Source organism: Henckelia pumila, chromosome 2 (assembly GCF_033568475.1).
Source record: "Henckelia pumila isolate YLH828 chromosome 2, ASM3356847v2, whole genome shotgun sequence".
In the NCBI taxonomy this organism is placed as follows: Eukaryota; Viridiplantae; Streptophyta; class Magnoliopsida; order Lamiales; family Gesneriaceae; genus Henckelia; species Henckelia pumila.
In genome coordinates, this window is record NC_133121.1 from 62,302,596 (window position 1) to 62,374,684 (window position 72,089).

Consider the following 72,089-nt stretch of genomic DNA (forward strand, 5'->3'; position numbering starts at 1 on the left):
TCACAAGAAGGACAAAAGATTATGTCATCCATATAAACTTGGCAAATAAGAATATTACCTTGAGAATTTTGCACAAACAATGTCTTATCAATCTCACCTCTTTTGAATCCAAGATTGAGCAAGTATTTGGTTAATCTTCCATACCATGCACGTGGTGCTTGCTGCAATTCATACAGTGCCAACCTTTTTGGGTTCACTGTTTGACACAAAGCACGAACATCTTAACTGTGAAAACTGTTGGAGAACGCGGCGATCAGATCAATCAGAATTGATACCCGGTGCAGCGGAAGTTTAAAAATTTTATATGGAACGATTCCATAATGGGTATCAAAACTTTACGATTAAATTGTGTGTGTAAAAATTAAATAACAATTATAAATTTTTACCTCCAATCTCGAGTTGAGATTATGGACACCAACAGATTGCTCTGCTCTTGTTGTATATCCCTGGAACTGATGGACGAACTGTTCTTCAATCAGGTCCACGAACGGATATTTAATCCCTCTGATAGATTGCACTAGAAAATCTATCAGAAGTTTCTACGAAGAGATTAACGAATTTGATCCGTTAAACCAGACTGTAATTCAAAATTCACAGACTGGATTTTACCGAGCAGAGGGGAAGGGGGGTCGGCCACTATCAGAGAAAATACTTAGGGTTTTTCGAAAATTTGTGACCTGTTGTGTATAATTTCTGTACTGCAATAACTTATTTATAATGTAGGCCGCTAACAGCTTAGGGCCCATTAGTCATAAGTTCAAGCCCAACAAGCAAAGCCCGCATGTTCAGAAATTAATATAAATTCATCATGACTCCGATTGATAAACCGATTTCACCAATGTGCACAGAAACCATTTCTGCACCTTTTAAAGTCAAGATAAATTTTTCTGAATCTGAATTCAGTGATTTCCAAAAATTCCCATCCCTATGTCATTTTAGGAAATCTTACTCCTCTACTCTTAATTAAGAAGTCCAACTTCTTTGTTCATTAAATTTAACTCTTTAAATTTAACTATCTCAACGGGAATTAAAAACCCATTACTCTGTATGACCCTCAATGGTTCAGGGATACAGCTAGCCGTGGGCTCACAACTCCTTGTGACTCGGAACAACAATTTCCGACTTGCCCATCGAATCATGATAAGAGCGTCTAGCAACATCGCCCCATGATTCCCTAGGTATCACTGATAGTGCCTGCAAGAACCAATAGATTTTGGTTAGCGTACAGTACGGTCCCTTCATCCATATATCCCGATTGAATCAACAACCATTGGTATATCGAGAGTCGTTCGAGATTCGATAACTATGCAATACATCTTGAAGATCAAATAGTGACATCGCATGTGCTACTAAGAAACCATTTCTTAAATCACATCATGTACTCTGGCCAGAGATTCGTCACACTAATATCTCCTCAGATCGCATAGGATATCCACACTCGCAAGTATGTGGTGAATCCTTGACAACAAAGCATCGACTCCTATATGTGTTGTAACTGTACCCAATCCCGACACCTGATGACCCCAATAGAGTCGGTAAACGAGTCAAAGCACAGTACTAGCATATAGAGTCTCAATGATGTTTCAAGTAGTAAGGACTAATGGTGTACAACCAAAACCGCGGACTTTATCCACTCGATAAGTGATAACCACTTGGAAAGTCCGGATAGGGTAGTTCGATCATTCATCATATGAATATCCATTTGCATGCTTCGAACATCTCTATGTTCCTTACCAATGAAACGTGGTACTCTGCATCGCAAATGCTAGTCTCAAACTCGAGCGATCCTTATCCTTATTATCGGACGACTCAATCGACTAGGAACAGTTTAGAATATACAGTGACTATAAGATGTGTTTCATGATAGACATCTCCATGTTCTACCACATCTTACATACACTATAGTATATTCAAGGTCTTTATCAAAACAACAATAGTATATCACAATATAACAATATGAAGAAAGATAAAGTCATTGCCATTAATAAAAGTGTAAATTATATTAAACAAAAGATTGTTTATACAAAGAGTCATCAAAGCCCTTAGCCACAAGTTGGCTCACCGGGCACCCACTCTTTCAATCTCCCACTTGCCCTATAGCCAACTAGTCATACTACGTAGACCCATTGCTTCGCGATGTTTGTCAAATAATGGTCCTGGCAAGGGCTTAGTAAGTGGATCAGCGATATTGTCTGCAGAGGCCACTCTTTCGACAGTGATGTCTCCTCTTTCCACAATCTCCCGGATGATGTGGTATTTCCTCAGTACATGTTTGGATCTTTGATGAGACCTTGGTTCCTTTGCCTGAGCAACGGCACCCGTGTTGTCACAGTACACCGGGACTGGACCAACAACTTCAGGAATGACGCCCAACTCTTGGACGAAATTCCTCATCCAAACGGCCTCTTTAGCAGCAGCTGATGCTGCAATGTATTCTGCCTCAGTGGTGGAATCCGCTGTGGTGTCCTGCTTGGAACTCTTCCAAGAGACAGCACCGCCATTGAGCATGAACACAAATCCAGAGGTTGACTTCGAGTCATCGACGTCACTTTGGAAGCTAGAGTCGGTATAGCCTTCCAATTTTAGTTCTCTTCCTCCATATACCATGAACATATTCTTAGTCCTTCGTAAGTACTTAAGAATGTCCTTCACGACTTTCCAATGCATTTGACTGGGATTAGCTTGATATCTGCTCGTGACACTCAGAGCAAATGCTACATCCGGTCTGGTAGATATCATCCCATACATGATACTACCTATGGCTGACGCATATGGTACATGTGTCATTTTCTCTATCTCTTCATCCGTCTTGGGACACATAGACTTGGATAGAGAAACTCCATGACACATGGGTAGATGTCCTCTCTTGGACCCATCTATTGAAAACCGTTTCAATATGGTGTCGATGTAGGTTGCTTGAGTGAGTCCTATCATTCTCTTAGATCTATCTCTATAGATCTGTATCCCTAGAATATAGGATGCCTCACCCAAATCCTTCATCGAGAATCTACCTGATAACCATATCTTTGTTGACTGCAACATCCCTACGTCATTCCCAATGAGTAGGATGTCATCAACATAAAGTACTAAGAATGTCACAGCATCCTTAACTACTTTCTTGTACACGCATGGTTCCTCCGGGTTCTTGATGAAACCAAAATCCTTTATTGTTTCATCAAATTTCTGGTTCCAACTTCTTGATGCTTGTTTTAGACCATAAATTGATCTCTGAAGCTTGCATACCTTATGCTCGCTTCCCATGGATGTGTACCCCTCAGGCTGCTTCATATAGATTTCTTCCTTAATGTCTCCATTAAGAAAAGCAGTCTTCACATCCATTTGCCATATCTCATAGTCATACCAAGCAGCTATGGCAATAAGGATTCTTATGGACTTGAACATTGCAACTGGTGAAAAGGTTTCATCATAGTCAACTCCTTGTCTTTGAGTATAACCTTTCGCCACCAATCGCGCCTTGTAGGTCAATACCTTACCATCAGGCCCAAGCTTTCTCTTGTAGATCCATTTACATCCTATTGGAACAATTCCATCGGGAGGATCTATTAAAGACCAAACTTGGTTTGTATGCATCGAATCTATTTCCGACTGCATAGCTTCAAGCCATAAATTTGAATCCGCATCAGAAATTGCTTCTTTGAAGTTTCTTGGATCATATCCAACATCGGGTTCATCTTGATCCCCTTCAAGAAGAAGACCATATCGAATAGGAGGTCTAGAAGTCCTCTAGGATCTTCTAGGTATAGGCGTGTCTATCAATGGTTCCTGAGGTGTAGGATCGTTATTTTGTATTTCGGGTTCTTCTCGAATTTCTTCGAGTTCCATCATCTCGCCTTTCTTATCCAATAAGAACTCCTTCTCCAAGAAGGTGGCATTCCTTGAAACAAACACCTTTGTTTCAGCAGGATGATAGAAATAATATCCGATTGAATTCTTCGGATACCCTACAAAATAACATAAGGTGGATCGACTATCCAACTTATCTCCCACTGTCTGCTTCACGTAAGCAAGACATCCCCAAATCCTCAAGTACGAATACTTAGGAGCTTTGCCATTCCATAACTCGTATGGTGTTTTGTCCACTGCTTTAGTGTGGATGTTGTTCAACAACAATACCGCTGTTTCAAGCGCATAGCCCCAAAACGAAGGTGGAAGCTCAGTGAAGCTCATCATGGATCGAACCATGTCCAAAAAAGTTCTATTACGACGCTCCGATACACCATTCAGCTGTGGTGTCATAGGAGGAGTCCACTGAGAGAGAATCCCATTCTCTTTTAGATAGTCCAAAAACTCGGTACTCAAATATTCTCCACCTCGATCCGATCGAAGTGCTTTAATACTTTTACCTAGCTTGTTTTCTACTTCAGCCTTGAATTCTTTGAACTTTTCAAATGCTTCAGACTTATATTTCATTAAATATAAATACCCATACCTAGAATAATCATCAGTAAAGGTAATGAAGTAGGTGTGGCCATATTGAGTACCAATTCTAAATGGACCACAAACATCTGTATGGATCAAATCCAACAAATTTTGACTACGCTCAGGTTTCCCCTTAAAAGGAGATTTAGTCATTTTTCCTTTCAGGCAGGACTCACAAGTAGGTAGAGAGTTAATATCAAACATATCAAACATGCCCTCTCCCACTAGCTTGTTCATCCTCCTTGAGGAAATATGACTTAGCCTAGCATGCCATAGGTTTGTCGGGTTTTGACTATCAATTTTCCTTTTGTTTGTTGTTGCCGGTTTATCAACATAATTTATTGGAACGTCTTTTAGTTTTAAGTTATATAGATCGTTTTCAAGTTGTACATTTTCAATCAAACATTCATTCTTGTAAATATTGCAAATCCCATTCACAAAATTGCAAGAATAACCATCTCTATCAAGCATAGAAACAGAAATAATGTTTTTAATCAAATCCGGAACAAATAAAACATCTCTCAAAAGTAACTTAAAACCGTTCTACAAAATTAAATAAATATCTCCCACAGCTTTAGCTTCAACTCTGAAACCATTTCCGAGCCTCAGCTGGGTCTCACCCATTCTAAGCCTACGACTTCTTGTCATCACCTGCAAATCATTGCAAATGTGAGATCCACATCCGATATCCAATACCCAAGAAGTAGTATTAAGTGAAAAATTTATTTCAATATAGAACATACCCTTCGCAGTTCGCAACTGCTCTAGATATTCCTTGCAGTTACGCTTCCAATGACCGGGCTTCTTGCAGTAATGGCAAACATCCTTGGATTTTTCCATGTTTGAAGCCTTTGTCTTGTACTTCTTCTCGGGTTCGATTTTCTTGGGTGGGGCAGAACGTTTCTTACCCTTTGTACTTGGCCCCTTCTTAGCAGAAGAAGAGGAGCCCACCAAGAAAGCCGGTTTATCCTTCTTTAATGTGGATTCATATGTCACAAGCATATTGACCATCTCTTCAAGGGAGGCCTCTATCTTGTTCATATTGAAATTCACCACAAATCCGTCAAACAAAGAAGGAAGAGATAGAAGTAGTAAGTCCACGTTGAGTTCATGCTCCAACACCAAATCTAGGGTTACCAACTTCTGTATGAACCAAATCACTCGTACCCCATGATCACGGACCGAAGTCCCTTCACGCATGCGACACGTCATTAGCTCCTTTACAGTAGCGAACCTTTCAACCCTCGATTGAGCCCCAAAAAGTTTCTTGAGTTGTACGTGAATGTCAGCAGCATTCACGGTGTCCTCAAATCGCCTCTGGAGTTCATCAGACATCGAGGCTTGCATATAGCATTTGGCCTTGATATCATGGTCCCACCATATATCAAGTTTGGCTAACTCTTCCGGACTTATGTCAGCTGGTGCTTCCTTCGGAGGAGATTTTTCTAACACGTAGAGCATCTTCTCCGAAGTCAAGACAATCTTCAACTTACGGAACCATTCCGTATAGTTTGCGCCAGTCAATTTATTTTGTTCGAGGATCGAGAAAAGTGGATTACGCGAATTCATCTTTATGAAATACTGAAAAGAAACAGACAAATATCAGTGATTGTTTAAGTAATTTACTAAGACATAAAATAGGCAAAATTTATTTTATCAATCTCACTCCCACTATTTTAACGATTTCACTACCCTCTAGTGAAAACGGGAAACTGTTTTCCTTAGTGAGAACATGGAGTCCAATTGACAAACTATGGTCCCGAATAATATCAGCCAACCATAATTTTCAAAAGGTAGAGCCCAATTGCTTCCAAAGCAACCTCCACGTTTTTACCTCATGTCCAATAAGAGCCCAATAATATGACGCCGTTTATTGTGACATGTCAAGATGACCCATCAATATTAAGTTGTGATGGACGGTCGCCATGTGGATCCCCCAATAATATGAGCCGATCCCATGGGAGTTCCACCCAACTTACAACATGTGTCGATCCAATGTACAGCTTTCCGACGAACGGGCCCCCCCAATAATATGAGCCGGACCGTATCCATGGGTAGCATCTCATACATTGATCGTTGATGGAAGGTAGGAACATTTAAACAAATTTAAATTTCCTTTATTTATCTTGATATCAATTTTAAATCATATTTAAAATGAGGGATTTTAATTTTGAAAATTTGTCTCATCATTTTTAAAGTTTTGTATGCTTGCCGGATTCACACAATTTTGTCTAAAACATGCATACAACAATAATATCACATATTATATAGGATGATCGATTCCATTTCTAATCGACCCGTGGTTGCCAATCACGAGTCTTAGTCCAATCCTAGGTAATATGCAGTATGCAATGCAATCCTATTACATTGAGCTTCCATTTTACATTTCTTCTGTCTTTATTGTCTGCTGGGCCCACCTCCATCTTCAAATCTTCATCTCCCACTAAATCTAATGTATTTACAATAAATAACAATGACAAGTAGGGGATACATTTTTAAGGGGTGGGAACGGGCCATAAACCATGCCCACTTTTATTACATATGACAATTCATATTGGGCCATAAACCAGGACCATTAATAAATCCAACAACAATAAAAACAAATGTAAATTCCTAACATACACCTACAAAATTGGTCATGGCAATCGATCATCCTTATCCAATAACATTTAATTCAAAATTAATTTATTGGATAACATGCAATGGCAATTTAAATTTAAAAGGATAAAATCATATTTCATATATAAAATCCTATTTTACATACAAAATCATATTTTATCTTTTTATCAAATAAAATCATATTTTATCTATAAAATCCAATTTTATACATAAAATCATATTTTATTCAATATATCCATAAGATCATATCTTATCATTAATTGTACCAAAAATAATTAATTTCAAAATTCAATTTAACGGATAAAATATTAAAAAATTAATTTTTCCGCGGGCCGCCCGGGACATTCCCGGGTTGCCCGCGCCCCATAGGGCTCAGGCCGGGCAGCGCCGTGCGCTGCCCGGGGCAGCGACCATCGCTGCCCGGGTTTTGCCCGAAAAAAAAAAATTTATTTTTAAAATATTTATTTTGTTTCAAAAACCGAGGCTTAAAAATTTTTTGTACAATCGATTAATTTAATCGCTTGATCTGAGCAACCTGGCTCTGATACCACTGTTGGAGAACGCGACGATCAGATCAATCAGAATTGATACCCGATGCAGCGGAAGTTTAAAAATTTTATATGGAACGATTCCATAATGGGTATCAAAACTTTACGATTAAATTGTGTGTGTAAAAATTAAATAACAATTATAAATTTTTACCTCCAATCTCGAGTTGAGATTATGGACACCAACAGATTGCTCTGCTCTTGTTGTATATCCCTGAAACTGATGGACGAACTGTTCTTCAATCAGGTCCACGAACGGATATTTAATCCCTCTGATAGATTGCACTAGAAAATCTATCAGAAGTTTCTATGAAGAGATTAACGAATGTGATCCGTTAAACCAGACTGTAATTCAAAATTCACAGACTGGATTTTACCGAGCAGAGGGGAAGGGGGGTCGGCCACTATCAGAGAAAATACTTAGGGTTTTTCGAAAATTTGTGACCTGTTGTGTATAATTTCTGTACTGCAATAACTTATTTATAATGTAGGCCGCTAACAGCTTAGGGCCCATTAGTCATAAGTTCAAGCTCGACAAGCAAATCCCGCATGTTCAGAAATTAATATAAAATTCATCATGACTCCGATTGATAAACCGATTTCACCAATGTGCACAGAAACCATTTCTGCACCTTTTAAAGTCAAGATAAATTTTTCTGAATCCGAATTCAGTGATTTCCAAAAATGCCCATCCCTATGTCATTTTAGGAAATCTTACTCCTCTACTCTTAATTAAGAAGTCCAACTTCTTTGTTCATTAAATTTAACTCTTTAAATTTAACTATCTCAACGGGGATTAAAAATCCATTACTCTGTGTGACCCTCAATGGTTCAGGGATACAGCTAGCCATGGGCTCACAACTCCTTGTGACTCGGAACAACAATTTTCGACTTGCCCATCGAATCATGGTAAGAGCGTCTAGCAACATCGCCCCATGATTCCCTAGGTATCACTGATAGTGCCTGCAAGAACCAATAGATTTTGGTTAGCGTACAGTACGGTCCCTTCATCCATATATCCCGATCGAATCAACAACCATTGGTATATCGAGAGTCGTTCGAGATTCGATAACTATGCAATACATCTTGAAGATCAAATAGTGACATCGCATGTGCTACTAAGAAACCATTTCTTAAATCACATCATGTACTCTGGCCAGAGATTCATCACACTAATATCTCCTCAGATCGCATAGGATATCCACACTCGCAAGTATGTGGTGAATCCTTAACAACAAAGCATCGACTCCTATATGTGTTGTAACTGTACCCAATCCCGACACCTGATGACCCCAATAGAGTTGGTAAACGAGTCAAAGCACAATACTAGCATATAGAGTCTCAATGATGTTTCAAGTAGTAAGGACTAATGGTGTACAACCAAAACCGCGGACTTTATCCACTCGATAAGTGATAACCACTTGGAAAGTTCGGATAGGGTAGTTCGATCATTCATCATATGAATATCCATTTGCATGCTTCGAACATCTCTATGTTCCTTACCAATGAAGCGTGGTACTCTGCATCGCAAATGCTAGTCTCAAACTCGAGCGATCCTTATCCTTATTATCGGACGGCTCAATCGACTAGGAACAGTTTAGAATATACAGTGACTATAAGATGTGTTTCATGATAGACATCTCCATGTTCTACCACATCTTACATACACTATAGTATATTCAAGGTCTTTATCAAAACAACAATAGTATATCACAATATAACAATATGAAGAAAGATAAAGTCATTGCCATTAATAAAAGTGTAAATTATATTAAACAAAAGATTGTTTATACAAAGAGTCATCAAAGCCCTTAGCCACAAGTTGGCTCACCGGGCACCCACTCTTTCAAAAACGTAGAGCTCATGCAAATTAGTCCAGCCATTTTTCGATAATCCAAATTTTATTTCATTCGGGTTTGCATATCTCCATGAACATCTCCAATGACTTCACTGTCTTCATCCTCATTTTCAGCCGTGGATTGGTCAAATTTTTGTTTCTGGAGATTTTGTAGGAGGTGTTGTCGGAGGTGTTGTAAGACCTGGGACAACATCATATTTTCCAGAATTTTCAAGCAAGTCATCAACTTCGTCCTTAGCAGTCTTCTTCTTCAAATCTGCAAAATCATCAAACACAATGTTAATAGACTCAAAAATTGTTCAAGTTCTTATGTTAAACATCATGTAAGCTTGAATATCCGAAGAATAACCTAAAAACAAATACTTGTCACTTTTAGCATCAAACATTGCAAAATGATCAATATCATTCAAAACGTAACATGCACAGCCAAAAACATAAAAGTATTTAAGGTTCGGCCTCTTTCCCATGAGAGTTTCGTAAGAAGTCATGGTAGAATCATTCCTCAAATATATTCTATTTGAAATGTGACGTGCCGTGATTAAAGCTTCTGCCCAAAAATTTTTTGAGATATTTTCAGAACTAAACATCACTCTAGCAATCTCTTGCAAAGTTATATTCTTATTTTCAAAAAATTCATTCTGTTGTTGGGTTTTGGGAGAAGAAAATTCAGGATAAATACCTTTCTTACCACATAAATTCTCAAAAGATGAGTTTTCGAACTCCTTACCATAATCAGTGAGAATTGTGGCCACCTTCAAGTTGTGAAGATTCACAATCCTTGTGAGCAAATTCTTAAAAACATCAAATATATCTAATTTTCTCTCACAAATCTTACCCAAGTATATAGTAAAAAATCATCTACACAAACAACAGAATAATTCTTACCTCCGAAGCTTTTCACATCCATTGAACCCATCGAGTCCATATGTACAAGCTGAAGACAGAGTGTTGTCTTAGATGTTGGAAACATCTGGTGCGACACCCTGATCTACTTCTTTTTGACATGCCTCACAAAAAAATGGAATTTCATATTTTAAATTAGGCATACCTCTAACAGCATCAAACTTAATTAGGTTCTTCAAAGTCTTGAAGTTTTCATGTCCCAACTTCCGATGCCAAAGGTTAAATTCATCCATATTTGTATGCGTACAAGCCGTCTCTTCTCCAAGTTGATAGCGATTATCATATGACCTCGTACCTGTCATAACACATGTTAGAACTATCAAAAACTTTGCATAGTTTCTTATCAAACTGCACATGCAAGTTATCATCACAAAGTTTGCTAATGCTTATTAAATTTGCAGTTAGTCCTTCAACATATAGCACATTGCGAAGTTTAGGCAAACCAACAACATCCAATGTGCCTTTTCCTGCAATATTTTCCTTTGAACCTCCTTTATAAGTCACTTTCCCAGTCTTTTGTTCAACATAATTTGTGAGAAACTTCCTATAACCTGTCATATGGTGTGAGCTACCACTATCAAAGTACCAAGAACCTGAAACATTAGTTCTTAAAGCTGTATAAATCATGTAACAATGAATATCAGCTTTTGGTACCTAAGCCTTTCTTACAGTAGATCTATTTCTAGAGATGTTGTGGGAAGGTGTTGGCAACACCTTAGGTACAGATCTTTGTCTGTAGTCTTCCTGCATCTTAAAACAGTATGGTTTGATATGGCAAGGTTTATGACACTAGTGACACACAAACTTCCTTTTCATTCCAGACTTTGAAGGAGCAGCACGCTTTGGCTTTGATTTTGGAGGATCGGTTGTTGTGACCTTCTCTTTTAAGCTTCCTAGACAGCTAATTTCTTTGACAAACACAGAAACTTTTGAGCATTCACCAAACTCAAATTTCCTGTTCTCAAAACCTATTCCAGTCTTCCCATCTCTTCCCATCATGAGCAAAGAATCAAGCTTGGTTGTGCTTGAATTAAACTTGGCCAATGTAGCCTTGGATTTCTCGAGTTCTTCCTTTACCTGACACAATTTCAGGTCCTTTTTACTCAGCACAACTTCAAGTCTTGACACAGCAGCCTTCAAGTCAGTATTTTCCTTTGAAAGAATAGCATTCGTTTTATTCCTTTCAATTCAGTCAGCATGTAGCTCTTCAAACATCATCCGAGCTTCTTCTATAGAAATTTTCTCATCACCTGCATCAGTATTACACACATTATCAGTAGTAAAAGAATTTAAACATACTGACCTTTGGGAGATGTTGCGGCCAGGTGTGGCAACACCTAAGGGATTGACTTGAAATTTTTTCTTTCTTTCTATCAACGCTGTTAGGGCTGTGTGACTTTCTTCTCCTGTTTGTTCTTCATCTTTTTCAGATTCTTCATCACACAAAGATGTTGGAAAACTGGCGTTCAGATCAATCACGATTGATACCCGGTGCAGCGGAAGTTTAAAATTTTATTATGGAACAATTCCATAGTGTGGGTATCAACCGTTCAACGATTAAATTATAAGTGTGTGTAAAATTAAATAACAATTATTAAATTTTACCTTCAATCTCGAAGCGAGATTATTGGACACCACACAGATTTCTCTGCGCTTCTTGTATCTCCCAGGAACTGATGAACTCCTTCTATCAGGTCCACGAATAGAGGTTTAATCCCTCTGATAGATTGCACTAGAAAATCTATCAGAAGTTTTCTGCGAAGAGAATAAACGAATTTGATTCGCTATTCCTGACTGCAATTCAAAATTACAGACCGGAAAATTCTCTGACAGAGAGGGAGGGGTCGGCCGAATAGTTATGAGAGAGAGCTAGGGTTTTTTTCGATTTCTGTCTCTCAAATTAATGACCAGTTGTGTGTAATTTCTGTACTGCAATAACTTATTTATAATGCAGGCCACTAACAGCTTAGGGCCCATTAGTCATAAGTTGAGGCCCGACAAGCAAAGCCCACACGTTCAGAAATTAATATAAAATTCATCGTGACTCCGATTGATAAACCGATTTTACCAATGTGCACAGAAACCATTTCTGCACATTTTATAGTCAAGATAAATTTTCCTGAATCCGAATTCAGTGGTTTCCAAAAATGTCCATCCCTATGTCATTTTAGGAAATCCTACTCCCTTACTCTTATTTAAGAAGTCCAACTTCTTTATTCATTAAATTTAACTCTTTAAATTTAACTATCTCAACGGGGATTAAAACTCCATTACACTGTGTGACCCTCAATGGTTCAGGGATACAGCTAGCCGTGGGCTCACAACTCCTTGTGACTCGGAACAACACTTTCCGACTTGCCCAACGAATCATGGTAAAGCGCCTAGCAACATCGCCCCATGATTCCCTAGGTATCACTGATAGTGCCTACAAGAACCAGTAGATTTTGGTTAGCGTACAGTACGGTCCCTTCATCCATATATCCCGATCGAATCAACAACCATTGGTATATCGAGAGTCGCTCAAGATTCGATAACTATGCAATACATCTTGAAGATCAAATTAGTGACATCGCATGTGCTACTAAGAAACCATTTCTTAAATCACATCAATTACTCTGGCCAGAGATTTATCACACTAATATCTCCTCAGATCGCATAGGATATCCACACTCGCAAGTATGTGGTGAATCCTTGACAACAATGCATTGACTCCTATATGTGTCGTAACTGTACCCAATCTCGACACCTGATGACCCCCATAGAGTCGGTAAACGAGTCAAAGCACAGCACTAGCATATAGAGTCTCCATGATGTTTCAAGTTGTAAGGACTAATGGTGTACAACCAAAACCGCGGACTTAATCCACTCGATAAGTGATAACCACTTGGAAAGTCCGGATAGGGTAGTTCGATTATTCATCCTATGAATATCCATTTGCATGCTTCGAACATCTCCATGTTCCCTACCAATGAAACGTGGTACTCCGCATCGCAAATGCTAGTCTCAAACTCGAGCGATCCTTATCCTTATTATCGGACGGCTCAATCGACTAGGAACGGTTTTAGAACATACAGTGACTATAAGATGTATTTCATGATAGACATCTCCATGTTCTACCACATCTTACATACACTATAGTATATTCAAGGTCTTTATCAAAACAACAATATATCACAATATAACAATATGAAGTAATATAAAGTCATTGCCATAAAAGTGTAAATAATATTAAACAAAAGATTGTTTATACAAAGAGTCATCAAAGCCCATAGCCACACAGTTGGCTCACTGGGCACCCACTCTTACAATCTCCCACTTGCCCTATAGCCAACTAGTCATACTACGTAGACCCATTGCTTCGCGATGTTTGTCAAACAATGGTCCTGGCAAGGGCTTAGTAAGCGGATCAGCGATATTGTCTGCAGAGGCCACTCGTTCGACAATGATGTCTCCTCTTTCCACAATCTCCCGGATTATGTGGTATTTCCTCAGTACGTGTTTGGATCTTTGATGAGACCTTGGTTCCTTTGCTTGAGCAACGGCACCCGTGTTGTCACAGTACACCGGGACTGGACCAACAAATTCAGGAATGACGCCCAACTCTTGGACGAACTTCCTCATCCAAACGGCCTCTTTAGCAGCAGCTGATGCTGCAATGTATTCAGCCTCAGTGGTGGAATCCGCTGTGGTGTCCTGCTTGGAACTCTTCCAAGAGACAGCACCGCCATTGAGCATGAACACAAATCCAGAGGTTGACTTCGAGTCATCCACATCACTTTGGAAGCTAGAGTCGGTATAGCCTTCCAATTTGAGTTCTCGTCCTCCATAAACCATGAACATATTCTTAGTCCTTCGCAAGTACTTAAGAATGTCCTTCACGGCTTTCCAATGCATTTGACCAGGATTAGACTGATATCTGCTCGTGACACTCAGAGCAAATGCTACATCCGGTCTGGTAGATATCATCCCATACATGATACTACCTATAGCTGACGCATATGGTACATGTGTCATATTCTCTATCTCTTCATCAGTCTTGGGACACATAGACTTGGATAGAGAAACTCCATGACACATGGGTAGATGTCCTCTTTTGGACCCATCCATTGAAAACCGTTTCAATATGGTATCGATGTAGGTTGATTGAGTGAGTCCTATCATTCTCTTAGACCTATCTCTATAGATCTGTATCCCAAGAATGTAGGATGCCTCTCCCAAATCCTTCATCGAAAATCTACCTGATAACCATATCTTTGTTGACTGCAACATCCCTACATCATTCCCAATGAGTAGGATGTCATCAACATAAAGTACTAAGAATGTCACAGCATCCTTAACTACTTTCTTGTACACGCACGGTTCCTCCGGGTTCTTGATGAAACCAAAATCTTTTATTGTTTCATCAAATTTCTGGTTCCAACTTCTTGATGCTTGTTTTAGACCATAAATTGATCTCTGAAGCTTGCATACCTTATGCTCGCTTCCCATGGATGTGAACCCCTCAGGCTGCTTCATATAGATTTCCTCCTTAATGTCTCCATTAAGAAAAGCAGTCTTCACATCCATTTGCCATATCTCATAGTCATACCATGCAGCTATGGCAATTAGGATTCTTATGGACTTGAACATTGCAACTGGTGAAAAGGTTTCGTCATAGTCAACTCCTTGCCTTTGAGTATAACCTTTAGCCACCAATCGCGCCTTGTAGGTCAATACCTTACCATCAGGCCCAAGCTTTCTTTTGTAGATCCATTTACACCCTATCGGAACAATTCCATCGGGAGGATCTACTAAAGACCAAACTTGGTTTGTATGCATCGAATCCAATTCTGACTGCATAGCTTCAAGCCATAAATTCGAATCCGCATCAGAAATTGCTTCCTTGAAGTTTCTTGGATCACATCCAATGTCGGGTTCATCTTGATCCCCTTCAAGAAGAAGACCATATCGAACTGGAGGTCTAGAAGTCCTTTCGGATCTTCTAGGTGCAGGCGTGTCCAGCAATGGTTCCTGAGGTGTAGGATCGTTATTTTGTATTTTGGGTTCTTCTCGAACTTCTTCGAGTTCCATCATCTCGCCTTTCTTATCCAATAAGAACTCCTTCTCCAAGAAGGTGGCATTCCTAGAAACAAACACCTTTGTTTCAGCAGGATAATAGAAATAATATCCGATTGAATTCTTCGGATACCCTACAAAATAACATAAGCTGGATCGACTATCCAACTTATCTCCCACTGTCCGCTTCACGTAAGCAGGACATCCCCAAATCCTCAAGTACGAATACTTAGGAGCTTTGCCATTCCATAACTCGTATGGTGTTTTGTCCACTGCTTTAGTGTGGACGTTGTTCAACAACAATACCGCCGTTTCAAGCGCATAGCCCCAAAACGAAGGTGGAAGCTCAGTGAAGCTCATCATAGATCGAACCATGTCCAACAAAGTTCGATTACGACGCTCCGATACACCATTAAGCTGTGGTGTCATAGGAGGAATCCACTGAGAGAGAATCCCATTCTCTTTTAGATAGTCCAAAAACTCGGTACTCAAGTATTCTCCACCTCGATCCGATCGAAGTGCTTTAATACTTTTACCTAGCTTGTTTTCTACTTCAGCCTTGAATTCTTTGAACTTTTCAAATGCTTCAGACTTATATTTCATTAAATATAAATACCCATACCTTGAATAATCATCAGTAAAGGTAATGAAGTAGGTGTGGCCATGTTGAGTCCCTACTCTAAATGGACCACAAACATCTGTATGGATCAAATCCAACAGATTCTGACTACGCTCAGGTTTCCCCTTAAAGGAGATTTAGTCATTTTTCCTTTTAGGCAGGATTCACAAGTAGGTAGAGAATTAATATCAGACATATCAAACATGCCCTCTCCCACTAGCTTGTTCATCCTCCTTGAGGAAATATGACCTAGCCTAGCATGCCAAAGGTTTGCCGGGTTTTGACTATCGATTTTCCTTTTGTTTGTTGTCGCCGGTTTATCAACATAATTCACTGGAAAGTCTTTTAGTTTTAAGTTGTATAGATCGTTTTCAAGTTGTCCATTTCCAATTAAACATTCATTCTTGTAAATATTGCAAATCCCATTCACAAAATTGCAAGAATAACCATCTCTATCAAGCATAGAAATAGAAATAATGTTTTTAATTAAATTTGGCACAAATAAAACATCTCTTAACAATAATTTAAAACCGTTCTGCAAAGTCAAACAAACATCTCCAATGGCCGTAGCTTCAACTCTGGAACCATTCCCGAGCCTCAGCTGGGTCTCACCCATTCTAAGCCTGCGACTTCTTGTCATCACCTGCAAATCATTGCAAATGTGAGATCCACATCCGGTATCCAATACCCAAGAAGTTGTATTAAGTGACATGTTTATTTCAATATAGAACATACCCTTTGCAGTTCCCAACTGCTCAAGATATTCCTTGCAGTTGCGCTTCCAATGACCCGGCTTCTTGCAGTAATGGCAAACATCCTTGGATTTTCCATTGTTTGAAGCCTTTGTCTTTTGCTTCTTCTCGGGCTCAGCTTTCTTGGGTGGGGTAGAACGTTTCTTGCCCTTCATACTTGGCCCCTTCTTCGCAGAAGATGAGGAGCCCACCAAGAAAGCTGGCTTATCCTTCTTAAGTGTGGATTCATATGTAACGAGCATATTGACCATCTCTTCAAGGGTGGCCTCTATCTTGTTCATATTAAAATTTATTACAAATCCATCAAATGAAGAAGGAAGAGACAGAAGCAATAAATCCACATTGAGTTCATGCTCCAACACCAAATCTAGGGTCGCCAACTTCTGTATGAGCCAAATCACTCGTACCCCATGATCACGGACCGAAGTCCCTTCACGCATGCGGCACGTCATCAACTCCTTAACAGTAGCGAACCTTTCAGCCCTCGACTGAGCCCCAAAAAGTTCCTTGAGTTGCGTGTGAATGTCAGCAGCATTCACCGTGTCCTCAAATCGCCTCTGGAGTTCATCAGACATCGAGGCTTGCATATAGCATTTGGTCTTGATGTCATGGTCACACCATGCATCAAGTTTGGCCAATTCCTCCGGACTTATGTCAGCTGGTGCTTCCTTCGGAGGTGCTTTCTCTAACACGTAGAGCATTTTCTCCGAAGTTAAGACAATCTTCAACTTCCGGAACCATTCCGTATAGTTGGCGCCAGTCAACTTGTTTTGTTCGAGGATCGAGAATAATGGATTTCGCGAATTCATTGTATGAAATACTGAAAAGAAAAAACAGACATATATCAATGATTGTTTAACAATTTACTAAGACATAAAATAGGCGAATTTAATTTTATGAATCTCACTCCCACTATTTTAACGATTTCACCACCCTCTAGTGAAAACGGGAAACTTTTTCTTTAGTGAGAACATGGAGTCCAATTGACAAACTTATGGTCCCGAATAATATCAGCCAACCATAATTCTCAAAAGGTAGAGCCCAATTGCTTCCAAAGCAACCCCCATGTGTTTACCTCATGTCCAATAAGGGCCCAATAATATGACGCCGTTTAAAGTGACATGTCAAGATGACCCATCAATATTAAGTTGTGATGGACGGTCGCCATGTGGATCCCCCAATAATATGAGCCGATCCCATGGGAGTTCCACCCAACTTACAACATTTGTCGATCCAATGTACAGCTTTCCGACGGACGGGCCCCCCCAATAATATGAGCCGGACCGTATCCGCGGGTAGCATCACATACATTGACCGTTGATGGAAGGTAGGAACATTTAAACAATATTTAAATTTCCTTTATTTATCTTGATATAAATTTTAAATCATATTTAAAATGAGGGATTTTATTTATAAAAATATTTGTCTCATCATATTTAATTTATTGCATGCATTGCCGGATTCACGCAATTTATGTCTAAACATGCATACAATCATAATATCACATATTATATAGGATGATCGATTCCATTTCTAATTGACCCGTGGTTGCCAATCACGGGTCTTAGTCCAATCCTAGGTAATATGCAGTATGCAAATGCAATCCTATTACATATGCTTCCAATTTACATTTCTTCAGTCTTCATTGTCTGCTGGGCCCACCATCTTCAAATCTTGATCTCCCACTAAATCTAATGTATTTACAATAAATAACAATGACAAGTAGGGGATACATTTTTAGGGGGTGGGAACGGGCTATAAACCAAGCCCACTTTTATTACATATGACATTCATATCGGGCCATAAACCAGGCCCATTAATAAAACCAACAATAATAAAGACAAAATGTAAATTCCTAACATACACCTACAAAATTGGTCATGGCAATCGATCATCCTTATCCAATAACATTTAATTCAAAATTAATTTATTGGATAACATGCTGTGGCAATTCAAATTTAAACAAGATAAAATCATATTTTATATATAAAATCTTATTTCACATATAAAATCATATTTTATCTCTATATCAAATAAAATCATATTTTATCTATAAAATCCAATTTTACAAATAAAATCATATTTTACTTAATATATCATAAGATCAAATCTTATCATCAATTGTACCAAAAATAATTGATTTCAAAATTCAATTTAAGGATAAAATATTAAAATTTTCCAAAAATTCAAATTTATCCAAAAATCAATTTTAAAGTTTACGGACTCGAACAATTCGATCCGAAATCTCGTGAACCAATCAAAAACAATTTTTGACCGGACCAAAAATAAAATTTTAACACATTAAAATTAATTTTAAATAAAAAATTTAATTTTTCCCGCGGGCCGCCCGGGACACTCCCGGGCCGGCCCGCACCCGTGGGCGCGGGCTGGGGCAGCCCGGCTGCCCCTTTAGGGCAGCAACAGTTGCTGCCCTGGCGGCGCCTGGTGCCGCCCCTGGGCGGCGCCGTGCGCCGCCCTGGGCAGCGCCCAGCGCTGCCCTGCGCAGCGCCGAGCGCTGCCCTGGCGGCGCTGAGCGCCGCCCCTGGGCGGCGCCGCCTGGGGCAGCAACAATTGCTGCCCCACCGGGCAGCGATCCAATCGCTGCCCGGGTTTTGCCCCCGGAAAAAAAAATTTTATTTAAAAATATTTATTTTGTTTCAAAAACCGAGACTTAAAAATTTTTTGTACAATCGATTAATTTAATCGTTTGATCTGAGCAACCTGGCTCTGATACCACTGTTGGAAAACTGGCGTTCAGATCAATCACGATTGATACCCGGTGCAGCGGAAGTTTAAAATTTTATTATGGAACAATTCCATAGTGTGGGTATCAACCGTTCAACGATTAAATTATAAGTGTGTGTAAAATTAAATAACAATTATTAAATTTTACCTTCAATCTCGAAGCGAGATTATTGGACACCACACAGATTTCTCTGCGCTTCTTGTATCTCCCGGGAACTGATGAAGTCCTTCTATCAGGTCCACGAATAGAGGTTTAATCCCTCTGATAGATTGCACTAGAAAATCTATCAGAAGTTTTCTGCGAAGAGAATAAACGAATTTGATTCGCTATTCCTGACTGCAATTCAAAATTACAGACCGGAAAATTCTCTGACAGAGAGGGAGGGGTCGGCCGAATAGTTATGAGAGAGAGCTAGGGTTTTTTTCGATTTCTGTCTCTCAAATTAATGACCAGTTGTGTGTAATTTCTGTACTGCAATAACTTATTTATAATGCAGGCCACTAACAGCTTAGGGCCCATTAGTCATAAGTTGAGGCCCGACAAGCAAAGCCCACACGTTCAGAAATTAATATAAAATTCATCGTGACTCCGATTGATAAACCGATTTTACCAATGTGCACAGAAACCATTTCTGCACATTTTATAGTCAAGATAAATTTTCCTGAATCCGAATTCAGTGGTTTCCAAAAATGTCCATCCCTATGTCATTTTAGGAAATCCTACTCCCTTACTCTTATTTAAGAAGTCCAACTTCTTTATTCATTAAATTTAACTCTTTAAATTTAACTATCTCAACGGGGATTAAAACTCCATTACACTGTGTGACCCTCAATGGTTCAGGGATACAGCTAGCCGTGGGCTCACAACTCCTTGTGACTCGGAACAACACTTTCCGACTTGCCCAACGAATCATGGTAAAGCGCCTAGCAACATCGCCCCATGATTCCCTAGGTATCACTGATAGTGCCTACAAGAACCAGTAGATTTTGGTTAGCGTACAGTACGGTCCCTTCATCCATATATCCCGATCGAATCAACAACCATTGGTATATCGAGAGTCGCTCAAGATTCGATAACTATGCAATACATCTTGAAGATCAAATTAGTGACATCGCATGTGCTACTAAGAAACCATTTCTTAAATCACATCAATTACTCTGGCCAGAGATTTATCACACTAATATCTCCTCAGATCGCATAGGATATCCACACTCGCAAGTATGTGGTGAATCCTTGACAACAATGCATTGACTCCTATATGTGTCGTAACTGTACCCAATCTCGACACCTGATGACCCCCATAGAGTCGGTAAACGAGTCAAAGCACAGCACTAGCATATAGAGTCTCCATGATGTTTCAAGTCGTAAGGACTAATGGTGTACAACCAAAACCGCGGACTTAATCCACTCGATAAGTGATAACCACTTGGAAAGTCCGGATAGGGTAGTTCGATTATTCATCCTATGAATATCCATTTGCATGCTTCGAACATCTCCATATTCCCTACCAATGAAACGTGGTACTCCGCATCGCAAATGCTAGTCTCAAACTCGAGCGATCCTTATCCTTATTATCGGACGGCTCAATCGACTAGGAACGGTTTTAGAACATACAGTGACTATAAGATGTATTTCATGATAGACATCTCCATGTTCTACCACATCTTACATACACTATAGTATATTCAAGGTCTTTATCAAAACAACAATAGTATATCACAATATAACAATATGAAGTAATATAAAGTCATTGCCATAAAAGTGTAAATAATATTAAACAAAAGATTGTTTATACAAAGAGTCATCAAAGCCCATAGCCACACAGTTGGCTCACTGGGCACCCACTCTTACAAAAGATGCTTTCTTCCCTTTTCGAACCGTATTTGCACATTCATTGGCATAATGACCATAATCTTGACATTCATGACATTGCACCATGTCAATCTTCTTTGCAGTAGGCTTTTGAGGATCAGGAAATTTCCTTGATGATTGATCAGGCCTTCCTATTTTTCAAAGTTTTGTTAGCAGCCGGAAAAAGTGGAGCTTTGAGTTTCAGATCGGTCTTGTTTGTCTCCCTCATCTTCTTCAGATAAACACCAAACTTCTTAGTGATGAGTGACAACGAGTTATCTCCCAAATCCGATTCAAAGATTTCTTGAGGTTTGAAGAATGAGTTTGCTGTTGTTGAATCCATAATATTCCTGAAAAAATAATCCAGAATCAGCTCTAGTGTATCATGAGTAGGCTCTGATACCACTTGTAAGGGATATCATGGTTCATAAAAATTATCAGAATCAGATGTTGTCACTAGGTGTTGACAACATCCAACACAACATGCAGCGAAAATATTAAAACGTGAATAATAACAACAAACCAACAGTAAAACAACTCAAGAGTAAATATGCACAAGTACTAAAGTAATAAAAGTTTGCGCATACAAATAGATTCAGATGTTGTCACTAGGTGTTGACAACATCTTCAATAACACCTTGATTAACATGCATTAAAATTTTTGAAAACATGAATAAAATAGATAAAAAACCAAACAAATCAGACTCAAATATTTAAGCAAGAGTATAAAATACTCTTGCAGCGCCTCAGGGCAAAACTTTCACTAGAAAATAAATCAAAGAGTTTTACAAAACCCTCAAACTAGTGAAAATGTTAAAAATAAATTTTCTCAAAATATGTGAAAAAATAATAAAACAAATAAACCAACTCTTAAAAATCTACTGAAGGTAGACAAGAAAATCAAAAGAATAGAGTTGGCCATAGATGCCAAAAAAAGAGAGCAAAAAAACTTTCAATCTTTGATCTTCAATCCTCAATCAATATGCTCTCAAACCTTCAAGGCATGTATGGAAAACAACGACCAGAGCTACTACGAGTCCTTCAGATTTTCTACAATTCTCCAGATCTTCTATGCGTATGCTGAAGTCTCTCACAATGTACGCTCAAAGCTCTTTTGGTCATCTCACTCTCTATTTTATTTTGTACGCTTAAATCCTCATCTACGGCTTGAGATCTCTCTTCTTTGCGCTCTCTCGTTTTTCTCCAAGCCATAGATCTCTACGTTCTTTCTTCTATTTAAGCGTGTCAACTTATCTCCAAAAAGAGGCTTGATCTTGTTTCCTTAATTCAAACTTGAATCTACATTGATAAGGAAACAAAGATAAGTTAAGAGATAGAGATATATTATTATAAGTGCATAATATCTCCTACAAAATAATCAAGTAAATATAGAAATATTTAAGCTTTTTAAAATATAGGAATATATCATTCTATAATCCAATATAAAACAATTCCTATTTTAAATATCTCAACAAATAAGATATTTAAAAAGATCTAAACTTCAAGTCCAAGAAACCATATTTTAAATCTAGGAATATTATATTATCCCAATTCAAATCAAAACAATTCCTAGTTTAAAATATATAAAACATATAGATAGGAAACACAATTTTAACTATTAATCCTAGAAAGGCAAAACACATTAATACAATCTTTCAAAACATGGAAAGATATCAAGGAATAATTAATTCCTTTCATAAACTATACTTATTTTGTTGTATATTAATTTACTTTTGTTTTGATTTATTTTTAAATTCCAATGCAATGCAAATATATTAACTCTAATATGAAAAATAAATATTTTTATCAAATTACAAAACACCAATATATATATATCACGATTGCTCATGACAATTATAATTATACAAATGACCACCAGTTACACAAGAGGGTGCTCTACTTCTTCGTTGTCCTCTACGTAATACAGGAACATCGACAATTTATTCACTACTATCGTTTTTCTCATCTAAATAACCTGGAAAAATTACAGGTGAAACCACGATTCTCTCGGGCGCAAGTGTAATACGTTGACCAGGTTGCTGCAAGTAACATTAAGAAGATCAGTAAAACTTTGGATATTTTCCCAAAATGGAGTGTGATAACCATCGTCAACATATGGACCACATGTCCACGTATTACCAAATCCACAGAAGTATACAACCTACCGGATGGCCCCCCATTTTCAAATCCACCGGAAGGCTCCGTATTGTACAACCCACCAGATGGCCCCGCATTTTCAAATCCACTGGAGGGCCCCGTATTGTACAACCCACCGGATGGCCTCGCATTTTTAAATCCACCAGATGGCCCCGTAGTGTCATAACAACCAGATGACCGACGAGGAACAAACCCCAATGATGACCGATGCGAATCAGGATATGTTTACTAAAATTTTGTGGAATATTATTTTGTCCGCGAACATTTAAATTTTATATATATGGCCGGAAACCAAGCCCAGTAAATGTAGGCGATATAATGCGTACAATAATGCGCTCATACCATGGAAAATTATCATCATCAGTCTGCCTAGATCTGCCATGTCGTTCACCTCAGGCAACAAAATTCAATTTTCTATTCCAAACAATTATGGAATTTTAATGATATCTCCACAATATGTGTTGCGATGACCGATTCTACAGATGTTGTGAAAGTTATCGTTGTCAACTGAAGGCCTTGGAATAGATTGACGCATTTTGAATTGCCTCAGCACCTGGTTTTGACGATGAATCTCCACAATTTCAAAGCAAATCAGAACACAAACACATCGTCAGATTCCATTATCGTATGAATCAATGATTACTTTAACATCTGGATCGTTTTGTTGTAAACTATCTAGTTAAAGTTCAAAATAAAAATAAAAATCAATGTTAATAAATAAATATAAATTAATTTCATTATTGTAGAGTTTTAGAATCCAATAACACACATCTTCATTAATCATACCATCAAAACAATCTCTTATAATTCTAACAGTCGGTGAATGAGTGTAACTAAACACATTTATCCACCAGCAATAAAAAATATTATTAAAAATAAGAGAAAATGTAGTTGTAATTTATATTATGATAATAATTTTTAAATATTATTGTGCACTATAAGGATCAAATGGAATATTTTCATCGGCTGAATTTTGAGGCACGATAAGAGATAAGTCATTCAGGCTAGGCTTAACAAATCTAATACTGCTTCATGCCCATATTTGTCATCAATAATAAATAAAATTAGAAATATGTAAATTTATATTAGATAATCAAAATATTTTATACATGTAGGATATATAGAGGCCCAGTTATTATAGATTTTCCTATGCGTGTGGCATTGCATAACTCACGATATAAGAACGCCAAAACTGCACCTCCCCATCTGTAAGATTTGTTGCGATCAATATCCTGGAGTAGTTGCAAAAAAATAAATATAACAGATCCTCCTTGATAATCTGGAAGCATGATTCCTCCAATAATCATTATTGCTACACATCGGGTATATTTTACGACATCAATATCTGGACTATTATCATCAATAGATGCAGTCGTGCAATGTTTGTATAAAGCGGTCATCGACAAGTGACCGCCTTTAAAATGCGATGCCAGTGGCTTAAATCCCAACAAATTGAAACATATATGTTTCCACTCTTCAACTTTGTGTGAAACATCTATACCGCCAAGTTACTGGCTCACCATCAATAGGCAGACCCCAAATAATTGAAATATCTAGTAAAGTGATAGTTTCTTCACCACATCTAAAATGGAACATGTGTGTTTCAAGTCGCCATCATTCAACCAAAGCAGTAATCAAATGATTATCATAAATTTGAGACTCACACTACAAAACTCCATAAAACCCCAAATAATTTAAATATGCTATCACACGAATGTGCAAACTATTCTAAGGATATAATTTCCAATTGAGATTATCTGATCGTTTGGCTCGAACTATCTCATCAACATTTTCTGTAGAAACTGTTGACGAAATATATGTTTCTTGCAAATAAAGAACCTTGAGATTTTATAGCCCTCGATTTGTTTCCATCTTGACAAAATTAGTGACAATAGTTGATCAAAGCATATACTAATAATATGAAATCACGTAGTCTAATAAAATAAAATTTCTACAAAAAGACTATCTAGTTTACATATATACTAGAACTGCGAATGCCCTACCAACTAAGCTAGATCCCTAATTGTTAAGCTTCTTAACTAGTTTATTAACTAATATATATTATTGATTTCATCAGAAAATCCAAGGATCCTCTTTGTCACTTATTTAATTTGCAGCAAAGGTATTTGTATTACCAGTAAGTCATCCAAATAAACAAAAAAAAAGTCCATCAACTTCATCAAATTACTTAGTCTCATTCCAAAAAATGGTGTCAGAATATGGTGCAAATAATTCATAAATCAAATTTAGTTTTTTTTCCTTAAAAAATCGTTCACATTATGCTACCAAAGGAAATATCGTAAAACATTTAATAATAATAAATAGCTTACCTAGATACTTTATTTTTCAAATATTATAATTTCGAAACACACTTTGTTAAATTTTTGTTTCATTTGCAGCAAATATTTTCCAACACGACTCCATAATTGGAAGACCTTTTTTTGCATTTTATTCATTCAAACACATCCATATCGTATGGTCGATCCCTGATGAGATATTACCTAATGCTTCAATGAATGCTTATTATCTCTGAGAGCGGAAACTTAATTTTTAAATGTAAAGGTATTTGAAATGAACAAAACAACGTCTTTCACAAAAATGAACAAAAATACGCACTTACTTCTGAACTGAATTTGCAGACCACGCACACTCGAGAAAAAAAACGAGCCTTTGAAATATTCCTAATGAAATAACCCACTGCTTCGATGAATGCTTGAGGAATGAAAGCTTCGAAAATAAAATATGTGAAGAAATCTTGTATTAGAAAGGTTGTGAGGAATGAAAGCTTAGTATGCTTCTGGCATTTAACATTATTGTTTCAGGACATGTTCATCAGAATCACGGGACATGCTAAACTTGGCCCCTAGACTTTTCCATCATAGCCACGAAACATGCAAAAATTAGTCTACACTCCATCACTCCATCAAATTCATTAACCACATCCATCACTCCATCAAATTCGCGTACCATGTGCCATTGCCGGTACTTGGCAGATGGGGCCGGTTTGTACACTGCCAAGGGTCTGTTGTCACAGACAGCAGACCATCTAATATTTTAATTAGAGGTTTCGCTATCTCTGACAGCAGTTTATGGTAGTTTTGCATCACACCGCATCCCACCTTATTTTTGAAATTTAATTTTTTTAAAATTAAAAATAAAAAACCCTCGATATTACAAATATCTAAAGCTGTCGTATGACTTGACCAGTTCAATATAGCTTCCATATTACTCGGGTCCACTGAAACACCATCCCGAGAAACTACATGACCAAGGAACACTACCCGATCAATCCAGAATTCGCTCTTACTGAACTTGGCATACAACTGCTTCTAACGGAGAATCTTCCGTACAATCCTCAAGTATTTTGCATTGTCATTAACAATACGCAAATTGATCAAAATTTCATTGATAAAACCCACGGAGAACTTTTCCAAATACCTATGGAAGACCTTGTTCATCATATCCATGAACACTGCAGGTGCGTTTGTCAACCTGAAAGGCATCACTAAAAACTCTTATTGACCATAACTCGTACGAAATACAGTTTTCAAAAGCTCAATCTCGAACTAAGTGACGTTCCTTGCAAAAGCTCAATCCCTAACTAAACCTCCCGTATTGGAGGAAACCTTGGAATCTCATCAGAAAAAATATCTGGGTACTCTCAAACAACTGAAAACTCCACAATAGCCCTACTTCATGTTGATGTGTCAATCTCATAAAAAAGGTAGCCTTCCCCGCCCGCCTCCAAAGCTTGACAAGCTCTTGGAGCTGAAACCAAAGGCATAGGAGGTCGCGCTACCTTACCATAAAAGAAACCAACTATCATCCTCAATCGGACGGAACTGAAAAATCTTCTTTTAATACTCCACAATATATCAATAAGAATTCAAAATGTCGATAACCAAGATACAATCGAAGTCCTCCATTGCTATGTTCATATGGTTTGCCGGTAACTCAAAGATCTAATACTCTAAAGAGAAACCCAAGACTACATGCTTGGCCAAAGGTGAAAGACCGGCCGGGGTAGATACAGAAAACACTAAATCTAATGATACATAGAGCAATATATAAAGATTAACAAAATGTGCGTAAATGAAATAATGCGATGAACCAGTATGAATGAGAATGATTGCAGGAATACCATATAAAAGAAATGTACCTGCGATGATATCCTCGTTCTCCCTCAAAACATGATCTTGTCTCAGTGCAAGAACTTGTCCTAGAATACACAACCTCTGATTGGTGCTCCAAATGTCTATCCTGATGGCCTCTACAGAACTGATAATAACTAAAATTATGGTCATTTTATTTCTATATTTTCATATATAACCGATGAATGGAAAAGATACTTCTAGTGTCTTGGGTCCTAAAAGTGAATGATAAATACCTCCAAAGCCCAATAGTATAGAGGAAATTAAATGAAGTACTCTAGATACAAAGTATGGAAATGTATCTATCACTTCCCCCCTAGACCTAACCCCCAACCTAGAGTAGCTAGATGGGGAAGTAAAATTATTCCTGGTTCAAACATAGGCTTCTCTGGTACGAAATGAGCCACTTCAAATAGGTTCATTTCCTCAGACCAGAAGACGATTAATCCGGCATGGGCTACATGAGCTCATAGTAGGTTATCGAGCTTCTCGGTCTGTAATTATACCTCGAGAAGTAGAAATAATTACATTCCCCATCCCACCTAAAATTCTATGAATTCATTGAGAGTTAGAATATATTCGTAAACCGGGTCGGCTGATCCGTTACCTGAGAACCAGAACCAGAACCAGATTCTGATCCCCCAACTGTTTGCAGACAATCTCTCTTCATGTGGCCCATCTTTCCACAATGGAAACAAGTCCCTGCCGCCCCACGACACTTTTCGGGCGGATTTCATCCTTCACAATGCTCACACTGTCCTTTTTTTATTCCCAAAATGGAAATCACGAGCACCATAACCCAAAGAAAAATAAGGTGTACCAGATTCTTGAAAGACTGGGGTTTAGGCCCCAAAGAACTACCTGGTCAGAAGGAAGAGAAAAAACTTATGCTTGAGACTATTTTCTGCCTATCGACATTGATTAACCAATCCCTGGTACGACGTCGGATCATCCTATACAGCCACTCGGTCATGGATCTCTGGATTGAGCCCCTGAAGAAAGTGGTTGTACTTGGCCTATGTGCTGGTAGCAATATATGGGAAAAATGGCAATAACTCAGAGAACTTTTACTGATACTCGTTTACCGTCATGTTTCCCTGATTCAGATTCAGGAGCTTGTTGGTTTTAGCCTAGCAAAGTGAAAGAGTGGGTGCCCGGTGAGCCAACTTGTGGCTAAGGGCTTTGACGACTCTTTGTATAAAAAATCTTTTGTTTAATATAATTTACACTTTTATAAAGGCGTTTACTTTATCTTTTATCATATTATTATGTTGTGATATACTATAAGATGTTTAGATGAAGACCTTGAATATACTATAGTGTATGTAGGATGTGGTGGCACATGGGGATGGCTATCATGAAACACATCTTATAGTCACTATATATTCTAAACAGTTCCTAGTCGATTGAGCCGTCCGTTAATAAGGATAAGGATCGCTCGAGATTGAGACTAGCATTTGCGATGCCGAGTACCACATTTCATTGGTATGGAACATAGAGATGTTCAAAGCATGCAAATGGATATTCATACGATGAATGATCGAACTACCCTATCCGGAATTTCCAAGTGGTTATCACTTATCGAGTGGATAAAGTCCGCGGTTTTGGTTGTACACCATTAGTCCTTACTACTTGAAACATCATTGAGACTCTATATGCTAGTACTGTACTTTGACTCGTTTACCGACTCTATTGGGGTCATCAGGTGTCGGGATTGGGTACAGTTACGACACATATAGGAGTCGATGCTTTGTTGTCAAGGATTCACCACATACTTGCGAGTGTGGATATCCTATGCAATCTGAGGAGATATTAGTGTGACGAATCTCTGGCCAGAGTACATGATGTGTTTTAAGAAATGGTTTCTTAGTAGCACATGCGATGTCACTATTTGATCTTCAAGATGTATTGCATAGTTATCGAATCTCGAACGACTCTCGATTTACCAATGGTTGTTGATTCGATCGGGATATATGGATGAAGGGACCGTACTGTACGCTAACCAAAATCTATTGGTTCTTGCAGGCACTATCAGTGATACCTAGGAAATCATGGGGCGATGTTTCTAGGCACTCTTACCATGATTCGATGGGCAAGTCGGAAATTGTTGTTCCGAGTCACAAGGAGTTGTGAGCCCACGGCTAGCTGTATCCCTGAACCATTGAGGGTCACACAGAGTAATGGATTTTTAATCCCCGTTGAGATAGTTAAATTTAAAGAGTTAAATTTAATGAACAAAGAAGTAGGACTTCTTATATCAGAGTAGAAGAGTAAGATTTCCTAAAATGACATAGGGATGGACATTTTTGGAAATCACTGAATTCGGATTCAGAAAATTTATCTTGACTCTAAAAGATGCAGAAATGGTTTCTGTGAACATTGGTGAAATTGGTTTATCAATCTGAGTCACGATGAATTTTATATTAATTTCTGAACATTCGGGCTTTGCTTGTCAGGCTTGAACTTATGACTAATGGTCCCTAAGCTGTTAGCAGCCCACATTATAAATAAGTTATTGCAGTACAGAAATTACACAACAGAGGTCACAAAATATTTTCGAAAACCCTAGCTGTGTTTTCTAAAGTGGCCGCCCCCCTCCCTCTCTGCTCGGGAAAATCCAGCCTGTGAATTTTGAATTTGCAGTCTGGTTTAACGGATCAAATTCGTTAATTCTCTTCGTAGAAACTTCTGATAGATTTTCTAGTGCAATCTATCAGAGGGATTAAATTTCTGTTCGTGGACCTGATTGAAGAATTGTTCGTCCATCAGTTCCTGGGATATACAACAAGAGCAGAGTAATCTATTGGTGTCCATAATCTCGATTCAAGATTGGAGGTAAAACTTTAATTGTTATTTAATTTTTACACGCACAATTTAATCGTAAAGTTTTGATACCTATTATGGAATCGTTTCATATAAAATTTTTAAACTTCCGCTGCACCGGGTATCAATCCTGATTGATCTGAACACCGTTCTCCAACACAAAGTGCTGGAGGAAAATAAAATTTCCGCAACGTTGTATGGAACTCAACCCAAGTACTGTGCCTCACACAAATATCATGGGGGCAAAAGTGAACTTCCACCGCTTGCGAGCACCCCTTCCAGTAGGAAGTTAACTGCCTCCATCTATTGCTCTTCGGTGTAGTGGAAAACCTGGAAGCAACTTTCCATGTGCTTAAGCCATTTCTCTACATCCTCCGGAGATTAGCCTCCCAAGAGCGGTTTCGGTCCCATCTGAATGAATTTATGCATATCAAAACGATTTCGCCCATCCTGGTGGTGACGTGTACACAATGATGCCCTTGATCCTCATCATCACCCCAGCATCCAACGACGCTCCCGTGTCTCTCGTCTCCATTGTCTGCCATCAAAAAAAGCAACAAAAATTAACCCCAAGACTGTTTTACTAAATATCAAATCTCCATGCACGAATTGATACAATAAGTGTAGTGACCCGGTCCGGAATCACCTACTAATCAAACTCAAGTATGCAATAAATATCGTAAAGCACAGTAATTATATTAATAAACAACATAAACTTGAAACGATTCAATAAGCAAACCGATGGAATACAACCGATACTAAAATAAACTAGAAATTGTTATACAACCCAATCTAAAGGTAAAACTTAAATCAACAAACGAAAACCTGATACGGAACAACTCAAAGCACTGCAGCAACTCAAAGTTCACTACCTCCCGGTCTGTCCAACCTATGCCCTGTCCCCTGGAATGGGCTGTCTAGAACCAAAAAATCGAGGAAGTTATCTAACAAAGTTCAGTACGAAATTATGAGTATACACATGCTATGAATACTAATGCAAATGAACGGGTACCGGAAACCTATCACGGTAAAAATACTTCTTAATTAAAGGTATCATGGTATGTAGCACACTTAGTCGTCGCATCAGAAGATGGCTCACACACCAAAATAGAAATGTGGATATAGGTTACCTGATCCCGTAACAAAATGGGTCCAACCATCCACTCAAGAACTCGGGGTTGAGCGACCCCACTATAGGTTACGTCCAAGTACAAGCTCAACATGATAAATTCATGCATCATAATAATTGTGACATAATATATGCACATAATTCATGCCATATAAACATTCATACTCAACCAGGATATTTCGGATAGTACGTGTGTACCTCAATACAATAAAACTAGCAAAACAGGCTCTGTACTCCAAACCTATAAGTAGGTAATCACCATATCACTTATTTCCTATTAAATCCTTAACTATATTAAACTACTAACAGAAGATAACCAGATTCTATACTTATTAATGCCTCCGTTGTCAGCCCTTTGATGGCGATGGTGTAGTGACCCGCACCGTGATCACCTACTAATCAGAAGCTTAAGCATGCATTTAACTTAATTAAATAAATCAAAAATTAAACAGCGGAAAACTTAAACATCAATAAAATATTGTTTACAACCACATCGAATAAAATCCAGTGTATTAACCCAAATACAACTGAAACAAAAGCCTAGAAAAAGCCTTGCTGGTCATCCAACGCCTAAGCCCTCCTGGAACCACCCGCATCGTCCAGCCGCAGACCTGCCCCGTGGAATAGGGTGTCCAGATACAACAAAGTATGGGACGTGAGCATGATAAGCTCAGTACGAGAGTATGAGTATACGGTGTTATGTGTGCATGTATGCAAGTGAACTGGATACCAAGACTCTCAGGTCAAGAAACATGCTCAAAGACCGGGCCCAGGGTATATAGCACGTTGCGCCGTTGCCTCAGAAGGTGGCTCATATACCCAGTGGATAATGGTGACCTGATACTAATACAAGTGTCCAACCATCACGGTGACCTAACACAAGAATTATGTATCCAACAATCCACAAACTCGTAGGGTGAGCGCCCTACTACAGGATACCTCTAAGGTAAAGGCTCAATATGCTCATGTATGCAACATATAGTCATGACATGATGTATATAAAGGCATATAAAACATGCAATCACATAATCCATGCAAACATATAATACATGCATACTCAATCTGGATATCTCAAATAATATTTCCGTACCTCATAAACTAGGCAAGCTAGACCAGCACTATGTCCAAGCCTATAATCCGCATTACAATTCCAAGTACTCATTCATTATAATCTTATTCTAAAAGACTTAACTACGCTATAGCATACTCCCTATTTACTATAAGGAGCCAGAACTATACCTGTGTCCGTCGTCAGCCCGCTCATGACGACTGCCCCAAAACATGGGCACCGCTACGCCGCAACCCCGGAGCACCTGGACAACCTCCGGACCAAGCCTAGGAAGGCTGAAACACCCCAAAACCCCTAGAAAAGCCTAAGAACCGAGAGAGAAAACTTGATTTTGGTGTGAAATTCTGAATTTCGGAGGGCCTATTTATAGGCAAAGTTCGGACGGTCCGAACTGCCACTTGTCCGTGCCGTTTAGACACCTGGGCCTTGCGGAGTTCAGATGGCCCGAACTGGGTTCAGACTGCCCGAACTATTTCGGAGGGCCCGAACTTGTCCGTATGCTCCGAACTATTTTGGTCCTTCCGAACTCATTTTTGGACCCCCGGGACCTACCCTACCACTTTTGGACGTTCCGGATCTGATTTTCCACTTATTTTAACCAAATAAGGACTCCTTAAATATGTTTTGACACTTTTAAAATTATATGCCATTTTTTACCATGTTTAAAATCACATAATCTTGTAAAATTGAACCGGGCTACTACATTCTCCCTCTACTTAAGATATTTTGTCCTCGAACAATCTTAAGTACTGAATGCTGTAAAATACTGAATAAACATCTTTTATTCAAAATTATTCATTTTACAAGTTACAATCTGAAAATAAAACAATTCAAAATAGCTCTGGATAATCTGTACGCATACGACTCTCAAGTTACCAAGTGGCCTCCTCAGTGCCTCGGCGCTGCCACTGAACTAGATCAAGAGGAATGGTTTTGTTGCGTAACACCATATCCTTATGACCTATGACACGCAAAGGTCTCTCTACATATGTCAAATCCGTATCCAACTGTACTTCAGATGGCTGTAAGATATGAGACTCATCTGCCACATACCGTCGCAACAGTGAAACATGGAACATGTCGTGGATACTTGACAAATACGGCGGTAACGCCAACCTGTAAGCCAGATCTCCAACACTCTCCAGAATCTCGAATGGACCAATGTACCTGGGAAATAGCTTACCCTTGAGACTGAATCTCAAAATCCTGCGAAATGGGGAGACTTTCAGGAACACTTTTTCTCCCACTTCGAACTGCAAAGGTCTGCGCTTAACATTCTCATAGCTAGCCTGTCGATCCTGTGCAACCTTAATTCTCTTCCTGATCTGTCCAAAAATATCAATAGCCTGCTGGACTAACTCTGGTCCCTCAACCTGTCTCTCCCCTACTTCTTCCATAAACAGTGGAGTACGACATCGTCGTTCGTACAACGCCTCAAATGGAGCCATCTCAATACTGCGATGGTAACTGTTGTTGTACGCGAACTTAATCAATGGCAACTGATCTTGCCATGCTGGACCAAAATCCATAGAACATGCTCGCAATATGTCTTCAAGAGTACGGATCGTGCGCTCTGACTGTCCGTAAGTCTCTGGGTGATATGTTGTACTCAAGCTAAGAGTATTACCCATAGCTCGCTGAATACTCCCCCAAAACCTGGAAGTAAACCTGGGATCTCGATCGCTGACTATGCTCACAGGCTCTCCGTGCAATCGAACAATCTCCTGGATGTACAACCGTGCCATCCTATCAAAACTGTAGTCCCGATTATAAGGAATGAAATGTGCTGACTTGGTGAGTCGGTCCACCACAACCCAGATAGCATCACAATTCCTCGAGCCCACCGGTAAATGGGTCACAAAATCCATCGTGATCAACTCCCATTTCCACTCATAATTAGGTAAACTGTGAAGCAAACCTCCAGGTCATCGGTGCTCTGACTTGACCTTCTGACACACCAAACATCTAGAAACATATAGATACACACTCTTTTTCATTCCTTTCCACCAGAACCTAGTACACAAATCCTTGTACATCTTGTTGCTCCTCGGATGAATACTCAACTTAGAACGATGAGCCTGGGATAAAATCTTTTCCCTCAGAGTATCATCCTCCGGAACAACAATACGGCCAGATAAACAAAGAAACCCATCTGACTGATAGTGGAATCCAGACGAACTATCATCCCTGGCTAAACGAGCCAAACGCTGGGTCTTCGGATTAGCCATCTGAGCATCTCGAATCCAAGAATACAAATCAGGCTCAGATAAGATCGCAAACATCTGGATACTCTGCATACCTTTCTTATGCTTGAAGTTATACCCTAAAGAATAACAATTTTCAATTGAACTTGCCACAGAACAAGTCTGTAGTGGAGACATCCTCACCTTGCGACTTAAAGCATCAGCATTGAGATTAGCAGCTCCTGAATGGTACTTAATTTCACAGTCATAATCCTTAAGCAAATCCATCCAAAGTCTCTGTCTCATGTTCAATTCTTCCTGAGTAAACAAATACTTGAGACTTTTGTGGTCTGTGAAGATCTCAAATCTTTCTCCATAAAGATAATGACGCCAGATCTTCAACGCAAATACAATAGCTGCTAACTTGTAAGGCCTTGAAATTAATTATTTCATGAACAGTAGATTTGATTATTATTCATTAGGAGATTTGAATTGATGGGAATTAATTGAGATGGGATTGAATTGTTTGAGTTTGGAGTTCAGGGACCGGATTGCAATTTATCGGTTGACTAGTCAATTGGGAGTGTTATATTATTATTATTCGTATCCCCATATATCTCCTACCTATCCTTTTCCTTCCCCTCACCCACATGCTAACCGAGAGAGAGAGAAGCCATGGCTAACTTTTCAAGCTTCTTCTTCCTTTGATTCGCACGATCCGACCGTCAGATTTTCGATTCGAGTTGAGATTCACGATCACCGCAACGAGGGCGTCGTTTTGCCGTAAGTTTTGCTACGATCTCTTGAACTTTTATTTTTGATGGGTTGTTGGAATTTGATGATTTTTGGGTATGTCGTTCTTGAGCTAGCATAGATCGTGTATTCGAAGTCGGTTTGGAAAAAGAATGAAGTTTGGATTTTATATCATTTTGGAGCATAAATTCGAAAAATGGGTTTTGTGATTATGGTTGGATTTGGTTGTTTTTGTTGGATTGGAAGATGTTTTGAGTTGTGTTGATGATGATTATTGATTGAGATTTTTGGTTTGACCGTTTATAGCCATTATGCCGTTGAAATCAAGTTTTGAATTATCGGTTATATTATTTCGGTTTGATTTTCGGGTTTGTTTGAGTTGATAATTTGATATTGAATCTGTATTTCAGATTTTCAGAGTTAGGTTAAAAGAATTCTGGTTTGGAACGAAATTGAGAGCTTGAACCGATTGTAATCGACAAACGGTATAGTATTGAACTTCTTGAGATGACTCGACTTGATTTGATTCGATATTGATTGAGTTCATTGTTGTTTTCAGATTTGAATCACCGACGAACTTGTAAAGGTAAAAGATGACATTGTATTGAATGGGGTTTCTCGAGTCCCAAAAATCACATACTGCATGTTAATTGTTGGTGTGATCTTGATTGATTTACTTTGTTTACACTTGCATTCATATTGAGCTGAATATTTGATTCATTTTGAAATTAGACGATTTAGGGAGCTATAATGAAGTGGCTTTGGATTTAGATTTTTTTCAAGTGCTAGAATACTTCTTATAGTTGCTCTAAAGTCTAGGGGTTTGAGTTGTGCGACATCCACCCCGAATGGGAGTGTAGGTGGGTTTTTTGTAATGAATTGACTCCGGGATCCCAACCGAGTACCGATTGATATTTTGATTATCTGACTTGATAATTCCGAGTTTTGAAGTCATGCATACATCCACTCTCATTTTGAATTTATTGATGATCGTTACATTTCAATATGAGTTGTGTAATTGTTATTGTATGCCTGTCTCTTTTACTTGTAAATTATATTTCTAACCGGGATATCTAGCTATTTTTTTTGTTTGTATGTGTACTTGACAACAGGAGGATCAGGAGCCGGACCGAGTCGTCTGGGTTAGCACGGGGTGAGAACGATAGAAGTGAGACACCATGTCGTAGGGTTGTGTGTTTTAAACTTGTATATTTTGATTAGTTGATCGAATCCTATCGTCGAACTTGTATTGTTAAATCATGTTTTATGTTTTTTCGAACCCCTTTATTTCATGTATGAACTATGGATTGAATCCTGGTTTCCTTGGAATTTTAATTTGAGTTTGAGAAGAGTTTTTGGGTTCCAGTTTTCAGCAACCCGTAAGGGCAGCGCGGGCGCGCAGCCCTGTATAGCAGAAGATATTTCTGCCCGAGAGCACTGCGCGGGTGCGAGGACTTCCTCGTGTGGGCGCGCAGTGTTTGAGAGTAGAATTGGTGGAAACCCGAGGCGCACGCGCGGGCGCACGAGTTTTATCGTGCGGGCGCGCGTGGCTGGCCGTGAGCGTAGCACGGGCACGCGGTGTCTTTTAAAAAAAAATTTATTCGGGTTCTCTACTTACTCTTAGTGTTGGTTGTATTAATTATTCGAGGATAGGCGATTAGAAAATGGGGTCTCACATAACTCAAGATCATGCACTGGGTAGTTATTTTCGTGAACTTTTAACTGTCTAGAGGCGTATGCAATCACATGCCCATTATGAGTCAGGACACATCCCAGTCCCTGAAGAGAAGCATCTGTGTACACTACATACCCTCCAAATCCAGACGGTAAAGCCAACACAGGCGCGGAAGTCAACCATCTACAAATTTCACAAAACTTCTCTTCACATTCTGAGGACCACTAAAAATTCACATCCTTTCGAGTAAGTTGTGTCAAAGGTCGAGCTAGCTACGAGAAATTCGCGATAAAGCGACGATAATATCCTGCTAGACCCAGAAAACTACGGATCTCTGCTACCGTCATCGGACGTGACCAGTTCATTACTGCCTCAATATTGCTCGGATCTACAGACACTCCATCCTTGGATATAATGTGGCCAAGAAATACCACCCGATCCTGCCAAAATTCGCATTTACTCAATTTGGAGTACAACTGTCTATCCATTAGAGTTTGTAATACCAGCCTCAAATGGTAAGCGTGTTCATTCACATCATGTGAATACACCAAGATATCATCAATAAATACGACGACAAACTTTTCTAGAAATTCTCGGAATACACGATTCATCAGATCCATAAATACAGCTGGTGCATTAGTCAACCCAAATGGCATTACTAGGAACTCATAATTCCCATACCTTGTCCTAAATGTTGTATTGGCTATATCCTGATCTTGGACTCTCATCTGATGATATCTAGATCTCAAATCAATCTTCGAGTAAACCAAAGTACCCTGCAACTGATCAAACAGATCATCTATACGAGGCAAAGGATATTTATTCTTGATTGTTACCCTATTCAACTGGCGATAGTCAATTCACAGACGCATAGACCCATCCTTTTTCTTCACGAATAGAACAGGTGCTCCCCAAGGAGAAACACTAGGATGAATTTAACCCTTGTCCAACAGATCCTGAAGCTACTGCTTTAACTCACGCATCTCAGAAGGAGGCAGACGATAAGGTGTTCGAGAAATAGGCGAAGTACCTGGCATCAGCTCTATGCCAAACTCAACTTCGCGCACTGGAGGAAATCCTGGAATCTCATCTGGAAATACATCTGGAAATTCATTCACAATAGGAATAGCTTCTATACATACACTTCCAGCGAATGTATTAACTGTGTAGATGAGGTAGCCTTCCGCTCCAGATTCCAATGCTCGACAAGCTTTCAAAGCTGATACCAATGACATCTGAGGTCGCGCTCCCTCACCATAAAAAAAACAGCTATCATCGCCAACCAGATGAAATTTTACCAAACTCTGGTAACAATCCACTGAAGCTCGGTATGTAGTTAACACATCAATTCCCAAAATGCAATCAAAATCTTCCGTTGATAGTATAATGAGATTCACCAACAAAACATTCCCTTTGAACTCTAAAGGGCAACTCATCTCTAGACTCTTAGTCGACGCAGACTGACCCGTCGGAGTAGAAAAAACAACCACTGTGTCTAGTGAAATGTATGGCAACTTATATCACTTAACAAAACGTGCAGATATGAAAGAATGAGATGCACCAGTGTCAATGAGTGCAAAAGCAGGTATATCAAATAACAAAAACATACCCGCTATAACATTCTCATTCTCATCCACCGCCTGATCATGTCTCAAGGAGAACACTTGACTGGAAGTACGAGGTTTCAAATTAGAACCCCCTGTCGACTGTCCCTGTAGTGACCCGCAATTAATCAAGGTAATGAAGGTAATTAATTACTAAAATGTACCTAAATAGTCCAAGGTAGATCGGACGGTCCGAAGAGGAGTTCGGAGGATCCGAAGTGGATCGGAAGCTCCGAAGTCGGGATCGGAAGCTCCGATCGAGATCGGAAGCTCCGATTGGACTCAGTGTACACGTCATCGGTTATGTCAGCAAGGTGATGTCATGGATGACATAATATCGGGCGATCGGAAGCTCCGAAGGGGCGATCGGAAGTTCCGATCGTGATCGGATGTTCCGAACTGGGTTCGGAGGTTCCGAACGTCGCCTATAAATATAGGGTTCGAGATGCTTATTTCTCACACCAATTCCCTCTCTTCTCTCTGATTCCTAAACCTTCTAACTCAGATCTAGGGAGATCTAGGCGTCCTATCGGTATTCCGGAAGTGGCGCAGCGGTCTAGACGTCGTCGCGGAGCTATGGCCTAGTTTTGAGGCTATCGACAGCAAAGGGCTAACGACGGACGTAGATATAGCTTGGGCATCCTAAAAATATTTAGGAGTACGCTTTACCTTAGTTAAGGCTTTTAGAGCTTTATTGTTGATGCATGGATATTTGCATTGTAGTAGCAATAGACTGGACTAGTAGGCTTGGAGTATAGGCCAGTGGAGCTAGGTTTGTCCAGCAGTGTTAGAGGTACGTAAGTACTGACCGAAATAGCCGCCATGATATATTTGCATGTATGTTGCATGAGTATGTGCTATATGCTTTATCATGTTTTAGCACGTTTTACCATCTTTGCACATACATGATTTTACGTGTGACTGCATCCGGAGAGATGTGAGTCATTGACAGTCTCCATAGGGAACTATGATCTCATTTTGGACTCGAGTCAGGTATGACAGTTTCCATATGGGGCTCGTATCCTGTTTTGGATTCGGGTCAGGATGGGGTTGGCTCAGCCACTACAACAAAAATGCACAAACACAACACTTAAAAGACAATGCTTTTTGTGAAAAGTGTTGTCGTTTTTTAAAAGACAACGCTTTTAGTGAAAAGCGTTGTCGTTATATATTTTTTATTCATCAAAGACAATGCTTTTTTAAAAAAAGCGTTGTCTATTAGCGTTTTTTTTAGGTCAAAGACAACGCTTTTAAAAGTGTTGTCTATAAGCGTTTTTTTCCCTATGTATGACAACACTTTTTAAAAAGTGTTGTAGAAAAACTATTATTTTTATTTAAAATAAAAACTTAAAATAAATATTATTGCACCTGCCTTTACGTGAGAAATATACCCAAAATCCCCACACTTCTTCTCGATCACCTTCTCCGACCCCTCTCTTTTTTTTCTCTCTTTCAAATCAAAATCTGTTGTCTTGCTCGATTCATCAGAATATTTTTCAAGTGACCTCCGAGAAGCTCATCTTAGGATAAGAAAAATCATTCTCTCTCGTGCTCTCACGATTCCACCATGACCCAACCCTAGCCTCCCATTTCTTGTCTTCGATTCGCTGCCATGGGCATCGAAAATCTGTTATTGGAGCTAGAATTTGGTTAGAGCTCATCCTAAGCTTTGTTTTGATGTCAATCTAGCAAGAAATCGTGTCCTGAAGATTCGAAGTCGTCGCCCCTGTTAGACCATACTTGTGCGAGTTGTTGTTATTCGTTCTTCAGGAGTTATTGCTTCGATAGTTGCGGCTTATACAGAGTGAGTTTCATATATTAGTGAACGCTTTTAGTGATTTGTTTCTGGTTTTTTTGAATTTTGTGATTTTTTGAATATACAAACGTGGCTGGAAAATGGAATTAGCTGCAAGCTTCGATCTAAACTTGAATCTTGAGTTTCGAATCCCGATTTCTGCGACTAGATTGCGACGGGACTGCGCATTGTTCATCTTCTATTGTTGGCAATTTTTTCTCTGATTTCAGGTTGTTTCGTGGTCTTTTAGTTTAGATTCAAAATATTCCAATTGCTTTCTTCGAGTTTTAGGAATTATTTGAGCTTGGGTTCAGTTTTTAACCAAATATTCATTTTTTTAGGGTACAAGTGAGCTTATTTTTATGCACATAGTTGTTTGTTTGCGGCTATATGACAAAGGAATTGATTTTTCCCTGAAGCAGAGTTGCTGTAACCCCATTATTATTTTATGTTATATTTCACAATTTTTTTTAACATTTTAAACTTGGAACTAAATTATAAGTTTTCTTTTAGAGCACTGGAACTTCTTTTGGGAGCTAAACAATATTCGAATGCAATTGACATGTGGTCGCGAGGATGCATAATGGCTGAAATATTATCAAAGAAACCATTGTTTAATGGGAACACCGAGGTTCAACAGCTTGACAAGGTATATATGTCTTGAGCCTATATTTTTGTTAATTAACAATTGTTACGAGTTGTAATGATATGATAGAACTTCCCTTTTACTGCTACAACCAATGCTTTATCTTTTGGAGTTAATAGTAAAAATGGTTTGTTCACTGACAATACCAGTTGCAAAAACATTGTTTCTGTTGACTCCGATAGTTCCAAGAAAATTTCTGATACTTTTGGTGAAAGAACTTCCATCTACACAGGCGTTACTAGGTACTGATTTAATTTGTTTTTCACTTCTTTAAATTAATGTCGAGAACCTTTTTTATTTTTTTCTTTTTTTGGACAGAAAAAAATTGATCAATCTGATTTTGATGATGGTGGTTCTTGCATACATAGATGGACAGGAAGATATGAAGCTCATATGTGGGATATGAAGCAAGATTTAGAAAACGGTGCCTGTATAGATTTCATCGCTTACTATGCGGATGTCTTGGTTAATGGCAAAGTTGATAATGAGATTGAGTTAATTTATAGTTATTGTGGTACCCAAGGGATTGGAAGGATTTGTGATAAAAAATTCCTTTAGCTTTTAATTGAAGGTTATGGGCTTGTTTATAGGCTTTTTCCAGAGAAGACCACCGCGTACGGTCTTCCATCATAAAATATAGTAAATCGCTCAACATTTTGATCTTCTTGTAGACTCATCAACATGACCAAGAAACCCATATATATAAACGTGTTTTGTGTACCTTTATTCGTATTCAAAATCCAATATTGCTTTCAGCTGAGAAGAAAAGAATCAAGGATTGAAAATGATGGCGAACAACAGGATGAAGGTAACTTTCATGTGTTTGTTACTGTTATTGGCAGTGATTTTTGAGGCCACCGTCGAGAATACAGACAGAAAGAGCACAGGATCTTGGGTGAATGGGCAAAGGATAAGTTATCCGGAGGCCTTGTCGGCGCGAAAGCTGCTGATCTTGGTACCGGTGATGCCAATCAACTTGATGATGTGGCTAAGAAAACCAAAGATAAAATCACCGATACGGCTACTGGTACGTATATTGCATTCGGGAAACATGATAAATAATGATCTGAAGTCGGTTGTATTTGAAACTCGTGCATGGATGGAGATTTTTTTCGTTTACTTGCATTTCTTATGTATATAAGTAATTGAACTATGTGAAGATGCTACGCTTTACTGTGGTTCTGACAAAAATTTGGGAGATGGAACCTCTGTGTAATCAATCTCTTTGAAATATTTGAAACCTTTACCCATGAAATTTGATAGATGGAACCTCTGACAAAAATCTTTAGCTTAGTTTGACATTTATTAATAGTTGAGACAATTTGGGTGAGTTTGGCAAGTCCAAAGCAGATGGGTGTGTAATAATTGATGAATCGATTTTTCATCCAATATTCTGTGTTTTTTTTGTTTTCTTGAAGTTGAAATCAGGAAAAGCAATGGAGGGCCAAGAAAAGGGTGCCATGTGTGTTGATAATGGGGTTGCTAAACATGATCTCAAAGCTGTTTTGTGCTCTGCGAACAGGGATTTCCTTATTCGGAACAATGGTGATCAGGTAATCCATTCCATTCATTGCTAATATGTTTCATGAGCTTAAATTTGATTATTTGGTTCTAAAACCTTTGAATGGATTGATTTGTAGATTTTTTTTGGTTGGGATTTCAACTTTGGCTTATGGGAGTGTGCTATTTTGCAGAAAGATTTCTCTCTTTTTTTTTGGGGGGTGGGGGTGTTTGAGTTAATCGAAATTGATTAAAATTGTATAAGTTTGATTCTTAATCATTTGTTCTTTGTGTGATTTAGTATTTAACATGTATTGCATTGATCTTGTCCCTTTTCTTTCCATGGTTTCCGTGATTTTGGTTCTTGTGCTTTCGTGAATGCGTTTCGGTCGTGACACGTTTTTTTTTTGGGTTTCTTTTTGTTGTAAAGATTGGATTTTTAGCTAAAATTTGATGGTTTTCTTGCGTTTTTTGATCTGGATATTTTTGGGTTTGGGTTTATTGTCTGATTTTACGGGGGCTTTATTCTTTTTGGCTAATGGGTTTTGATGAAATGCATGTGATTGAATCAAATATCGTGTTGCTCAGGTGGGTGGGCCATTCTTGAATTCTCTCAAAAAGCGCTTATGATTCTCGTTTCTGCTGTACAACAAGCATTAATGGCTCATAAATTTGTAATGGTTTGTGCATGGGTCGCCGGAACGTGATAAAATTTCTCCTAGCCTTTCGTATTTTTGTTGATTTTGGCTTGCCTTTAGTATTCACAGTTAGACAATATTTTCAAGTTTCCTTCCTTTGATTGCATGTGATAAGTAAAAAAATTTCACAAATTTTCTCATTTGTTTTAGTATGTAGTATGTGCTTATTTTACCTTTAAATTTTACCATCTTGAATTTTTTTTATGCATGCATACATGTCTGGATCACGAAGGAAAATGTTGGTTTAATATTGACTAATTCGAGAATTTTGCTTCATAATCCACATCACATATCCAATTCTTCAATCTGGTATTCCAACTTCCCTACCAGTTGATTGGATTAAAAAATTGTTTGAATAGCAGGCCAGTGATAACAGGGCTACTTCTCTGGATGTTGTGGAGTCGTATTTATTTCTGATCATTCTATTGGAATTTTAACCTTTCATGTCCATGATTATGAAAGAGATTGAATCCCCCAAAATTGGAATAATATGAATTTAAAATTATAAACATGTTTCTCAGCAAAAAGAAATTATAGATATGTTGCTCGAATATGAATTCTTTAATCTAAACGCAACCTGGAAGTTCTTTGAATTTATTTGGTGCGTCTGGCCTGCGTGAGAGTTGTACTCCTGCAGGTTATGTTTATTACTTGCATGATCAATGAACATTTCTTTGTGTTTTATTTCTTTCATCGTGGTTTTATTTCATATACAGTCTGATACTCAAACTTTGATTATATGTTTGATGCGAACCATAGTTGTTAAAAACGCACAAGAATTGTGTTAAGACACAAGGCGAAGTGAGGCATAGTCTCTTCCTAGATAAAGTTCAATGTGCGCACATTTTGCATAAAATATGCTTTTTGGTGAACTTTAAAGGCTCAAGGTGTATTTTAAATGCTCGTCAAGGGCTGTATATTTTAAGAGAAATGTAATGTAAGTGTGTACTGGAGCCTCGGTGTCCTTTCTATTTTTAATAACTATGGCTTGGACAGTTTATCAGCAGCTCTATATGAGCCTCGGTGTCCTCTCTATCTTTAATAACTATAGTGTTCCTTTATGCATGTTTAATTTTTTCGCAGGGAGATTATTGTGAAAAAGCCTTTCAGTCCTCCACGTAAGGTTCATGTTCAAGTTACACACTCGATGCCACCTCAAAAGATTGAGATTTTCAAATCCTTGGAAGGTTGGGCTGAGAATAATATACTGGTTCACCTTAAGCCTGTGGAGAAGTGTTGGAAACCTCAGGATTTCTTGCCTGATCCCGCTTCTGATGGATTCGACGATCAGGTCAAGGAATTAAGGGAAAGAGCAAAGGAACTCCCAGATGATTATTTTGTGGTTCTGATTGGAGATATGATCACAGAAGAAGCGCTTATATGATTTAGTTTAGAATGAAATATCGTTCTTGATCACCATATATGAAATGAATGTCGCACTCAATTCTTTTTAAAGAATACTGAGAGTTTATTGCGAAGGGAATAACGTATCTTTTCATTGGCAGGTTGGTACTACATCATCAGCAGCTGTAGATCCTCTGCTTGCATTGGGGAAGATTTCACAGGTGAGTTTTGCCCAGTACTGAGACAGATTTACATTTTTATGCTCCTGGAAAACATATATTTTCCGGTGGTTATGTTATTTGTTCAAGTGGCAGTATCATGAAAGAGGCTGTTATTCGTTTTTTTTATGTTTGTTTTTATTTTTAATAATTTACAGTATGAAGATACAAATTAAAGGAAAAGAGATTGTTGCGGCTTTTATGAAAGCTCGGGATGCTAGCATGTGCTGAAGGAATGAATCAAAGTTTTTCGAGATTAATGCATAGTTTTTTCCTAGTGTTCATTAAATTAGAATTCGATTATTTTTTTATTTGAATTATTTATAATATTGGAAGACTCTATATTAAATTTTATTTTACAAATTTTTGAATTTTGAGTGACTTATAATATTAAAAATTTGCGAATTAATTTTTTTTTTTGTTTTTTATTTGAACAAAGACAACGCTTTTTTAAAGCGTTGTCTTTGCCAGAAAAGACAACGCTTTTTTGAAGCGTTGTCTTTTCCAAATAAAACGACACTTAAAAAGCGTTGTCTTTTCCAAAAACGACAACGCTTAAAAAGCGTTGTCATTTTTAGATACGACAACGCTTTTTAAGCATTGTCGTTTCACTTAAAAGCGTTGTCTTTTCCAGAAACGACAACGCTTTTTATAAAAGACAATTCTTAAAAAGCGTTGTCGTTTTTAGATACGACAACGCTTTTAAGCGTTGTCGTTGCTGGAAACGACAATGCTTTTTTCGCGTTGTCTTTGAGCGTTCTCTTTTACAACACAGCCTACGACAACGCTTTTTTGGGGACATTAACAACGCGGAAAAAGCGTTGTCTTTGGCCGTTTTTCTTGTAGTGAGCCCTGATATGGAGTATACGAGTACCCCGCGGAGTCGCTATCTAGCCGGTACTGTATATTCTCGGTGCCATGAGCAAGTATTTTCACTTGAGTTTTAAATCATCTATGTGCGCATATTTGTATTTATATCATTGCTTCGTATTGAGCGTTCTAGCTCACGCCCCTATGTTAGGGTATTCGTTGTGTACCTTGTGGCGGGGCAGATTTGAGGCTGGACGGTCCAGGCGGCTCTCAGCAGGATTAATCTTGGGAGAGTGTGAAGTTGTAAAGGGTATGGATTTATTTACCCTGAACCTTCGATTTGGTTGTATAACAGTACTTATACACTTGTGATATCGTCGGTTGTATTATGCCGATTGGATTTGTTGTATTTTAATTATCTGCACTTTACGCTTTAAACTTTTATTGCGTGCGCTTTTACTGTAACTCTGATTAGGTAGTGGATCCGGGTTGGGTCACTACATTTTTTGGTATCAGAGCGACGCATTGCAATAGGAATATCGTAAAGAGGATTAAGTAATTATCTGTTCTCATGCAACAGATGGCAGATTACGATGAGAACCACGATAACGGAGGCGGCGGTCGTTGGGGCAATCCAGATGATCGTAGACGTCGTCGTGGTCAGCCAGAGGAGCGCAAGCGAGTGAGTATGCGCAGATTCAAGGAGGTTAGCCCGAAGCCTTTGACTGGAGGTGAGACAGCTGAAGAGGCGGAGGATTGGCTTGAGAGGATGGAACAGTGCTTCCAGGAGTTCCGTTGCACGGCTGAGGATAGGATGGAGATTCTTTCCTTTATGCTTGAGGAAAAAGCGAGGAAGTGGTGAAGATCTACTTTTGCACCGTTCATAGCAGATAGAGGTGCAGCTACTTGGGTTGAGTTTCGTACTGCTTATCAAAGACTGTATTTTCCTCCAACTCTTCGTCAGGCAAAAGCCAGTGAGTTGTTGAGTTTGTGACAGGGGACGATGACGATCGAGGAGTACCAGCAGAAGTTCTTTGATCTGCTACCCTTTTGTCCTCATGTTGCTGATAGTTCTATGGCGAAGTTTGATCATTTCCTTCAAGGGTTGAACCCTGATATTCATCGGATGGTTGCTGTGGGCGGCGATGGGACTTACGAGGATTTAGTGGACCGTTGTCGCCAGGCCGAGGACAGTATTCGGAAGAACAAGGAACTTTACTCTTCTTCTTCCAGGTCAGCGAGTGCTAGTGCTTTGGGCCCTAGGGGGCAGTCCTTCAAGAAGCCAGGAGGTACTTCTTCTTCTTCCTCTGGATCTGGTGGAGTGCATAACTTTGGTGGTCAAAGGCCGAACCATTGTCGTCAGTGCAGACGCAGACATCCGCCAGGGCAGTGTGGTCGATCGACCACTGCATGTTTCCAGTGTGGCCAGGAGGGTCACATGAAGAGAGATTGTCCTATGCTGATTGGGGCAGTGAGTGGTTCCGGAGGTTCTCAGGCATCTGTTCAGCCACCTGAGTACCAGCAGCCACCTTTCCAGCAGCAGTATTCGAAGCACCGCCAGCAGCCGCAGCAGTCTCAGAGACAGCCTACTCAGACTCCTTCTCGAGGTCATTCTTCTTTGAGGTCACGTGCCCAGGGTCAGGTCTTTGCGTCCAATCCTTCGGAAATGGTGTTTCCTCAACATAAACATCTATTTCATTTAAGCTTGAGGAGACCATTTCTTCTCCGAGTAATTCTACATCATCATTAGTATTACGAGGAACTATAGACATAGATTCATCAAATATAACATGCATTGATTCTTCAACAAGTAAAGTACGTTTATTAAAAACTCTAAAAGCCTTACTTGTTGTGGAATACCCAAGAAAAATACCTTTGTCGGATTTGGCATCAAATTTGCCAAGGTTGTCCTTACCGTTATTATGTATATAGCATTTGGAACCGAAAGCCCGAAAGTATGAAATTTTAGGCTTTCTCCCTCCCCATAATTCATATGGAGTTTTCTTGAGAATTGACCTTATTGATACACGATTAATGATGTAACAAGCAGTGTTCATTGCTTCAGCCCAAAAATATTTTGGTAGAGAATTCTCACATATCATGGTCCTCGCAATCTCCACAAGTGTCCTATTTTTCCTCTCAACGACCCCGTTTTGTTGAGGAGTCCTAGGACAAGAAAAATTGTGACCCATCCGATGCCTTTCTCTTCACAAAAATTTGTAAATCTCTCATTTTGAAATTCAGTTCCGTGGTCACTACGGATCTGTTTTATTGAAAGATTTTTCTCATTCTCAATACGTTTGACAAAAGTTTTAAAATAATCAAAGGCATCATTTTTGTGGGCTAAAAACAATGTCCATGTGTAACGTGAGAAATCATCCACAATGACAAATGCATAAAGCTTCCCTCCTAGGCTAGCGTTTCTCGAGGGACCACATAGATCTAGGTGAAAAAGTTCAAGGGGCATAGAAGTAGATACAAAATTTTTGCTTTTAAAAGATTTTCTTGTATGTTTGCCAAGTTGACACGCATCACAAACAGAATCTAATTTTAAATTGAGTTTTGGCATACCAACAACTAAATCAAGTTTAAAAAGTTTTTCTATGGTACTAGGACCAACATGACCTAGTCGTCTATGCCAAAGAATGTTGTCATCAACATTCAAGGATACAAGTCTTTTAATATTTGATAAAGATAAATTATTTAAAGAAACCTTGTATACATTTTCACTTCTATATCCTTTGAAATTTATGGATTTGTCAGATGTGAGTGATATAGTGCAGTGTTGGGGAGTGAATTTGACTTCATAACCTCTATCGCACAATTGACTTATGCTTAGTAGCTTATGCTTAAGTCCTTTTACTAGGAGTACATCATCAATCAAGCAGGATTTAGAAATACCTATTGAGTCGATTCCTTCGATAACTCCTTTGCTGTTGTCTCCAAAGGTGACAGATCTCTTCTCCTTTGGTTTGATCGATTGGGGTAGATCTTTGTTACCAGTCATATGTCTAGAACATCCACTGTCTAGATACCATATGCTAGGAAGAACAGTTTTCCTATTTCCCTGCAAGAATTGATTTTGGTAACCTTTAGTTCTTTTGGGTCCACAGTGTTAGAAAAGAGAAATACAAAATAGATTTATAAGAGTTCAGTCTCTCATAGCGACATCATCGCCACTTTCCAAGAGTGTTCCCAGTAGTAGGTAGGGCTATGGCCTCTTTAAAAACCTATTTCCTTGGACAGAGCAACGTTCATCAGGAAGACCAGTCGCAAGTCAAGGCAGTTTAAACCGGTCTATAATGAACTCCCTTAGATCATGATCTCATAATGCCGACTGATGAGTTGTTAAGTACTCTTAGGCCTCCATTTCATATAGCTCTTTTGATCATATTGAAATCTTAAAGATCTACATTTATATCTAGCATGACCAATTTTACAACAATAAGAGCATGTAGGGGGTGATCTCATTTTGGCCTTAGCAATAAGGCTAATAAAATCTATTGATTTCTTACCATACCCTATTCCACCCTTATCAAAGCTACATTTTTGCATGCTTAGTAAATTATTCAACTTGTTACTACTAACATTGAATTTATAAAATGATTTTTCTAAGGTAGCTATGTCATCCTTTAATCTTAGATTTTCATGCTCCTTAGATTCTAATTCATTTTTGAGGTTTCTATTTTTTTTTCTAAGTGATTTAGCCATATCAAACATAAGCTTATAAGCTTGTAGTAATTCATTGTAAGATGGTACCTCATCATCATCGTCGGAGGCGATGTCATCATCCTTGGCCATGAGACATATGTTGGCTTCCTCCTCATCGCTATCTTCATAGGCTTCCATCTCAACTGTCTCATGTTTGAGCTCTAGGAGGTCAATCTTTGTTTCCTTGACCTTGTTGGTTCCCTCGTGGCATATCTCCAATTTATCCCATATTTCTTTAGCGGAGGAGCACATTGATATTTGGTTGTACTCGTTCATATCTAAAGAATAATGCAAAATATTCATAGCTTTAGCATTTTGAGAAATTAATCGCATGTCCTCCTTGGTAAAGTCATCCATTCCATTAAGAATTTTAATCCCTTCAACCTCATTCATTTGTTTGTAGGGATCTTTTACCGTAACTTTCCAAAGATCATAATCTACGGATTGAATATATAGGGACATTCGATTTTTCCAATATCCGTAGTTTATGCCGTTGAAAAGAGGAGGACGATTGATTGATTGCCCTTGAGCATAATCGCTCGCTAGATTTGCCATAGAGCCTTTTTGAAATATTTTTCAAAAGTGTGGCTCTGATACCACTTGTTAGAACCTAATCGGGGGGGGGGGGGATTTAGGTTCGGTTCTATCGGCAACTTTAGCAATTTAAAGCGATTATGCAAATACGCAAGCGAAAGACTTAAAGCAATCAAAAATAAATGTGGTAAATAAATGCGTAAAAGAAATAAAGCGATAAATGAGATAGGATATGTTTATGGAAGTTCGACGATAAATCGTCTACATCTCCCCTTCTTGGTTAAGATCGATTAACCAAGGATTCACTAGCACTTCAACTTCTTGGCCTTGATGGCTCCAAGGATAGCCGTAAAACTTGACACGATCACCGCGCCGATACAACTCGATACTCTTGGCCTTAAGGGCTCCAAGGATAGCCTCAACACAAACACTTGGCTTCACACTCAAGTACTTACAACGATAGCACAATACACTTGGCTTCACACTCAAGTGTTTACAACAATAGCACAACCAACTCACAAACTATTTTTACAAACACTCTAAAATATATCACACAAACACTTTGATAGTGAGAAATTGCTTGCAAAGGAGAGAAGAGATGAGTTGGGATATCTCCAAATGACCTTGGATGGCCTCTATTTATAGTTGGCAAAGATTGAATCTGATTTGAGTGCATGAGGCGTGTGTTGAGAAGTCAAGGAGTGATAAAAAGTGTTCGGCGCCGCTGCCTACTTTTTCCCAGCACTGAGCGGATTTTGTGGAAAAATCATATCTCACAATCTAACCGTTGGATTGATCTGAATTTTAAACCAAAGCTTTAAAACATCTGGATATTCATTCTGAACAGTGAAAATTTGATTTGAACAAATAATTCATGCCCAGTATTTTTCGGAAGTCGCTTCATCATGTTTTCGAACTTGTTCTATGCAACAAATTTGACAAATTCATATCTCCCAATCCATCAGTTGGATGGACCTGCAATTTGGACAGAAGCTTTATAACATAATAAGCTTGTATATGATAGGTGGAGATTGGATTTAGATTTCTCAAACATTCCCAGTTATTTCTGAAGTTGAATCCTCATCATTTGCTTCATGTTCTGCAGAAATAGGTACTGTGCAACCTTTGTGGAAAAATCATAACTTCATATATAGCAGTTGAATTGATATGAAATTTTGATATAAGTTTTAAAACATCCTGATATTGATTTTGAGCGGTGGAGATTGGATTTGGATGTCTCAATCACGTCCAGTAATTTTCAGAAGTTGATTCTTCATCCTTCACTTCAAGTTCTACAGAAATAGGTACTGCACAAATTTTGTGGAAAAATCATAACTTCATATCTAGCCGTTGGATTGCTCTCAAATTTGGACAGCACATGTAAAACTTCCTCATCACGATTATGACTGGTGAAGATCGGATTTTAATGCCTAGAACATTCCCAGTAAATTTCGGAAGTTGCTGCTCCATACTTTGGCTTCTTCTTGTCTTTTTCTTCATATCTCTTAACAATGTTTCATCCATTCAATGAGCAATACAAGACTTTATAAATACATGTATAGCTTCAAAATAGCTTCCAAGAATTTAATCATCAATAAATCTAATCTTTAAAATCTCACTTTAAATGGTTAGTAACAATTAACCGAGTTTTGTAATCATCAAAACATAATATTATGAAACTTTTTAATGCATTAAAAACATTAATCTCATAACACGAGATTTGTATGCGTTTAAGGCGTAACAATTGGGATAGATGTCTTAACTACCTACCAAGCGATAGTGGATTGCTATCAGAGGTTTGTTCAGTTTCGTCCAGAGGATGACGAGTCATGGTATTTCTATGGTGAGGGAGCGCGACCCCCGATGCCAGTGGTTTCAGCTCTGAAGGCCCGGTGTGCTTTAGAGTCTGGTGGGGAAGGCTACCTTATCTATGCCATTGATGCATCCTTAGGAGAGCTAGATATCCGAGAGATACCAGTGGTTCGTGACTTTCCAGATGTATTTCCGGAGGAGATTCCAGGTTTGCCACTAGTAAGGGAGATTGAGTTTGGCATTGAGTTAGTGCCAGAGGCTACACCGATTTTCAGAACTCCTTACCGATTGGAACCGTCAGAAATGAAAGAGCTGCAGAAGCAATTGCAAGATCTTCTTGATAAGGGTTATATTCGACCTAGTGTTTCTCCATGGGGAGCCCCAGTACTGTTTGTAAAAAAGAAGGATGGTTCGATGCGGTTGTGTATTGACTACCGTCAGTTGAATCAAGTGACAGTGAAGAATAAGTATCCTCTTCCGCGGATAGATGATCTCTTTTTGATCAGTTGCAGGGTACTTTTGTCTATTCAAAGATTGATCTTCGGTTTGGGTATCATCAGTTGCGAGTTCGACAGGAGGATGTTCCTAAGACAGCATTTCATATGCGGTATGGACACTATGAGTTTCTAGTGATGCCGTTTGGTCTGACGAATGCTCCAGCTATTTTTATGGATCTGATGAACAGAGTTTTCCGCGACTTTCTGGATAAGTTCGTGGTGGTGTTCATCGATGACATTTTGGTATATTCTCGCAGCATGGATGAGCATGCCTAGCATCTCTCTACTGTACTGCAGGTCTTGAGAGAGAGACAGTTATACGCGAAGCTGAGTAAGTGTGACTTCTGGATTGACCGAGTTGTGTTCCTTGGTCATGTCATTTCACAGGAGGGCGTATCTGTTGATCCTAGCAAGACAGAGGCTATTTTGAATTGGTCACGTCCAACTACAGCTTTTGAGATTCGTAGTTTCCTTGGTTTAGCAGGATACTATCGTCGTTTTGTGGAGAATTTCTCTCAGATAGCTAAGCCTTTGACTCAGTTGACAAAGAAAGACGTTTCTTTCATTTGGTCTGATGCTTATGAAGACAGTTTTCGTGAGTTGAGACGTCGTCTAACGACAGCTCCAGTTTTTGTTTTACCGTCTGGATCAGGTGGTTTTGTAGTCTTCACTGATGTTTCTCTCCAGGGTTTGGGGTGTGTGTTGACTCAGAATGGCCATGTGATCGCTTATGCCTCCAGACAACTGAAGACTCACGAGGAGAACTATCCCGTATATGATTTAGAGCTTGCAGCCATTGTCTTTGCTCTTAAGATATGGCGTCGCTATTTGTACGAAGAACGATTTGAGATCTTCACCGATCATAAGAGTTTGAAGTATCTGTTCACTCAGGCTGAGTTGAACATGCGGTAGCGTCGTTGGATGGATCTGTTGAAGGATTACGATTGTGAGATCAAGTACCATCCAGGTTCTTCAAATCCTGTTGCAGATGCGCTTAGTCGCAAAGTCTATGCGAGTTCCCTTCGTACCAATTCGGTACGGAAGGCAGTGGAAGAGTGTTGTTCTTCAGGATGTACATTCCGTCATAAGAAAGGATAGCAAGGGATTCGTGTTTCTTCTTTGCTTGCAGAGCCAGCGTTGTATCGATGAATCCGGGAAGCTCAGAATTTTGATCTGAAGACGCAGAAATTAACCCGTCTGGCTGAGGGTGATAGTACTTCTGGTTTCCATTTGCAGGGAGACGGTCTGTTGTGTCTTTCTGGTCGAGTTGTGGTACCCGAGGATTCTGCTTTGAGGGATGAGATCTTATCGCAAGCTCACCGCAGTCGATTCTATGTACATCCAGGCAGCATGAAGATGTATAAGGATCTTCGCACTCGATTTTGGTGGAAAGGGATGAAGCGCAGTGTCTATCAGTTTGTGTCCCGATGCCTTGTGTGTCAGCAAGTCAAGGCAGAGTTTAGCTGACCCGGAGGGTTACTTCACAGCTTAGAGATTCCTGAATGGAAGTGGGAGCATGTGACGATGGACTTTGTCACCCACTTGCCTATGTCTTCCAGTAATTGTGATGCTATTTGGGTTGTCGTGGATCGGTTGTCAAAGTCAGCGCATTTTCTTCCCTATAACCGCGATTACACCTTTGATAGGATGGCGCAATTGTATGTGCGGGAGATTGTTCGATTGCATGGGATTCCGTTGAGCATTGTCAGCGATAGAGATCCGAGGTTCACCTCGAGATTTTGGGGTAGTTTCCAGCAAGCCCTTGGTACTACATTGAGCTTGAGTACGGCTTATCATCCAGAGACAAACGGACAGTCGGAGCTTACTATTCGCACTCTAGAAGATATGCTTCGCGCGGCAGTGATGGATTTTGGTACAGCGTGGCATGATCATTTACCCTTGGTGGAGTTCGCTTACAACAATAGTTTCCATCGCAGCATTGGCATGGCACCATTTGAGGCTCTTTATGGATGTCGTTGTCGCACACCTTTGTTTTGGGACGAGGTTGGCGAGCGTCAGGTTGAGGGTCCTCAGATGATTCAGCAAATGATTAGTGCAGTGGAGTTGATCCGACGCAGGATTAAGGCGGCCCAGGATCGACAGGCTAGCTATGCGAACACTCACCGGAGGCCGTTACACTTCGAGGTGGGAGAGCATGTTTTCTTGCGTGTGTCACCTTTCCGGAAGGTGATGAGGTTTGGTCGCAAGGGTAAGCTGACACCTAGATTTATTGGTCCTTTCGAGATTCTTGAGAAGGTTGGGGATGTGGCTTATCGTCTGGCCTTGCCACCCAATCTTTCGGAGATCCACAATGTGTTCCACGTGTCCTTGTTGAGGAAGTATGTGGCGGACGAGTCGCATATTTTGCATCCGACCAAGGTAAAGGTAGATCGGGATCTATCGTATGTGGAGAAACCCCTGCGGATTCTTGACAGGAAGGACAAGGTACTTCGTAACAAGCGTATACCGTTGGTGATGGTACAGTGGCAACGCAGAGGTATAGAGGAAGCTACTTGGGAGTTGGAGAGCCGGATGTTAGCCGAGAACCCCGAGTTATTTTGATATTTTGTATTTCATTATATCAAGATGTACTTGTTCAGTTGTAATAAGATTATTTTGTTGACTATTCCTATTTTCCTCTATGACTTAAATTTTGAGGACGAAATTTCTTAAGTGGGGGAGAATGTAGTTGTAGTAGCCCGTAACCAAAATCAGTAATTAAGGAATTAATCATAATTACTTGGATAGAGTTCGGAAGCTTCGAAGGTGAGTTCGGAAGTTCCGAACAGGATCGGAAGCTCCGATGCAGGATCGAAAGCTCCGATGGTATTACGTCAGGCATGACGTGTGGCAAGATCGGAAGCTCCGATCAGGATCGGAAGCTCCGATCACCCCTATCCGGAGTCAACAAGTGATATTTTGACACGTGGCAGATCAGGATCTTTGAAAGCTCCGATGGCAGGATCGGACGTTCCGATCGAGGTTCGGACGTTCCGATCGAGGTTCGGAGGCTCCGATCGTTGTCTATAAATAGAAGGCCGAGAATTCATTTTCAATTGCCAATTCCGGATTTCCTCTCTACTCTAGTCGTATTTGAGTTGTTCTAGCCTTCCTATGCTTAACCCGGGAGTTGTCGAGGCGTTCGATAGTCGTAGCAAAGTTGTGCCCAAGTTCTGGAGGCATCGACATCAAAGGGCTAACGACGGACGAAGGTATAGCTTTTGCTTTCTATAAATATTTAGGAGTATGCAATAGCTTAGTTAAGGCTTTTAGAGCACTATAATGATAGTAGTATCATTTGGCAGTGTAGAGCAGACTATAGGCATGGACCTAGAGTTGGTAGAGCTTGCACTGATTTGAGGTACGGAAGTACTGTTCGAGATATCCTGACTGAGTATGCATGTATTATGTGACTTCATGGTTTATATGTCATTGATTTATGCTGCATTCATTTGCATACTGAGCTATCTCCTTCGAGATGTCTGTTAGTAGGGTTTTTCCCTATCCTGTTAGTGGTTGGACTTCCATCGATTTGGGTCCGGCATATCCACTTGTATTATGGTATGGGAGCCACCTCCTGAAGCGACGGCACAACGTGCTACATACCAGGGCCCGGTCTGTCTCTGTTATCTGATCCTTGACCTCGAGTTTATAGGGAGTTCACTTTGCATGCATGTATACTCATACTCTCGTACTGAGCGTTTTATGCTCACGTCTCGTACTCTGTGTTTCTGGACACCCTATTCCATGGGGCAGGTTTGCGATTGGACGAGGCGGGTGGATCCAAGAGGGGCTAGTCAGTGGTTGACCAGCTGGAGCTTCGTCTAGGTTTTATTTCTGTTGTTTTGAGGTTGATACAGCTATTCGATTTGGTTGTATATTATTTGGATAATTACAGATTCCTTTACTTGGGATTGTATAATTTTATGGTTTCCGCAGTTTTATTCTGATATCTGATTAATTAAGTTAATTGCATGCCTAAGTTCTGTTAGTAGGTGATCCGGGTAAGGGTCACTACAGTAGTGACCCGCAATTAATCGAGGTAATTAAGGTAATTAATTACTAAAATGTACCTAAATATTCCAAGGTAGATCGGACGGTCCGAAGAGGAGTTCGAAGGATCCGAAGTGGATCGGAAGCTCCGAAGTCAGGATCGGAAGCTCCGTCGGCGAGATCGGAAGCTCCGATCGGACTCAGTGTACACGTCATCGGTTACGTCAGCAAGGTGACATCATGGTTGACGTAATATCGGGCGATCGGAAGCTCCGAAGGGGCGATCGGAAGTTCCGATCGTGATCGAACGTTCCGAACTAGGTTCGGAGGTTCCGAACGTCGCCTATAAATATAGGGTTCGAGATTCTTATTTCTCACACCAATTTCCTCTCTTCTCTCTGATTCATAAGCCTTCTAACTCAGATCTAGGGAGATCTAGGCGTCCTATCAGTATTCCGGAAGTGGCGCAGCAGTCTAGACGTCGTCGCGGAGCTATGGCCTAGTTTTGAGGCTATCGACAGCAAAGGTCTAACGACGGACGCAAGTATAACTTGGACATCCTAAAAATATTTAGAAGTACGATTTAGCTTAGTTAAGGCTTTTAGAGCTTTATTGTTGATGCATGGATATTTGCATTGTAGTAGCAGTAGACTGGACTAGTAAGCTTGGAGTATAGGCTAGTGGAGCTAGGTTTGCCCAGCAGTGTTAGAGGTACGCAAGTACTGACCGAGATAGCCGACATGATATATTTGCATGTATGTTGCATGAGTATGTGCTATATGCTTTATCATGTTTTAGCATGTTTTACCGTCTTAGCACATACATGATTTTACGTGTGACTGCATCCGGAGAGATGTGAGTCATTGACAGTCTCCATAGGGAACTATGATCTCATTTTGGACTCGAGTCAGGTCTGACAGTTCCATACGGGGCTTGTATACTGTTTTGGATTCGGGTCAGGATGGGGTTGGCTCAGCCCTGATATGGAGTATACGAGTACCCCGCGGAGTCGCTCTCTAGCCGGTACTGTATATTCTTGGTGCCATGAGCAAGTGTTTTCACTTGAGTTTTAAATCATCTGTGTGCGCATATTTGTATTTATATCATTGCTTCGTATTGAGCGTTCTAGCTCACGCCCCTGTGTTTGGGTATTCAATGTGTACCTTGTGGCGGGGCAGGTTTGAGGTTGGACGGTCCAGGCGGCTCTCAGCAGGATTAAGCTTGGGAGAGTGTGAAGTTGTAGAGGGTAGGGATTTATTTACCCTGAACCTTCGATTTGGTTGTATAACAGTACTTATACACTTGTGATATCGTCGGTTGTATTCTGCCGATTGGATTTGTTGTATTTTAATTATCCGCACTTTACGCTTTAAGTTTTTATTGCATGCGCTTTTACTGTAACTCTGATTAGGTAGTGGATCCGGGTTGGGTCACTACAGTCCCTGTGGCCTCTGCTGCACTGAAGCTTGAGAACCAGAACTTGAGCCAGAACCAGCTCCCCCGGCTTGTGTACAATCCTTCTTCAAGTGGCCAATTTCTCCGCATCGAAAACACTCCCCTGAAACCTTCCGGCACCTGTTAGCAGGATGATTCCCACCACAATCCTTGCAAGGACCCTGATTCTTTCTACAGAAATGCATCACCTCCCCGGATCCTGAGGAAGAAGAAGTAGAACTAGACTTCTTGAATGATTGAGCACGGGGACCTAAGGAACTTGCGGGTCTAGATGAGTAGAAGGATCTGTTACGGCGGATGCTGTCCTCTGCCTAGTGACATTAGCTCACTAATCCCTTGTAAGTCATGTCTTTTACCATAGAAACACGGTCATGAATCTCCGGATTAAGGCCCTAAAGGAACAAATTATACTTCGCCTCCGTGCTATCAGAAATCTGAGGGCAATAGGGCAGTAACTCAAAGAACTTCAGCTGGTACTCATCTATCGACATCGATCCCTGTCGCAAACCCAGAAACTCACTTGTCTTCGTCTGTCGGAGAGCAGGAGGAAAATACAGCTTATGAAAAGTCGTACGGAACTCATCCCAGGTAGCAACTCCTCGGGCTGCAATAAAAGGCGCAGAAGTAGAATCCCACCACTTCCGAGCTCATCCTTCGACCAGGAAATCAAGAGTACTCTCCATCCGCAGCTCCTCAATGCATCGAAACTCCCGGAAACAAACTTCCATACGTCGTATCCAGTTTCCCTCATCCTCCGATGACTCTCCTCCGACTAAATGTTTCGGACCCATCTGCATAAACCTATGCATGCTGAAATGCCTGCGATTATCATGGCGATGGTAATGACGGCCCCGACGATGCTCCCGATCGTCCTGATCATTCTAGCGTCCACCTACGCTGCCATGACTACTCTCGTCACCATGACCCGCCATCTACACGATGATTATAGGTTAACCCAATTCCAACAATCTAGATCCCAAGATTACTATGCATGCTCTGATACCATAAATGTAGTGACCTGCACCGTGATCACCTTCTAATCAGAAGCTTAAGCATGCATTTAACTTAATTAAATAAATCAGAAATTAAACAGCGGAAATCTTAAACATCAATAAAATATTTTTTACAACCATATCGAATAAAATCCAATGCATTAACCCAAATACAACTGAAGCAAAAGCCTAGACAAAGCCCTGCTGGTCATCCAACGCCTAAGCCCTCCTGGAACCACCCGCATCGTCCAGCCGCAGACCTGCCCCTTGGAATAAGGTGTCCAGATACAACAAAGTATGGTACGTGAGCATGATAAGCTCAGTACGAGAGTATGAGTATACGGTGTTATGTGTGCATGTATGCAAGTGAACTGGATACCAAGACACTCAGGTCAAGACACATGCTCAAAGACCGGGCCCAGGGTATATAGCACGCTGCGCCATCGCCCCAGGAGGTGGCTCATATACCCAGTGGATAATGGTGACCTGAAACTATTACAAGTGTCCAACCATCACGGTGACCTAACACAAGACTTATGTATCCAACCATCCACAAACTCGTAGGGTGAGCGCCCTACTACAGGATATCTCTAAGGTAAAGGCTCAATATGCTCATGTATGCAACATATAGTCATGACATGTTGTATATAAAGGCATATAAAACATGCAATCACATAATCCATGCAAACACATAATATATGCATACTCAATCAGGATATCTCGAATAATACTTCCGTACCTCATAAACTAGGCAATCTAGACCAGCACTATGTCCAAGCCTATAATCCGCACTACAATGCAAAGCACTAATGCATTATAATTTTATTCTAAAAGTCTTAACTACGCTATAGCATACTCCCTATTTACTATAATGAGCCAGAGCTATACCTGCGTCCGTCGTCAGCCCGCTGATGACGACTGCCCCAAAACTTGGGCACCGCTCCGCCGCAACCCCAGAGCACCTGGACAACCTCCGGACCAAGCCTAGGAAGGCTGGAAACACCCCAAAACCCCTAGAAAAGCCTAAGAACCGAGAGAGAAAACTTGATTTTGGTGTGAAATTTTGAATTTCGGAGGGCCTATTTAAAGGCGAAGTTCGGATGGTCCGAATTGCCACTTATCCAAGCCGTTTAGACACCTGGGCCCTGGGGAGTTTGGACTGCCCGAACTGGTCCGTTCCGAACTATTTTGGTGCTTCCGAACTCATTTTTGGACCCCCGAGACCTACCCTACCATTTTTGGACGTTCTGGATTATTTTCACCAAATAAAGGACTCTTTAAACATGTTTTGAAACTTTTAAAATTATATGTCATTTTCTAACATGTTTAAAATCACTTAATCTTGTAAAATGGAACCGGGCTACTACTGATGGTCTCAACTCAAAGTACAAATCCGCTACGATCCCAGTAGTGCCTTGCTATCGACTGACCCTCAAGACGATGCACAGGATCCTTCCAAACAAACAAGAAACGAGAGAGAGAATTTTGAATTGGCAATGGAATGTGAAGCCCTTGTCACCTATTTATAGGCATCTATTTGAACTTCCGATCCTACATTCGAAGCTTCCGATATCACCATCGGAGCTTTCGATCTCTAGCCATCAAACGTGTGTCCCATATTGGATAACACACTACTTCTGATAGAGTTCGAACCTTCCGAACTAGGGTTTAGAGCTTCCGAACTCTCATAATTCAATTCACCAATCAGAAATCCCATAATTTCTTATCCAAAAGCGATCGGATCTTCCAATCATGTGTTCAAAGTTTTCAAACTCAACCTCTGCCTATGAAGTACATCGTTGCTTCTGAACCAGTTTGATAACTTGAAGCCTTTGGAACCATTTTTGATCGTTCTGAATCCAATTTTCAAGTACTTAAATCTAATTGGGAACCCTTTAGTTATGTTTTTGCTAATTGAACATATTTAGGCAATTGATTATCTTAATTAAGAATCGGGATACTACACTGACCAAAATGCGAATCGATATTTCCACATAAGTTAGATACTCATTAATTAGAACCTCAGATGGATTTAGAACATGAGAATCATCTTCCACATACCGTCTCAACAGATATACGTGAAACATGTTGTGAATACTATACAGGTACGGCAGTAGGTATAACCTAAAAGATAAATATCCAACTCTTTCCATAATCTCAAATGGACAAATGAATCTCGGAAATAGCTTTCTTTTGAGAAAAAATCTAAAAAAAATGACGAAAAGGCAAAAATTTCAGAAATACCTTTTCCCCTGCCTAAAACTGTAAGGGTCTACGCTTGGTGTTTGCATAGATTTCCTGTCGTTCCTGTGCAGTCTTGATTCTATTCTTGATATGAAAGACAATATCGACAGCCTGCTGAATCAATTCAAGTCCTTCCACTTGTCGCTCTCCAACTTCTTCCCAGAACAACGGAGTATGACATCCTCACCCGTAAAAAACTTTGAAGGGTTCCATACCTATAATATTGTGGTAGTAGTTGTTGTTGTACGCAAACTCAATCATTCAAAAATGATCTTGCCAAGCTTGGCCAAAATCCATGGTACACGCTCTCAACATATCCTCAAGGGTGCGAATGGTTTCTTAGATTGACCATCTGTCTCACCATGATAGGTATTACTTAGACTCAAAGTAGTGCTCAATGATCAAACACAATGGTTCACCCCCTTTAACAACACAGACTTTAACAAAAGTTTTAAAAAAACCTACGACAACAGTTTAAAAACATTGTTTTTTTAGATAAAAAAATTAAAATTAAATACACAATTTTCTAGTATTATAAATAATTTAATATACAAAATTAGAAAATAAAATTTAATATATAATTTTCCAACATTCGAAAATAATTTTTACAACGTTCTAAAAAAATTTCATAAACAACCAATAAAATTTCATAACACAAAAAATTATAATCAAAATATTCCCTAGGTAAACGAGGAGATCCATAGATTGAAACTCTGATACAACTCAAAGATCACAAAGCACAATGGGCCAACCCTAAGCCCAATGCAAATGTTGTGGTACAAGGTTTTGCTCAATTGATCAATGTCTGAAACACATTTAACACCAAAAACCACCTCGAGTACCTGCTTGGAAAAGTTAACTGTATTATATGACATGGTGCGATTAGAATAGAAACTGTTAAAGGGAAAACTGAGGCTTATAGAAAAGGGATCAGAATAAGATCAAATGCATAGATACTTCAATGTATTTCCTATCACCTTACTAAACATGGTTCATTACGACCTTTGACAACACACTATGTATCATACTTTTTCTTTTTCTTTGACGGCCATAAAGATTTCCAAAATTAATCACTGCATGAGTATTCTTAATTTCACAGTAAGGAGAATTTGTTTCGATCATCATTATTTCAAGAGGAATCCCCTTTACAACGTTGAGATTCTCAGTGGTCTTCATGGAGCATCCGTTTACACCTTCAAAAGAAATAATCAAATCAGATTATAATAATTCTTTAAAAAATCAATACAATACATAAAAGATGCAGTGGACGGATATATCAAAATTCAACAAGAAGCAGGATCGGAATGAAATTAACCTAGAAATAGATTGTCAAATGAAATTAAAGAATTCAATCATGATCTTTTGCACTGCCAGTAAAAGAATTAGCAACCCTAGAGAAGAACCTTTCAGACAATTTTTTTTAGAAAATGGACATTGGATGAACTACTGATCTGGACATGTCATTGAAAATCGAAATGAAGCAATTACATGACATTTCATAGTTTTTATTTTAGCAACATGAAAAACATTAGAACTTTGATGAACATACCGACATCAAAAGATAGCGAAGGTATTCTAAGGCAATGTTTGCAACCTCTAAAAATAAATGATTATGAAATTTTTCTTCACAAATTTTTGAAGAAAAAATTCATAATCACTTAATATTTAGAGGTTGCAAACACTACAAAAATATGAAAGAGTGGGTGCCCTGCTAGCCAACTTGTGGCTAAGGGCCTTTATGACTCTATTTGTTAACAATCTTTGTTTAATATAATTTACACTCTTTATTGACATTTACTTTATCTTTTATCATATTGTTATGTTGTGACGTACTATACGATGTTTAAATAAAGACCTTGAATATACTAAAGTGCATGTAAGATGTGATAGTAGATATGGATGACTATCATGAAACACATCTTGTAATCACTGTATATTCTAAACCAATTCCTAGTCAATTGAGCCGTTCGCAATAAGGATAAGGATCGCTCGAGATTGAGACTAGCATTTGCGATGTCGAGTACCACATTTCATTGGTATGGAACATAGAGATGTTCGAAAATGCAAATGGATATTCATTTTATGGATGATCGAACTACCCTATTCGGACTTTCCAAGTGGTTTTCACGAATTGAGTGGATAAGTCCGTGGTTTTGGTTGTACACCATTAGTCCTTACTACTTGAAACATCATGGAGACTCTACATGCTAGTACTGTACTTTGACTCGTTTACTGACTCCATGAGGGTCATCAAGTGTCGAGATTGGGTACAGTTACGACACATATAGGAGTCAATATTGCTTTGTTGTCAAGGATTCACCACACGCTTGCGAGTATGGATATCCTATGCGATCTGAGGAGATATTAGTGTGAAAAATCTCTGGCCAGAGTACATGATGTGCTTTAGGTTACTTGGTTTCCTAGTTGCACATGCGATGTCACTATTTGATCTTCAAGATGAATTGCATAGTTATCGAATCTTGAACGACTCTCGATATACCAATGTTTGTTGATTCGATCATGATATATGGATGAAGGGACCGTACTGTACGCTAACCAAAACCCACTGGTTCTTGCAGGAACTATCAGTGATACCTATGGAGTCATGGGGCGATGTTGCTAGGCGCTCTTACCATGATTCGATGGGCAAGTCGGAAATTGTTGTTCCGAGTCACAAGGAGTTGTGAGCCGACGTCTAGCTGTATCCCTGAACCATTGAGGGTTACACAAGTAATAGATTTCTAATCCCCGTTGAGATAGTTAAATTTAATGAGTTAAATTTATCGAACGAGAAGTAGGACTTCTTATTGATGAATAGAGGAAGTGAGATTTCCTAAAATGACATAGGGATGCCATTTTTGGAAACCAGTAAATTCGGATTCAAAAAATTTATCTTGACTTTAAAATATGCAGAAAAGGTTTCTGTACATATTGGTAAAATTGGTTTATCAATTTGAGTCACGATGAATTTTATATTAATTTTTGAACATGCGGGGTTTGCTTGTCAGGCTTGAACTTATGACTAATGGGCCCTAAGCTGTTAGCTGCCCATGTTATAAATAAGTTATTACAGTACAGAAATTATACATAACAAGCTCATAATTTCGAAAACCTAGAGAGCTCTCTCCCTATGGTGGACGAAATTCTCCCCTCCCCTGCAGTTTTCAAAATTTGCAGTCTGATTTAACAGATCAAATCTGTAATTCTCTTCGTAGAAACTTCTGATAGACTTTCTAGTGCAGTCTGTCAGAGGGTTTTAGATTTCTGTTCGTGGACCTGATTCAGGAGTTGATCGAGGCATCAGTTCCTGGGATATACAAGAAGAGCAGATTTATCTGTTGGAGTCCATAACCTCAAGTTGAGACTTGAGAGGTAAAATTCGATTCTGTTTTATTTTACGCATATTATTTTAATCGTAAGGATTTGATACCCATGATCTGGAATTGTTCCAGATCAGAAAATAAAATTTTTAAACTTCCGCTGCCTTGGGTATCAGATCTGACAGATCCAAGAACGTGTTCCAACAATGGCGTCAGAGACAGGTTGTTCTCTGATCTCACGATTAAAATTACATCGATTGTACAAAGCCTCGGTTTTTCAGAAAAAACAAAACGAAAGATAAAAAAATTTTGGAGGCTGCCCTGCGCGCAGCTGGGCCGCGCTCTGTGGCCCAGCAGCGGGGTTGGGCCCCCGATGGTCGGGGGTTGCCCGGGATCGTCCCGGGAAGCCCAGAAAAATTATATTTTTTTCAATTTTTTGAAATTATGAATTTCGGACCATTAATAGTTATTGGGCCCAGTTTTTGAACCGAACGAAAATTGTTTTGGTTGGTCCACAAGGCAATGAGTCAAAATTATTTGAACCCAAAATTTTAAGAAAAATTAATTTTTGGATAAATTTTGAATTTTTGGAAATTTATAAATTTAATCCAATAAATTAAATTTTATGAAAATTAATTATTTTGGTACAATTGATAATAAAATATGATTTTATATATAAAATTAGATTTTATGGATATACTAGATAAAATATGATTTTATGGATATACTAGATAAAATATGATTTTATATATAAAATGGGATATTATTTAATATTTGATATTATTGTTGTATGCATGTTTAGACTAAATTGCATGAATTCCGAAAGCATACAAGTTAATTAAAATGATGAGTCAATTTTTTAAATTAAAAATCCCTCATTTTAAATATGATTTAAAATTAATATCAAGTTTAACAAAAGGAAAAATAAATATAGTTTATATTTTCCTACCTTCCATCAACTATCAGTGCATGATAGATGCTACCCGCGACCGTGGTCCATCTCATATTATTGGGAAGGCCCGTTCGCGGGAAAGTTGTGCATTGAGTTGACAATTGTTGTAAGTTGGGTGGAACTCCCATGGGATCGCTTCATATTATTGGGGGTCTACATGGCGACCGTCCATCACAACTTAATATTGATGGGTCAACTTGACATATCACTTTAAACGGCGTCATATTATTGGGCCCTTTATTAGATATGAGGTAAAAACATGGAGGTTGCTCTAGAAGCAATTGAACTCTACCTTTTTAAAATTATAATTGGCTGATTTTATTCGGAACTATAATTTGTAAATTGGTCTCCATGTTCCTACTAAAAAAAATGGTTTTCTCGTTTTCACTAGAGGGTGGTGAAATCGTTAAAATAGTGGAAGAGTAATTCATAAAATTAAAATCGCCTTATTTTATGTCTTATTAAATTAATTAAACAATCACTGATTATTGTTTGTTATTTTTCAGTATATCATTATGATGAATTCGCGTAATCCACTGTTTTCTATTCTCGAACAACACAAACTTATTGGCGCAAACTATATGGAATGGTTCCGTAAGTTGAAGATTGTCTTGTCCTCGAAAAAGATTTTCTACGTGTTAGAAAAGGCTTCTCCAAAGGAAGCACCGGCTGATGTGAGTGCGGATGAGTTGGCAAAACTTGATAAATTGTGGGACCATGATATCAAGGCCAAATGCTACATGCAAGCTTCAATGTATGATAAACTCCAGAGGCGATTTGAGGATGTCGTGAATGCTGCTGACATACACATGCACCTCAAGGATCTTTTTGGGGCTCAATCTAGAGCTGAGAGGTACTCCATTGTCAAGGAGCTAATGACGTGCCGCATGCGAGAAGGGACTTCGGTCCATGAGCATGGGGTACGCATGATTTGGCTCATTGAAAAATTGGTGACCCTCGAGTTGATGTTGGAGCACGAACTATGTGCAGAATTGTTGCTTCTTTCTCTTCCTCCATCGTTTGAAGGTTTTGTGGTGAACTTCAATATGAACAAGCTAGAGGCCACCCTTGAAGAGATGGTCAATATGCTTGTCACTTATGAGGCCACATTGAAGAAGGATAAACCAGTTCTCTTGGTGGGCTCCTCTTCTTCTGCTAAGAAGGGGCCAAGTGCAAAGGGTAAGAAACGTTCTGCCCCACCCAAAAAAACTGGGCCCAAGAAGAAACACAAGACCAAAGCTTCTAACATGGACAAGTTTGAAGATGTTTGTCATCACTGCAAGAAACCCGGTCACTGGAAACAGAACTGCAAGGAATATCTCGAGCAGTTGCGAACTGCGAAGGGTATGTTTTATATTGAAATAAATGTTTCACTTAATACTACTTCTTGGGTATTGGATACCGGATGTGGATCTCACATTTGCAATAACTTGCAGGTGATGTCAAGAAGTCGTAATCTGAGGATTGGTGAGACCCAGTTGAGGCTCGAGAATGGTTCCAGAGTTGAGGTCAAAGCTGTGGGAGATGTTTGTTTAATTTTGCAGAACAATTTTAAGTTATTTCTTAGAAATGTTTTATTTGTGCCAGATTTGGTTAAAAACATTATTTCTGTTTCTATGCTTGATAGAGATGGTTTTTCTTGCAATTTTGTGAATGGGATTTGAAATATTTACAAGAATGAATGTTTGATTGGATGTGGACAACTTGAAAACGATCTATACAACTTAAAATTAAAAGACGTACCAGTTAATTATGTTGATAAACCGGCAACAACAATGAAAAGGAAAAACGATAGTCAAAACCCAGCAAACCTTTGGCATGCTAGGCTAGGTCATATTTCCTCACGGAGGATGAACAAGCTAGTGGGAGAGGGCATGTTTGATATGTCAGATATAAACTCCCTACCTACTTGTGAGTCTTGCCTAAAATGAAAAATGACTAAAACACCTTTTAAAGGAAAGTCTGAGCGTAGTCAAATTCTATTGGATCTGATCCATACAGTTGTTTGTGGACCATTTAGTATTGGTAGTAAATATGGTCACACCAACTTTATTAACCTTTACTGATAATTATTCTAGGTATGGGTATTTATATTTAATGAAATATAAGTCTGAATCATTTGAAAAGTTCAAAGAATTCAAGACTGAAGTAGAAAATCATCTAGGCAAAAGTATTAAAGAACTTCGATCTGATCGAGGCGGTGAATACTTGAGCACCGAGTTTTTAGACTATCTAAAAGAAAATGGAATTCTTTCTCAGTGGACTTCTCCTGCCAAACCTCAGCTTAATGGTGTAGCAGAGCATCGTAATCGAACTCTGTTGGACATGGTTCGATCTATGATGAGCTTCACTGAGCTCCCACCTTCGTTTTGGGGCTATGCACTTGAAACGGCGGTATTGTTGTTGAACAATGTCCACACTAAAGCATTGAATAAAACTCCATACGAATTATGGACTGGAAAAACTCCTAAGTATTCGTACTTGAGCATTTGGGTATGTCCTGCTTACGTGAAGCAGACAATGGGAGATAAGTTGGATAGTCGATCCACCTTATATTATTTTGTAGGGTATCCAAAGAATTCGATCGGATATTACTTCTATCATCCTATTGAAACAAAAGTGTTTGTTTCTAGGAATGCCACCTTCCTTGAGAAGGAATTCTTAATTGATAGAAAAGGCAAAATGATGGAACTCGAAGAAGTTCGAGAAGAACCCGAGATACAAAATAACAACCCCACACCTTAGGAACCAATAAATGACACGCCACATCTTAGAAGATCCGAAAGGGCTTCTAGACCTCCTGTTCGACTTAATCTTCTACTTGAAGGGGATCAAAGTGAACCCGACGTTGGATGTGATCTAAGATACTTCAAGGAGGCAATTTCTGATGCCGATTCGAATTTATGGCTTGAAGCCATGCAGTCTGAAATAGACTCCATGCATGCAAATCAAATTTGGTCTTTAGTAGATCCTCCCGATGGAATTGTTCCTATAGGGTGTAAATGGATCTACAAGAGAAAACTTGGGCCCGATGATAAGGTGCTGACCTACAAGGCACGATTGGTTGCAAAAGGTTATACTCAAAGACAATGTATTGACTATGATGAAACTTTTTCACCAGTTGCAATGTTCAAGTCCATAAAAATCCTAATTGCCATAGCAGCATGGTATGACTATGAGATATGCCAAATGGATGTGAAGACTGTGTTCCTTAATGGAAACATTAAGGAAGAGATCTATATGATGCAGCCCGAGGGATTCATATCCATGGGAAGCGAGCATAAGGTATGCAAGTTTCAAAGATCAATTTATGGTCTCAAACAAGCGTCAATAAGTTGGAACTAGAAATCTGATGAAACAATAAAGGACTTTGGTTTCATCAAGAACCCGGAGGAACCGTTAATGTACAAGAAAGTAGTTAAGGATGTTGTGACATTCTTAGTGCTTTATGTTGACGACATCCTACTCATTGGGAATGATGTAAGGATGTTGCATTCAACAAAGATATGGTATCAGGTAGATTTTCGATGAAGGACTTGGGTGAAGCGTCCTATATTATATGAATACAGATCTATAGAGATAGGTCTAACAGAATGATAGGACTCACTCAAGCGACCTACATCGACACCATATTGAAGAGGTTCTCTATGGATGAGTCCAAGAGAGGACATCTACCTATGTATCATGTAGTTTCTCTATCCAAATCGATGTCTCCCAAGACTGACGAAGACATATAGAAAATGACACACGTACCATATGCGTCAGCTATAGTTAGTATCATGTATGGGATGATATCTACCAGACCGGATGTAGTCTTTGCTCTGAGTGTCACGAGAAGATATCAGGCCAACCCCGGTCAAATGCATTGGAAAGCTGTGAAGGATATTCTTAAGTACTTGAGAAGGACTAAGAATATATTCATGTTTTATTGGGGAAGAGAATTGAAATTGGAAGGCTATATCGACTCTAGCTTCCAAAGCGACGTGGATGACTAGAAATAAACCTCTGGATTTGTATTCATTCTCAATGGCGGTGCTGTCTCTTGGAAGAGTTCCAAGCAAGACACCACAGCGGATTCCACCATTGAGGCAGAGTACATTGCAGCATCAGCTGCTGCTAAAGAGTCCATTTGGATGAGGAATTTCGTCCAAGATTTGGGGGTCATTCCTGAAGATGTTGGTTCAGTCGCGGTGTACTGTGACAACACTGGTGCCGTTGCTTAGGCAAAGGAACCAATGTCTCATTAAAGATCCAAACACATACTGAGGAAATACCATATCATCCGGGATATCGAGGAAAGAGGAGACATTACTGTCGAGAGAGAGGCCTCTGCAGACAATATCGTTGATCCACTTACTAAGCCCTTGCCAGGACCATTATTTGACAAACATCGCGAAGCAATGGGACTACGTAGTATGACTAGTTGGCTTTAGAGCAAGTGGGAGATTGAAAGAGTGGGTGCCCTACTAGCCAACTTGTGGCTAAGGGCCTTAATGACTCTATTTGTACACAATCTTTGTTTAATATAATTTACACTCATTATTGGCATTTACTTTATCTTTTATCATATTGTTATGTTGTGACGTACTATACGATGTTTAGATAAAGACCTTGAATATACTAAAGTGCATGTAAGATGTGATAGTAGATATGGATGACTATCATGAAACACATCTTGTAATCACTTAATATTCTAAACCAGATCCTAGTCAATTGAGCCGTCCGCAATAAGGATAAGGATCGCTCAAGATTGAGACTAGCATTTGCGATGCCGAGTAACACGTTTCATTGGTATGGAACAAAGAGATGTTCGAAGCATGCAAATGGATATTCATTGGATGGATGATCGAACTACCCTATTCGGACATTCCAAGTGGTTTTCACTAATTGAGTGGATAAGTCCGTGGTTTTGGTTGTACACCATTAGTCCTTACTACTTGAAACATAATGTAGACTCTACATGCTAGTACTGTACTTTGACTTTTTTACCGACTCCATGAGGGTCATCAGGTGTCGAGATTGGGTAAAGTTACGACACATATAGGAGTCAATGCTTTGTTGTCAAGGATTCACCACACGCTTGCGAGTGTGTATATCCTATGCGATCTGAGGAGATATTAGTGTGACAAATCTCTGGCCAGAGTACATGATGTGCTTTAGGTTATTTGGTTTCCAAGTTGCACATGCGATGCCACTATTTGATCTTCAAGATGAATTGCATAGTTATCGAATCTCGAACGACTATCGATATACCAATGGTTGTTGATTCAATCGGGATATATGGATGAAGGGACCGTACTGTACGCTAACCAAAACCCACTGGTTCTTGCAGGCACTATCAGTGATACCTAGGGAATCATGGAGCGATGTTGCTAGGTGCTCTTACCATGATTCGATGGGCAAGTCGGAAATTGTTGTTCCTAGTCACAAGGAGTTCTGAGCCCACGGCTAGTTGTATCCCTGAACCATTGAGGGTTACACAAGTAATATATTTTTAATCCCCGTTGAGATAGTTAAATTTAATGAGTTAAATTTAGCGAATGAGAAGTAGGACTTCTTATTGATGAATAGAGGGAGTGAGATTTCCTAAAATGACATAGGGATGCCAGTTTTGGAAACCACTGAATTCGGATTCAGAAAATTTTTCTTGACTTTAAAATATGCAGAAAAGGTTTTTGTACACATTGGTAAAATTGGTTAATCAATTTGAGTCACGATAAATTTTATATTAATTTTTGAACATGGGGGGTTTGCTTGTCAGGTTTGAACTTATGAATAATGGACCCTAAGCTGTTAGCAGCCCATGTTATAAATAAGTTATTGCAGTACAGAAATTAGACATAACAAGCTCATAATTTCAAAAACCTAGAGAGCTCTCTCCCTAGGGTGGCCGAAATTCTCCCCTCCCCTGTTCGAAAATTCAGACTGCAGTTTTTGAAATTTGCAGTCTAATTTAACAGATCAAATCTGTTAATTCTCTTTGTAGAAATTTCGGATAGACTTTCTAGTGCAGTCTGTCAGAGGGTTTTAGATTTCTTTTCGTTGACCTGATTCAGGAGTTGATCGAGGCATCGGTTCCTGGGATATACAAGAAGAGCAGATTTATCTGTTGGAGTCCATAACCTCAAGTTGAGACTTGAGAGGTAAAATTCAATTCTATTTTATTTTACGCATATTATTTTAATCGTAAGGATTTGATACCCACGATCTGGAATCGTTCCAGATCAAAAAATAAAATTTTTAAACTTGCGCTGCTTTGTGTATCAGATCTGACAGATCCGAGAACGTGTTCCAACAGATATGGCTACTAACACATTTTAGTTAGTTTAAATTCTTACCTATGTTTGTTTTGCTCAAGAATGGCACAGAAATCCAGAGCAAACTCTCGCATATCGAGCAAACAGCCGCATGTACAAATTTTCGAAGGGATTCAAATTGTTAAAGAACAGATTATCGACCTTTTATTCTAAAATCTTGTCCAAGTTTTTTTGAACAGGAATGATGAGGTAAAAACAAGTAGATAATAAACATCCATGCCAACACAAGAAATCATGCCAAAGAACACAACAAAGTCTCACCTGCTTTTGAGCTCGTGATCTTGCAACCGATTGTCTGTTCTTAATCATCCTATTT

At 39.2% G+C, this 72,089-nt stretch overlaps 1 protein-coding gene across 4 annotated transcripts; it reads left to right on the top strand.

Annotated features, from left to right (window-relative positions):
- The first annotated feature begins 41,323 nt into the window (after positions 1–41,323).
- LOC140884066 (stearoyl-[acyl-carrier-protein] 9-desaturase, chloroplastic-like) lies at positions 41,324–45,505 on the top strand. 4 transcript variants are annotated; one of them, XR_012150520.1, is made up of 6 exons: positions 41,324–41,379; positions 41,559–41,806; positions 42,219–42,403; positions 42,795–42,929; positions 44,658–45,139; positions 45,295–45,505. XR_012150520.1 is itself a non-coding variant. In XM_073290731.1 (4 exons), exons 1-4 carry the CDS (start codon positions 42,850–42,852, stop codon positions 45,310–45,312), a joined length of 366 nt encoding a protein of 121 aa, XP_073146832.1. In that variant the 5' UTR covers positions 42,537–42,849; the 3' UTR covers positions 45,313–45,505. The 4 variants fall into 4 exon arrangements, 1 of the variants encoding a protein (XP_073146832.1); XR_012150519.1 differs by lacking the exons at positions 41,324–41,379; positions 41,559–41,806 and having other exon boundaries at positions 41,990–42,403; positions 44,658–44,865; positions 45,080–45,139; XR_012150518.1 differs by lacking the exons at positions 41,324–41,379; positions 41,559–41,806 and having other exon boundaries at positions 41,990–42,403.
- Positions 45,506–72,089: the final 26,584 nt, after the last annotated feature.

Excerpts from the sequence above, each read along its gene's own strand:
- LOC140884066 (XM_073290731.1), top strand. The coding sequence starts at position 42,850 with ATGGGGTTGCTAAACATGATCTCAAAGCTGTTTTGTGCTCTGCGAACA. Across the intron at positions 42,930-44,657 it reads TTCGGAACAATGGTGATCAG|GGAGATTATTGTGAAAAAGC; the intron begins GTAATCCATTCC and ends ATTTTTTCGCAG. Across the intron at positions 44,866-45,079 it reads CTGATGGATTCGACGATCAG|GTTGGTACTACATCATCAGC; the intron begins GTCAAGGAATTA and ends TTTCATTGGCAG.